The sequence below is a fragment of the Bactrocera tryoni genome, chromosome 1, assembly GCF_016617805.1.
Source record: "Bactrocera tryoni isolate S06 chromosome 1, CSIRO_BtryS06_freeze2, whole genome shotgun sequence".
Lineage (NCBI taxonomy): Eukaryota > Metazoa > Arthropoda > Insecta > Diptera > Tephritidae > Bactrocera > Bactrocera tryoni.
This window is the reverse complement of record NC_052499.1, coordinates 61,215,491-61,271,212: the sequence shown is the minus strand read 5'-3', so window position 1 is coordinate 61,271,212 and position 55,722 is coordinate 61,215,491. Positions and strand designations below refer to the sequence as shown.

At 36.6% G+C, this 55,722-nt stretch overlaps 5 protein-coding genes across 8 annotated transcripts; all 5 read right to left on the bottom strand.

The window, feature by feature from the left end:
* Positions 1 to 1,827: 1,827 nt before the first annotated feature.
* On the bottom strand, positions 1,828 to 5,063 carry LOC120766474 (transcription initiation factor TFIID subunit 1). The gene has a single exon (XM_040092016.1). It carries the CDS (start codon positions 5,028 to 5,030, stop codon positions 3,087 to 3,089), a length of 1,944 nt encoding a protein of 647 aa, XP_039947950.1. The 5' UTR covers positions 5,031 to 5,063; the 3' UTR covers positions 1,828 to 3,086.
* A 6,585-nt stretch (positions 5,064 to 11,648) lies between these two features.
* On the bottom strand, positions 11,649 to 15,539 carry LOC120772920 (ras-related protein RabX-like). The gene is made up of 2 exons (XM_040101823.1): positions 15,261 to 15,539; positions 11,649 to 14,775 (listed from the first exon to the last, which is right to left on the bottom strand). Exons 1-2 carry the CDS (start codon positions 15,522 to 15,524, stop codon positions 14,323 to 14,325), a joined length of 717 nt encoding a protein of 238 aa, XP_039957757.1. The 5' UTR covers positions 15,525 to 15,539; the 3' UTR covers positions 11,649 to 14,322.
* Positions 15,540 to 15,545: 6 nt separating this feature from the next.
* LOC120772900 (zinc finger protein 436-like) lies at positions 15,546 to 28,881 on the bottom strand. Of its 4 annotated transcripts, none has more exons than XM_040101784.1 (8): positions 28,788 to 28,881; positions 28,359 to 28,731; positions 24,610 to 25,281; positions 22,709 to 22,867; positions 17,949 to 18,513; positions 16,165 to 16,277; positions 15,714 to 16,082; positions 15,546 to 15,635 (listed from the first exon to the last, which is right to left on the bottom strand). In XM_040101784.1, exons 3-8 carry the CDS (start codon positions 24,949 to 24,951, stop codon positions 15,630 to 15,632), a joined length of 1,554 nt encoding a protein of 517 aa, XP_039957718.1. In that variant the 5' UTR covers positions 24,952 to 25,281; positions 28,359 to 28,731; positions 28,788 to 28,881; the 3' UTR covers positions 15,546 to 15,629. The 4 variants fall into 4 exon arrangements, with proteins under 4 accessions (XP_039957718.1, XP_039957727.1, XP_039957736.1 ...); XM_040101793.1 differs by having other exon boundaries at positions 28,359 to 28,718; XM_040101802.1 differs by lacking the exons at positions 22,709 to 22,867; positions 24,610 to 25,281; positions 28,359 to 28,731; positions 28,788 to 28,881 and adding an exon at positions 21,388 to 21,749.
* Positions 28,882 to 29,580: 699 nt separating this feature from the next.
* Positions 29,581 to 30,832, bottom strand: LOC120782855. Its single transcript, XM_040115386.1, has 3 exons — positions 30,467 to 30,832; positions 30,317 to 30,405; positions 29,581 to 30,257 (listed from the first exon to the last, which is right to left on the bottom strand). The coding sequence occupies exons 1-3, from the start codon at positions 30,736 to 30,738 to the stop codon at positions 29,581 to 29,583; spliced, it is 1,038 nt and encodes a 345-aa protein (XP_039971320.1). The 5' UTR covers positions 30,739 to 30,832.
* Positions 30,833 to 32,983: 2,151 nt separating this feature from the next.
* On the bottom strand, positions 32,984 to 41,529 carry LOC120769077. The gene is made up of 12 exons (XM_040095940.1): positions 41,325 to 41,529; positions 41,107 to 41,188; positions 36,863 to 37,145; positions 35,812 to 36,783; positions 35,275 to 35,592; positions 34,985 to 35,207; positions 34,804 to 34,925; positions 34,535 to 34,715; positions 34,118 to 34,474; positions 33,892 to 34,037; positions 33,688 to 33,829; positions 32,984 to 33,623 (listed from the first exon to the last, which is right to left on the bottom strand). Exons 1-12 carry the CDS (start codon positions 41,368 to 41,370, stop codon positions 33,619 to 33,621), a joined length of 2,877 nt encoding a protein of 958 aa, XP_039951874.1. The 5' UTR covers positions 41,371 to 41,529; the 3' UTR covers positions 32,984 to 33,618.
* Positions 41,530 to 55,722: the final 14,193 nt, after the last annotated feature.

Here is a 55,722-nt window from a genome sequence, read left to right as displayed (position 1 = left end):
TAGTATTGCCGCTCTACTGTCGGAGTGAATGTTCACCTTCCAGAAAAAGACAGCACTTGGAAGCAAAATATCAACTCCTACCTTAATAGCAGCCACTTCCTACTGAAAATCATTACAACCTAAATTTAAGATTTACCGGGAGCTCCTTGCACAAAACTCTCCCTTCAACTTACTCTCTTACCTTCAACCGATCCATGAAAAATCTCACTACAGCTCTTTTCCAGCGACTACTCCCCATCCACCTGTCCTTCGTCGGTATGTGAACGGAGAAAAAGCCACCACGAAAAGTCTCTGCGACACCGTGGTCCAAGTTTTTAAGGATTCAGCTGCTTAACATAAAACTCTACTCACAAAAACTAAGAATTTATTTTGAAATTATAGAGACACACTAATGATTGAACAATTTTTTTTTTTCATTCTTGAAAATTTAAGCACCACGGCTGACTGTTTTAGCCGCGATACACTATAAAATAGCCATATATGTATGTATTTATGAATTTCAAATTTTCTTACTCAACCGACATACAAGAGAATACTTGAGAGTTCTTCATAAACAGAAAATAATAAACTCGAGTTTATGTACTTTCTAAACAACTAAAACCAATTTTTTTAGTTGGGTTAACATTTTTTTATTATATTTTATTTTTCAAAACATTGTTAATTGAAAGTTTTTTTTTATTATACAAACTATGTAAATAAATTTCCTTCACTACAACAAAAGTAATTCTAATATTTACGATACTAGTTAGTACGTGTATATCCATTATATTATATATTAATATGACATAATTTATTACAAATAAATTCATATATATATTCAAACTACAAACCGAACTATTTATTTTTAGAAAAACTGTTTTAAATACCCATAAGTTTGCAACATCATTAATTTCAATAATTTTTCACTGATACATAAATATCTATATATATTTATCATGGCATTGAAAGACGGCTGAAATGTAGTTAAGGGAAAATTAGTTATTGTATTGTATTAGCTTTTTAGAACGGGAGTGAAGCCTTTGGAAAATTGTAAAAAGTGAAAAAATAATAATGGTAGTATGAAACTGATAAGAGAAGGTAGAGAATATAGCAAAAATTGAAAAAAAAAAATCATTTACAGGCGATCAGAGGCTGGGAAGTGTATGAAAGCGGAGTTTTAAGGGTTATCTCGATTTCCGAAAAAACTAATAGTCATATGAATAAAAGTTAAAATTTCAAGAAGAAAAAAATGTTTTGTAAAATAAAAATAAAAAAACCAAAAACTTGGTAATTTCAACATAAAATTTGGAGGTTATGTGAGATAAATGCTTACACAAGGTTTACACAAGGTGTAGATCTTTTTATTATCTAGAATTTTGGCTTTCAACTCTACTATGCCATAGGACTTTTAGGGTTCGTGGAATTCGGGAAAATCCGTTTATTACTTATCAAACTCAAGCACCCAACAACCTTCAACTTCGTGACCACAGATCGCCCGAAAATTCTTTACCTTCTCCAATGAGTTTCCAAAAGTGATTGATTTTTTTATTGGAATTAAGAGGTTACATGGGTTTACGGCTTTCAAAAAATCGATTTTTTATTGTCTTATTAAATTCTGTAACAACTCTGAGTAGTATTTTCGGAGATATGGCTTTGAGAACTTGTGCGCTCGAGGCTAGCCAAACTAAGTGCGCCGTCTTTAAAGACGTTTTTCTCGAAAATGTGTTTTTGTTGGCAAGATTTCTCGAGAACTACTCAACCGATCTTCATTAAATTTTATACAGGTCTTTGAGATACAATCCTTAAAGATTTGGACGGAGGATTTTTTTTCGATTACCACTATTTGAACAAATAAAAAAATTTCGCGAAATGTTCACTGAAATTTTAATTTTTTTGTAAAAATGTAAAATCCAAATTTCAGTTTCTTTTCTTCGTCCTAAGTTCTAAGTTAAAGTTTTATTTTTTCACTTTAGTTTATCCTGTAAGGAGTTATCCTGCCAACGCAGGCACATCTTTTTTCCTATTGGTCTCCGGAATTGGTGTCGCAATAGCCGGGTTTCCAAACATTTCAGAATTTCCTTGTTTATAGTGTATGTTTTTGTAACAATAAAAATTCTAATAAAATATTTTTCTTTTTTTTTATATAAGAAAAAAATGTTGAAATAAGGCTGTTTTTTACCCGAGGAAACCCATCTAACCTCTTAAAGAACTCAACGGTAATAATGCTCAGTTCGTAATAAAAATTTGATATCAACTGAAAAAATAGCTTAAACTTTAAATTATTGTTAGTCATCATATTGATACTTTCGACATAAGCTGTTCCTTTCGAATAATACAGATAGCTGATTAAGCCAAGATATTTGCTGATGTCATTCTAGCTGACTATTGAACAGCTGTTTATTACAAATTTTGTTGTAAATAATTGAAATTAAAATTCCAAGTTAGTACTTATATCCAGCAATAGACTACTGATAGATTTTCAACTGAGATTTTTTATGTAAAAACATTTTCAATTATCGCTTTAAAATATAGATTTGTATTTATGGCTTTATAGGCAACATAAAATACTATTTGTATGTATATTTATATGCTGTAGTAAGTACGAAAATTGTTTACATAGACGTGATCTTGAATTTGAGTCTAGGCTTGCCATTGTATTTGTATTCATTGGTATTTATGAATTTCCAACTTTAAGAACACAAAATGCCATAAAATACTAGTTAAGCGCAAAAATAAAAAACACAAAAGCCTTATATAATGAGATACCTACACATATTAACAAATATACCATACACCGAAACATTTATGGGAAATATCTAGCATTGAAATTTGCATATGTGTATGCACATATATACCGCGCTGTATTTACTATAACGTTCATAAAGTCACTTTGTTAATTTTCCATTTATAAAATTCGATCACTTAAAGACACAACCAAAGCAACAACATTTTACAATGATAAAGCTCATTTTATGAATGATCTTTGTGTTAGCGAGCGCGCGCCGCAAAACAAGTACGCGTACAAGCCGTTCACCATGCTCGCGTTGTACACTGCAGCTGCGCGTCCAGTTACGCCGCCGCTTAGCCGCTCAGCGCCAAGTCTGCTGTTAATCGGGCAGACCCACACTAATGCGCTGACGCGTCGCCGTGCTGCGCGCATTGCGCGTGGGTGCCTTTACGGACGTCGAACCGCCGTCATCGCTCGCAATGATCTCGCCATTGTTAAAACAGAGGCTGCTGCGCAAATGTTTTTTAACGCCCGCTCCCGCCGCCGCTTCTGGTGTTGCGCTTCGCGTGTCGGTGTTTTGCTTTGTTGTCACGGCTGTGGGCATATTTGGTGTGATTTTTCGTGCAGCTGATGCTATAGTTTGATTGTTAAGACGACTGCTTGTATTATTGTAATTATTGTTTTTGTTGTTATTTATTTTATTGACCACACGCTTGTGCTCTTCACCCTCAATGCACTGGTGGCTATTGCTTTTGTTATTGTAAGTGCCAGCAATATTTAATGACTTGATTGTTGCAGCGCTGCCGCTCATGTCATTTTCCACAAATTCCGGCTCCAACGTCTCCACATTAGCATCATCTACGATATCGATTTCACTATTGTAGCGTCGTAAGGCTGGTTGTTGGCGTTGCAGGTTGTTGCTTCCGGTGCGCATATTTGCTGCTGTTTTTATTGATGGTGGTGCGCGGTTGCGCGACTGCGCGTTTGACGCGAGCGTTCGTCGTGACTGAGTTGGCATTTCATCGTCGTGCGAGTAGGTGTCATCGCTGTAGGTGACATGTTTTTTTGGTGATGTGTGAACGCGCATATTTCTCATGCGATCCTCCATGTAGTCCACATTTTCTTCAGCATCGTGCTCGTTGTAAGCTTGGCGTTCATATACTTCGTTATTTCTGCGTCTATAAGGGGCATTGCCTCTATTGATATTGCTGCTTCTATAACCATCATCTGCATAATCCTCGTAATGCCTGCGCTCTCTTATGGGTTGTTTTAGTATGCGTTTTGGTGGCGTCGTGAAACGTCCAACGCTGTTGGAGCGACGCACTGCTGTCACGCGCCCATAGCGTCCAGTGGGTGCATAATCGGGAGCGCCATATTCATCTTCATACAATTCTTGTAAACGATGTTCACGTCTGTAGCCATGCTCTGGACTAACAGTTCGTCTACTTTCCAAAAAATCCAGTTCACGTATGCGTTCGTCTCTAAAACGATCTACGCTTGCACGCGGATTTCTCCTACTTCCTGCTGAATTGTAACGCACACCTTCGTATTCTTCATCAAATACTTCGGTGGCGTAACGATCCTGCGCTCTGTTCTCCGTTTCGGCGCGCATATTGTTTTTCAATTCAATTTCAGTATTATCCTGCACATTCTTGCTACTCACTTTCTCTAATTCCACCTTCTCACGTCGCTCGGTGGGATATAGCTTTTCCTTCGCGCTTAAATCGCGCATATTGTTTTTCACTTGCAATTTGGGACTGTTCTTCGTATTTCGCTCCATCTCCTTCTTATCGTTCATGTCCATTTTGGCGCGTCTCAAATTATTTCGATTGTTCAACTCATCACCCACATAATCGTAGAACTCGATTTTCGATGTGAACGCTTGCTTCTTCTTGGCAGTGGTATAGCCAGCGTTCACCACATTCTCGGGCAGCGGCAGTCTCAGTGCTGTCGGTTTAGCTGTCACCTCGCTGGCTGCACTCCTATGACCCCTAAAGAGCAAAGGTTTTCTAGCTTTCGTTTCATCACAAAGATTATCCAAAAACTCGATTGATGATTTTGAAAACTCTTTCTGAAATAGCTGTCGTGTATTTATGTCTGCATCACCGCCGCCACCACCGCTCACCGATGATTGCATGCGCAGTCGTGGCCTTTCGGCTTGTGCAATTTGTAAGCTATTACGCCGTTTGACACGCGTCTCCACCGCTGAGTCGACTTTCGTGTCATCCGGCCAGAAAATACTTGATTGCAGGCGATTGCGCTGTGTCGCACCCCGTTCAATCATGCCGGGCGGCAGACCCGTGTAGAATTTTCCATTTAGCATCTTAACTTGCAAATCACCGTAAACGACCGTCTACGCGAGAATTAAAAACTCAACTGATTCAACAGATTCGATGGCGTGCACTCAGAATCGATTGAAGGTGATAGGTATGTAGGTTGATTGGCTGCAGCAGCTGACACTTGTTAATGCTGACGCTATACAAGTATTATGCTGGAGATTGTTAGTTTTCTTTGGCAGTTAATAGTTGTTGTTGCGTTTGTAGGCGTTGTTGTTATTGCTTTATTGTTAAATATTCAATTTGCTGTTCTGTGCTAATTAATCCCAACAAGCAAATGCATAAGTACGCTCTAATATTTACCTGCGAGTGTGTTAAAAGTGTTACTAGATTTAGTTGAAAGCGAAATACTAAAAAGATTTGTCAATGATAGTTTTGGCACATTTTGATTTAGCAACCTTCAACATCAGTCGTCTCTGTCGTGGGACCTTAAACTAAAATTATCTTTTAGTTATTTAACAATGCAAATTCTGAGATGAGTATTGTCCGCGTTCAAGGTGAGGCTACGTATGTATATGGTTGGTAAAACTTTTTTCAAAGTAACGGGACTCTTTTTAATTATAAATAAATAAATATAGATGTTTAATAACTTTTTAGTTGCTTTATGATGAGAAAACCGTAAATTCTATTTTGAGGGAAAACGTGATGTTGTTTTTCTTACCGATAAATCCCGGAAAATATAAAATGTGTCTTGGACTAAAAAAATAAAAAATCATAATAGTTTAAGAGTGGAATACGAAATACGAAAGAGTGGAGGCCATCCGCCGCAGTTGTCCTCAACTGTTGCAGGCATTTCCAGACTATTATTTGTTGCTTCTGCACTCTGAAAACTATTAAACTGGCTGAGAGCTAGAACAATAAAAAAACGTTCTTAAATGATAAGATCGTAAGCCTCGATTAGGGTTCGCCAAAAATATGAATAATTCACCATGGATGATTCGAAAAGAGTTACTTTGTCCGATGAAACCGAAATTATACGACTTGGATCAGGTGAACGTTCATGAACATTGATTGACAAACAGGTTGATATGCAGGATCACAACATATGCCAAACAATAAAATTTTGAGGTGGATCACTGCTGGCTTCGGGGAAATAAGCTGGATGTACTTTGGCGAATCGATGGTATAATGCGTATCACAGATTATATTGATATTCTGGTTGACTCAAATCTTCCAAGTCTGGATAAATTCAGCCTCGAATATGTACAAGGTGATATTTGCATTCAGGAATTACCAAATCGTGGTTTGTGGATAATGGGAACAAACTGCTCGACTACCTAACTGCACATCTTTCAAATCAGTTGTCTGCTTCAGCATCGCGTCTTTTCTGTGAGAGTAATATTGTAGTTACCGGAATACTCTATATTCTATATATGTGACCTGGTCTACGAAAAGGGAAAAGGGAGCTAACGTGCGAAAACTAGTTTTCTGGGAAACAGCTGTTAAAATCTCATCTTCCATCCGAATCAACTAAAAAGTGAAAATTGATTTTTTGACACCTAAGCCCCCTTTCCGTAGACCAGGTCACATATTATTAATATTCAACAAATGGACCACTTACTTATCAAAAGTGAAGAAAATGTGAGGAATAAACTGATTGGAATTATACTAATGGGAATTTGTAAAAATCAGTTAGCATATTATCAAAAAAACAATTAATAAAGTAAACTGAAATCACATAACACCTATATCTTCGTAAATATCCTGCAATTAGTATGGATGTCATGAATAATATTCTCAAACATTCGAAGTAAGAGTGGCACTAATCATAAGTTAGATAACATTTCGGTGCATAAAGCTCGCATAAAAGTTAACTATTTTTTTCTTCCAATTGCTAGCCTCCAATTTCTATGACTCTCTGAGTTCTTGAAGTTGGCCCAATTTTTGTTGAAATAGTAAAGAAGGCGAGGAAGATTATCAGCCATACAGACGAACAATTTTATTACTCTTAATAGTTATTTACAATAATACTCCAACATTTTAAAATTTGATCAACTTGGAGAAATCTCGAACCATCTTTTGTTCACTTCACACCATACTGATCTTACAATGAACTTTTTGAAGAAAATACCATCCTCAGCCATACCAAAGAGACAGAAGAAACGAGGTATACACTTCACTTGTTGAATAATGCTCCGACATACACCACAAATGAGAGGCACTGCTTGACTTTGGTCAAAGTTTTCAAAACTGGCGCCTATTTGTCAACCATTCTTGTTGTAACAACAGAAAATGTGAATGTCGGCGACCTGAGAGTGCTTCGCTGGATATAGTTATATATATTATTTAAGTCCACAGAGTAATTATTGCATTTGCATCAATAAATAGAGGTTTGTACATATATTCTCCAAGTTAATTATAAAAAAAAATTTTAAATTTAAAAAAATTTGGTATTAAAAAAATAATTTGTTTGCTGGGTTCATAAGACATAACTTTTCAAATAAACACATACAGCTGCACAGACACAAACACACGTAAATGCACAGCGGTTACGTCGGATAATTTATGCCCCCACTTTGCTGCTTTTGGCTCGTAAAGTATTTCTTACTCTTGTTGTTCTTACTTGTGTACTCGTATATGTCGTCGCAGCTATTTTTGCAGCAGCCAGTTTCTGTTTATGGTCAATTCAACTGTTCAAAAACAGTTTGGTGGAAGTGGTTGGTGTTTGCCGTATTTATTTGTACTAATGGTTTGATGGAATGCTTGCAAACAGGCCTTTTGGTCACTAAGATTTCATTCAGAATCTTCTTAATTAAAGTGGTATAGGCTCGTTTTTGAGAAAAAAACTTGAAAAAAAAGAGTCGTATGTTTCTTATTTTTGTAGTGCTGGCAATTGCGCAACTGCAACTTTTATGGTAAATGACAGTACAGCAAGTTTTAAAAGAATTACATAGCTGTATTTATTGTATTGGACCATAGTTAATTAACAGTTATTGGAATGCAGCTAAATTCCGATATGAAAGTTTTATCAATATTCTATTCTTTACAAAAGAAACATCAGAAATATGGAGGTTCGTTGAGAATATTGCAAAAGTGTTTTGGGGAGTCGACTTTATCATGAACACAAGTTTTTCAGTGGCAGAATGGTTACAGTGATCGTCGTGAAGTCATCGCAAACTGGCCTCTGGCCAATCGTTTATACACCTCTGTTAATGCGATAACATCGAAAAAGTTAAAGAAACAGTGCTTGAAAATTGTCGTGTTGTTATCAAAGAGATGTCAGATGATCTCAATATCTCTTATGGATCGACACAACACATGTTGGTTAAAGATTTGGTTATGAGGGTGTCAGTTCTGGACTCGTACCAAAAGACCTAATTCTTTTGCAAAAATGAGATGCTTGACAACTTAGCTGAAGTCCTGTGAACGTGAAACGAATCATTTCTGATGCCGAGACGTACATTTATGAATATGGCGTCGAAACTGTTCAACTATATATCAATGGTGCTCCGATTTTTATACCAACAAAATTCATTCATTCAAAACAGAAATATGAACGGTTAGTAATCACTTGGGGGAATAGGCTGATACAGATTTCGGCTGTAGGGAGCAGTTCGTAGTAGATGATTCCCATCAAATCCCTTTCTGACAGTCAATTTTGGGCTTACCACCATTTTCATCGGCTCACCACGATTCGACCACGACCTTTTTTGCTTGTCGCTGACGTAAGTAACCTACTCTTCATCACCAGTAACCATTTGCTAGAGATAGGGAGCGATTTTGTTGCGATTCAGCAACGACTCGCAGATGGAAAATCCGTCCATGATGTTTTTTTGTGTGTGATATAAATACATCGAGTTTCTTTTTATATTCAGCCTTAATTTATTTGGCCTGGGCAATAGAAACAGAACTTACATGATGGTCGGGTTCGAAGATTTCCATTAGTTTATTGATATTTTCAATTGGCTTTCCAGTGGGTGGTGCATCTTTAACACCAAAGAAGCGAAACGAAATCAATGAAACTAAAATTGTGAATAATTGACTCCTAGAGTATCAGAACCGTAAACACTATTCACATTGTTAGCCGTTTGCATTGCCTTTTTGCCCTTTAAACTGTAAAACATGGCTTATTTTCTCTTATATGGAGTCTTTCTTTGACATGCTTTCAAACAATATTGAGTCAAACAATCACAAAACTGTGTGAGAAGTTTGTTTAGTTTGAAATCTTATCTTTCAAACTCTATATTGTGTAATACAATCTCACTTATACAACGCGGGATACAGAATAATAAACCCAAATATTAGAAAAATGGAGATCTTTTTAATAGATCGAATAAGATTCTAAATATAAAGGTGTGTATCGTATGTTGGGTTAGTCTGTAAAACCTTTATTACGATACGAAAACTCTCTAGTTTTTTGCTCTTGGTGATGGTCTCGGAAATGACATCAAATATATTACCTTTCTCTCCTGAGTACAAAACATAATATTTTCTAATAAATGAAGCGATAACTCTTACTCGGATTGTTTTTTACACTTCAATTTTATTTATTATCGTAAATAGTTGTTGTTTTGTTTGTTTCTTTTGTTTTCTTTTATCAACTACAATACTTGCAAATGCTCTCTACGAATTCGTTTTATTTTGGTTTTTTACAAAGTTTTCTTTCCACATTCTACACATTTAAGTTATCAATTAATGAGTCATCATTTGGCTCTTCAATACTACAAATATGCAATAAATATAAATAATACGTTTAAGTAATAATTACAAATGTTAATATCAATAACTCGGTATATATTATATATAGTATATATGTATATACTTGGACTTATATGTAATATTATGTATAGAAAATATATTATAACGAAACAATAATAATAAATGAATAAGTAAAATTATTTGCGAAAATCGATTCAAAAGAAAATAATCAAAAAATAGCGGGAATTGTTGTTTTTGGAAAAAAGATTTACATTAATGTTGTTGGATGCAAAATAGTTCTCATTCCATATTATTTATTATTTTGATTTTCATCTATTTTCTAAAACGACGCCCCTTTAAGGTTCTCATTGTTTCTGGAAATAGGAAAAAGTCACACGGAGTCATGTCTGGCGTACATGAAGGCAGGGACTTCGTTACAGTTTGTTTTGTTTGTTTGTTTTTGGCCAAGAATTCACGAACAAGCAACGAACTTTTATCAAACGAAAATCGCCAAGCCGATAAAAATAGGTTAATATTTGGTTGTTACTAAAAAAATGGTACTTCAGGAACATGTATGTATTGGTAGTCGAAAAAGTATTTTCGTATTTTGTCAATAGATGTCGTTGTAGTCGTATATCTCGAATGCTACAAATCACATTGCATCATACCATATAGTGTTGGAAAGGTGAGATTTTAAGCTTCATTCAACCAAAAAAATTCAAATTCGGGCAAGTTGAAAAAAAGATACTGCTGTTCAAAAATGAATGAAAATAATGAAGAAATTCGCTATATTTTGGAATTTTTGTATAAAAAAGGGAAGAATGCCACGCAAGCTCCCATTGAAATTTGTGAAGTTTACGGAGTCGATGCTGTATCAGCTCGTGTAGCTCAACAAACGTTTGTTCGCTTCGGTTCTGGAAATTTCGAAATTTCGATTTTCACTGATGAAAGTTTTACATTGACAGAATAATGTCTCTAGCGGAAAAATGGCAGAAAGTGGTCGATCAAAAAATACACATTTCTTTACTTATTTATTAGTATAAATATAACAAAAAAATAAGTTGAAGATTGATTAGAAATCCCAATATAATAAAAAAAAATTAACAATTTGACTCTCCAAATCCACGAAGTTTTAATATTTCGGTTTCTGAATACAACTCATACAGATATGATTCTATAGCTTTATATATATTATAAATATAGAGTCTATAGTAATATAGCTCTATATTTTTGGTCAATTCCCTTTAGGTATTAACGCATATCTCAATTAATTTTAAATGATAAAGAAATCGACTAGGATACTAAATAAATAATTATTTTACATATAATTCTCAACTTGAGAAAAATATCATCAAGCTTCTTTTGTATTGAGTCTTATATAATGAAAGAAACTAAAACCTTGATGAAATGAGATGAATTCCAAGAGCGGTTATATAAGTTTACTGGATATTGCACATTAGCGAATTTAAAAACTCAAGAAATACATTTTTAAAGAAATATTTATTATTTATGCTTAGGATAAAATCTTAAAAAATCGATGTTTTAACTGAGAGCTGACATGTATCACATAGGGTTGCTATATAACTATAAAATAATATGTATGCAACAATACTAAAGAAATTAAAACTAAATGTTTTAAAAATATATTAAATTAAATAAAAATAAAATATAGAAAAAAATAAAAAAAAATAAGAAAAAAACTTATCAGATCTAAATTCATATATAACTTTACAAATATTTTTTAATATTTCTTGCTGTCTTACTTGCAACACAATTTTCAGTTATATTACAACAATTCGATACAAATTTAGAGCGAGTTTAGCTAACTGCAAAATTTTTGAATGCTCTATTCATTAGTTATATTTATTTTACTTTCTTTATCCCAGATATGTACTTAAATTTTCCTTAATACTAATCATACACAGACACAGTGTTTCCTTTTTATCATTTTTTTTTCCAAATTTATGACGGCTATTTAAAGGTAAAGTATAAGTTCATAATTTTTTTGGAGTTTTTTTTTTGTTACCCGTTACTATAAAATCATTTACAAATTACACTTTTAAGTTTAATTTAAAAAGCGCTTATGCAAAGTTTTGTGGGTGCATACATACACTTATGTATGTACATGACGCATATATGTAGATCTGCGTGACAATTTTTCGCTTTTCTAATTTTATCGGTGTGTTTTATTACTATATATAGATTTTTGTTTTGCATGGAGACGATCACTTGTTTTTTCTAATTTACTTTATTATTTACAAACTTTTTCAAAGTATTTTGGGTTTTCTTAAAATTTATAGTTATACATATATTTTTTTACGCTTAACGGTAAATACTTAAAAATTTATATTAAGAGGGTTAGCTATTGCAACTTTGTGGTGTTAATTTTTAAAATGTTTGCTTTTTATTTTTGTTGGTATTTTTGAGATTTTATCGTTTTTCAACTTTTTTTTGATTTTGTAGTAAGCCAACGCTGTGATAAGCAAGTTTCTAAGTTTTTAACTTAAAACTGCAGTTTCAAACTTAAGCTTACAGCTCTTAGATTTAAGATTTATAATTTTACCGTTACCGTAGCAAACCAAACAGAGTTAATTTCGAACCGTAATTATAGTGTGTATACAAATTTTGAACTTTTTTCATTATCTTAGCTCGAAGACATTTTATTGACATGGCAATTTCTGCTCAAATTCATATGCATATCATTTTTATACCCAACGCGCGTAAACATAGTGAGCTAAAAACTGTGTGTGAGAAATTTAAATACAGAAGAGAACATGTAACAATTATATACATAAAAACAAGCGAAAGCGACAATAATCAGACAAAAGAGGTTAACCAGGAAAACTGCTAGTAATTGAAAATTTGATAAACTTTTGGGAACCGTACCCTTACCATTGTTTACTTCGAGGCATAAGGAAAGTCTACGTTTCATACAGAATGCTTTCAACTTTGAGAAACAGCCTGTATTGGGATGCCGAACATATCTTGAAAGAACATGCTATACAGTCTATCTAAACTTTCAGCCACTAAACCCTCTGAATAGAGCTATAACGTTTTGAGATTGAATTTTTTTAGAGACTTATGTATTTTGTAGCAAATCTCTTTTTTAAACGAAATTGACGCAATCTACATTGGGTATTTATCTGATAATTCTGCAACTTCTAGTACCTAATCGTAGGAGAATAGCTGGAAACTGCAAAGTCGATGAGCTCGCAAAAGAAGCCACACATGTCCCAATTACATCGGATAGGGACGGATTGATTGAACATCACATGAGTTTAGCCTAACACGAAGCGAAAGAGATCCACCGAACCACTTGCCCACAGTAAGGTTAATTTTGAACCAATCGTTTGAGTTCTTGCTGTTCATTGCTCAGTAGGTGTACATGCAGTACGGCTGAAAATTTTGTCGGAGGCTGTCACAGTGAAATGGAGGAAACCGAGGTGGAAACATGAAGGCTATTTCATCTCCACTGTCCAGCTTTCGCAAAACTGAGGTTGAAACATCTCGATAGACTCTGAGTGCTTTGTCGATTTTTAAGAGTTTTATTTGATCAATATTTAGAAGCTAGTAGCATCAAATGGACCGGCGTTCTCCGCCGTCCAAGGAAGATCCGTTTTTCTTTTTTGGCTCGACCTTTCAATCTAACCTACTCTGCAACTACTAAAATTTTCATCTCTATGATTAATTGTAAACTGTTCAATTCTCACTTCTTGGTACTACAAACGTTTTGTCTACGTTGTAGATTAATGTTCTTTTCCGTAGTGCAGGAAAGAATAACCATAAAGAAGAGGGTTTAAGATTTTAACCAATCCGTACGGAAGTCATAATATGCTTGAATGATCCATGTTAAGTAATGATAACCAATTCTCATTATTAAAATAGGTCCGAATAACATATGCTTGAATGGTTAATGGTAATTATTGATAACTCACACCTTTTAAAGGACTTCAGTGATGCATTTTCTGACCAGTTTTGCCGCATTTTCGGGTTCGTCACCGTCTCTGACACGGACTTATGCATACCGGTTATGTTTTGAGAGCCCAAAATCATCTAACCTGAAGAAGATAATTGTACATCGATATGTCTAAGGTCCAAATCAGTTGGAGTCTAATAAAGAGGGGAGGCAAAAGATCGCAATAAATTGAAGAGTCTCATTGTGGCCCTAACAATTTTTTCGTAAACCATGCAGAAAGTGGAAGGTCTTGTGAATCTCAATATTTTAAAGTTCCTGAAAAATAATGTTCTTTCTTTGTATCAAAAGCCTTCAAAATATACTCTAAATGCCTCATTTCGAAAAACTTTCTTTTACGACTGCAGTTTACAAGTGCGTTGGGTATAACATGAACTAGTTTATATCAAACACTCTTTTGTATTACATAGTTTCCGCTCTTATTTGATATCTTGAACTTAAACTAAAAAGTGTAAATTTGGAAAACCATTTGATTTGTTGATTTCGATATCTCGTCTAATGCAACCGCTATACCTTCCTGCATGCCGACGGCGCGCCTACCTGTTTAACCACTGCCTACTGGCTTCCGACAATTACCGCCGACAAATACGCTCGAACCATTCCTGGTAAACCCATTTCATTGCAAGCCTCTAAGCGCCGGACTCCGCTTGCCGCGCGAAAAATTCAATTCAATTTGGATTTTGCACTTCCACTTGCATCGGCACGTGCATCTGCATTTGCATCGGCACCGAAACCGGCGACATTAGAATTATATTCGTCTTACCCTCCTTGTCGGTGGTGAATTGGCCATGAATTTGCAGCAATTCCGATTTCTCGGCGGCGCCCGCATCATTGCGCGTTATTACACAATATTGATTGCCATTGTAGGTGACGACCGGTACACCGGCATTGCCGCTGGTCGGCTGTTGTGCCGCATTCGTTGTGATGGTGGCGTTCGCATTGATGTTGGGTGTGGAAATGGTGTTGATGTTCGCGTTAATGTTGCCATTATTAGCGGAGGCGTTCATATTGGCGGCGACGTTGGCTGTAACGGTTTGATTATCAGCTGTGAAATTGATGCCGTTAAGTTGCGCTTGGACGTATGTGGCTGCCGTGGGGGAGTGTGCAAATAAATGGGAAATCTAGTGGAAATGAAGCGAATCATTGTTAGTGAAAGTGATGACTAAACTGGAGTTGTTGTTGTTGTTGTGGTTGTGGTTGTTGCGGACAAGGTTGGGGTTGTTGGGTAATGGTTTAGTGGTTTGGTTAACATTTGGTTAATTAACAGTTGAAAAAGTAAAAAAGAAACAAAGAAAAGGAAGAAGAAGAAGAAAAATACGTACACGCAAAGTTGTATTACGTAATACATACAGACATATGTACATATGTACACACACGCATACATACATACATGCAAACTTAGCTAAAATAGTTTCAGAAAGTGGAGTTTTGGTGGCGATGTTACGGGCAGGAAGGGGGGCACAGTCAACTTGTGACTTGTTTTACTGATTGAGATCGAAATGTTTCCGCTGTTGCAGGATCACTGGGGTGAGGTGATAAATATTGTGCTACATACAAGCATACACACACATAGAAGAAGAAAATAAATTCAGTTATTTTTAGTTACTTCGGTTGAATTGCGGTTATTGTTGCTATTGTTGTTGTTGTTGCTATTGCTAACGTTGCCACTGTTGCCCATATTGTTATTGTTGTTGCTATTGTTGTTCGACATTGCGGCCGTGGTGGAAAATAATGCGGACTGTTGCGTGTGCTTCTTAAACTTTTTGCCAGCATGCGACGGCTGCTGCTGTTGTTGTTGTTGTTGCGAGTTTATAATCATTTGATTTTGTATGATTATTTTCTCTCTACGTGCATTCATCTCGACTTGCATCGCATTTTGATTGGACTCAGTTTGAAAGCTGCTCTGCTTAGCTGCGTTGGCTGTTGTTGCTGTTACTGTTGGTTTTGTTTCCTCTATTATTTCCTGTTCCTGTTGTCAATACTATAACAAATAATCGCATACATGTGTGTGAAATTAAAGCAAAAAATAACTGTTAATTAATGCCGTCAACCAACCCACCTCTAGATGACTCTTGGCATGCAATGTCCATTCGTCTCGACTCGAGAACATGCGTCCGCATAGCTCACAAGTCCACGACAATTGTTGCTGATGATGATGCGGTATGATGATGCCCGGTATGGCTGTGGTCTGTGTACTATGCTGTCCGCCAGTTGTTTGCACTATAATATTTTGTGTGGCCACTTGCACGGCCTGTTGTTGCAATTGCAATTCCAGATTTTGTTTATTGTCCTCGGGCTCGGGCTCTTTCTTTTTCACCATATTATTGAGTCGTTTACCCAATGGCGCTATATTCGTTGGCGTCACATGCTTGAATTTGTTCATATGAATCACAAGTTTATCGCGTCTGGCGAATGCTTTATTGCACACCTACAAGAGAAAGGGATTTATTTTTTATTTTAGGTTAGTAAATGCTCGGTATGTTTGTAGATGTAATTGTTTTATTATATACTTCACAAATATATGGTTTCTCGCCCGTATGTATGCGCATGTGGATTGTGAGCTTATCCTTTCTGGCGAGTCCTTTGCCGCATACCGTGCATTCGAATGCTTTATTGTTGGGGTCTGCGAAGAGAGTTAGAAGTAAAAATTTAATTCAGAGTAAGAAAATTCGTATTTTGTGTCTTTTTGTTATAGTTAGGATATTTGATCTACAATTTGATTGAATCTAGCACATAAAAAGCTCATTATCAAATAATCTCCATATATTTCATATCTAGTCAGTTCAGTTTAAAAGGCCGAACCTGTTGCAATCGCCAACACGGATCTCATTTGCACAGCCTAGAACGCCGTGTGGTTTTAGAACTTAACACTTCTATTTAATTCGTTGGAACGCTACAACAAATTTCTTGAAGCGAGCAATATCAGTTTCAGCTACCTCTCCAGCTGTCGAGATGTTTCAGCCGCAGTCTTGAGTCTTGCGAAATGTGGACAATGAAGATGAAAGTGGTGGGAATTTTCGTCTTCAACTTTAGCAAATTGCGTCCGATAAGCTTTACCGGACAATGCTTAGTAAATCTCCTAACATTGCGGCAAGATTACTACCTTAAGCCAGAAAGACCTTTCAGTCGCGCAAAAGATGGTCATCGACCAACATCTGCCAAGCTCATTCCTATAGGTTGAGTGCTAGAGCGCTGAAGAGCATGGGGATCCAGCTGTTTCCCATTCCGATAGTAGTGGAACGAAGATGCTACCTCTTGCCAACTTATCAGCTTCGCACTTTGCAGCGATATAAACAGACAACCTACTATTGTAGATCCGTAGTCGGAGTACTGACTTGCCTAAAGGAACTTGCAGTAATCCGGTAGCTTAAAACTAAACTTAACGGAGAGCTCTCTACAGTTTCAACATTTCCGCCAAGCTCCGTGATGCAGTGGTCCAAATGTTCTGGTGAAGTTGAAGAAGGAGAGAAAGTCCATGGCATCTGAACCCTTTCTTGTAACCACTCTCTCAGAGTCTTGTCTAGTGTAGAGTCTAGTGTAGTTAGACGCCACTAACTTCAGACATTCACCGACCTTGCGCAGTTTCGTCCAGGATACAATAAGAGAGTAAACTCCTACTTAACTAGAATCGACCCTGACATATCAAATATATGTCCAGCGTGCAACGTCTCCCCGAATGACACTAACCACCTCATGACCAGCTAACCCTACACATCTAACATCCCTCTCCCTATGGTCCGACCTCTTCGAACAGTACGTTTCCTTGGCCTAACATTGGATGACCTCGATGACAACTTATCTGAACCTTACTATCCTAACGGGGGCTACATAACCGTTACAATAGCAATAACAGTCTTTAAGTCTTTAACAGAGAGACCATCAGAGATCTCTCAAATTTCCGAATTGGACCACATCGCCACTGACCACGATACTGGAAGCAAAGTATGCTAATTTCCCTTAAGAAAATTACTATGGAGGGATATATTACATAGCAATACCTCGAAAAATGTACAGCTTTAGAAAAATTAAGGTGCAGGTATTTTCGGAACATCAGGTCATCTCAGATCCTAAATAGTGTAGACTGAGATAAAGCTAGAACAGCAAAAGTTATTGTTATTGTTTTTACAGATTATCCTTGACCTTATAAAGCAAAATTTTATGTAGTTCTGCACAATTTCTAAAGTTTGTAACTCGTTAGTTTTCGCTTCAAAATATTTTTTTTGAAACTTAACCAAAGAAGAGTTTAATAAAGTAATGCCAAACCAGAAACAAAACACTTTTCGACCATACTCACTTTTAGATGGATTCGTTTTGCGTACGCCCGACGAGGCTTGCTGCACTTGTTGCAGTGCCTTCAGTCGACTGGCCGGATGCATGGAACCACCCTCGACATATGGTTCGGTGAATGGTATTAGATTTGGCTTAGGTATATTGTAGGTAACATTGTCCGGTGACCAACTGCCTAAACTTTGTAGCACGCGTACGCCGCCCTCGAAACCCATACCCACATCGTCGGGTACGGTGAAAGTGCTCTCAGCGCCACCCGAACTGGAGGAACTTATTTGTGGTACCTTAATCGTGCTGGCGTAATGAGCTTGCTGCTGTTGTTGTTGCTGCTGCTGCTGTTGCTGCTGCAGTTGCTGCTGCGACGAATTGTTGTTATTGTTATTATTATTATTGGTGGTGGGCGAATTCTGTTGTTGCTGTTGTGCGGAATTCGTGGACGTTTGTTGTTGTTGCTGCTGTTGTTGTTTAAATTGTATTGCCGCCTGCGCCATTTGTTGTTGTACTGCCATATGCGCCTCAAGGTATGCATTCTTTTGCGCTACCGTCATTTTATCCATATTAACGGTACCGTCCTAAATGCGCAACCGAATGGAATAAATAAGAAAGTGTTTTTAAAAATCACATATTTCAACTATTTCTGTTAATCTAACTGTAAATCATAGCGTTGTTGGTAATAAAACCGGCTTTAGCGCCTAAAAGCACTTTTTGCCGCGCAATCCGTTTTTACGCTTTCGTTCTTATTTCCACTGTTCTGTGCTAATCTCACTTCGTTTCAAACGCACTTTTCACAAGTTCACGCTCATTTCACTCTCTTTCCTTTACTCTCTCTCTCTCTCTCCCTCTCTTTCCTTAGCATCCACTTGCACTTACTACACTCACTTTCCGTTTCGTTGTTCTGCGATTTACGAGTAGAGGGCATAGTCAATTTACCCTTGGAATGTTTGGGGAAGTGAAACATATTTTGGGGCGCATTTTGTGACGTTCAATTGTTTTTGTCACGCACGGGGGTTGGGGACGCAAAACATTACGTACCTTACTCTAAGGGCTTGTGTATTTTGTGTAATGAAATGAGCTTTTCCTGGAGCATTGCAACTTTTTTATTTCCTCAAATATTTTCTCATTGAAATTCGAGGAAATGTATATAAAAATAAATTTCATTTGTTTGTATTTGAATACAATCCGGCTTTATGTATTGGTGAGTGAACTTTATGGTTGTTATTACATTATATATACAAATATGTATATATTTGTATGTATGGGTGTGTAAGTACAAGCCGGTTGAGCTGTTCATTGCCGCCTATCACATAAGTATATATACAAATAACGGGTGTTTTTTAGGTGTGTGGTTTTCAATGTGGCAATACTTTTTTCAGAGTTGGTCTATTTGACAGTCTTTGCCTGATTTATACTCAGTTTGGCTTGCCATTTCAGAATGAACAGATTTACTACCAAAATAATTGCTCGGTTCGCACGACGAATCACGCGCTTCGTGTGCAATATTCGGTCGACTTAATCGCCCCGCAAAAAGTAAATCGAGCGAACATAGATCGTACCACGTTTACTCTAGCAGATAATGCTGCTGAGGAGAAGAGTATCGATGAAGACCCGAATGAGTCCATCCGTACTCATACGTAACAATATGAGCTGTGCCCATCCACTTTATGGAAGGCTTTGCGGACGGATGTTAGTTTGTGGGTTCACAGAATCCAAACTCGTTCAAGAATCAAAGCCGAACGACCGTCAAGCACGTTCGATGAATGGGCAGAAAACCAGATAGATAGCGATCCCGATTTTCACAAGAATTTTTTAGCAATAAACATTGATCCATATTTCTTCAAAAAGAAGGTGCCCATTAGGTTTGAGTCAATGAGGAACGTTATGGAGTCATGATTAATGGTTTTTTTGTTGACGGATGGATTTATTAAAAGAAAGTATTGCTGAGCGTCTTGCGAGATAATTCTCGTGCCGTGGGCCTGTAGCGTGTTCTCCAACACCTTGCGATTTACCACCCCTAATTGCGCTTATCTGCGCATAAGCCCGAAAAGATTGACGGCTTGGTAGTAAAAATTCGTATTGCTGTCAACCTCAAATTGTGGCAAGTGATCGAAAATTACGACTCTAATCAAATCAAACTCATTTTTAAATATAATAGGAAGCAGTTATCTAGTGCAAGCTAAATTCTTGGCCACAACATTAAATAATATGAGTTTTGTTATTTCTTCTTTTAAACCACGTGTCTGAAAGAACACCCTTTATATATGTATGTATGTATGAAAGTATGTAGGTATGAGGTGAAAGTGCTTTAGGAGAGTTTTGTGCAAAAGCAAAAGCGAACATTGCTCCCCGAACAATGGAATAACCTTATGAGGTCCAGCTAAGGACAAAGGATGATGAAGTTAGTGCATGTGTTTTAGGTATATGAGAATTTCGTAGTGATATGTGGATGAAACTAATTAATATATAAACTTATTTAGCTTACAAAAAAAGTTAAAAAGGAAATCAACCAAAAAAAGAAAAATTTAAAATGTTTCGTTTACATAAAAATTTAATTATTTGCAATATTATAAAAATTCGCATAAAAGCAGCTCGCATGCATGAAATAATGTTTTTAATATATTTTTAATTTTTTTTGTCGTTATGTAATCAAAGTTTCTTGCATTTTTTTATTACTTTATGACTTTTTATAACTTGCTGCACTTAATTATACACTTCATGCTCATAAATGTTTACATATTTTTTCAAATTATGCGCCAATTAAATTTGATTTTTTCATAACGTTTTGCGTGGCGATCTTTCCGTTCGTCACAGCGCCGCCATTTGTCGGTATACTATTGGGGCGCCAACCGGCTGGCACTTCCGTGGCGGCGCTTTGGCGTTACTACAGCCAGCCGTCGTGCTTCCTGATTTCAGCGCTCTACCCAAAACGCACACGCACAAACACACACACACGTATTTTTTCACCAAATTTGTAACTTTTTTTGTAAAGCAAAAGGAAAATAAAATATTTGCACTGTTTTTCTTTTGAGTTTTTTTTTTTTTTGGAAATTTCATAGCAATTCATTTTTTTAATTGGACATTTTTAATTTTTCACCAACAAACATGTATATACCGCTTAAACTCGCTTGCGAAGAGCCCACATAATAAGGTTTGTCGCGAAAATTTTCATTCAGTCACCAAAAGCGAATCAATCGATATTCGCATTTATTGTCCTTAGCCACCATATAAACTTGCACAATGAGGAAACTTTTGATTTTCGCTAAAGTAAAACGATAACACTGGAATTTAATTTTTTTTTGGTTCTGGCACCCAAATCGGTGAAACAATTGCTATTTTTTTCGTGTTTTTCGGTGTTGCCTAAAATATATTAGTTTTTGCGGCTGTGAGTTATAAAAACAGTATACACTTTGTGGGTAAGTAAATGCTTATGAAAAAATTTTCATCATCACCTTTTGTTTGTGTATGTATTGCGAAACTGATTTGCCACTCATGGTGTAGTAGCCTTCCGTTTTACTTTTTCGTACATTTGAATTAACATTTGAGTGATTTCGGATTCAGACGTAGAGCGCTTCTCGGTCGCTAACTGTTGTTGTGTATGGGAATCGTATCGAAATGTATCGAAGTGCCTGCCGCCCGCCGCCGAAGTTATTGCCGCTTGACTTTAACACCCGCACGACGACGGCTAACCCTCCACCCACTGCGCGATCCGTACCGCCCGACGAATCACTGCCTCATTTGACAGTCGAGCACACTAAGCAAATTATGCCACATAATTGTTGTTGCACACATTTAAATCTGTTATACATATATACTTGTATATATTTGTGTGAAGTACTACAATATATTATATTTGTGTATAATAAATATTTCAACCCGAATTCGTAAAACTTAGACTCGCGCATGGAATTGAAATGATAATTATTTTATTGAGCCCTGAGTTATAATAAGCAGTTATGTTATGTTGGCTTTTGTCGTCCTCAGCGCCGCGACGTTATGGCAAAGAATGGCAGGAAGAAATAGCCCGTGTCTACTAGGCATTCAAGCGGAATTGGCGAGAGAACAATAAGTTTTTCTTGCGCAACTCATCAGCACCACCGGCTGCCGTTCGCCGGTACTCGTATCCTTGTAACGCTTCGACTCCCTACCCCAAAAAAAATCGTGTTGCCTGTATGCATATTAAAGTGTACACAATGTCAAAGTTTGTCGTTCGCAGAGCAATTTCTGTGAGTATCTACTCAGTTTCGATGCCTTTCTCAACTTTTTCCAAAGTATTTCTGCTCACGTTGTACGAGTATTTGTCGACAGACGCCGGCCGGTCGCTTGGGTGGTGGGTGGCAATTGGTATGTGTTTTTATGTTCAGCCAGTTGGCATTCCAAGAGTCTCTTGCAATGCGTGAAAATGGAACAACGCGAAATGTACTTTACGACGGCTTTTAATTAAAGTTTGGCGAAAGCTTGGAGTAAATGAAGAAAGCAAACAGGCAAATTTTGCACGCCAGTGTTTCTTAACTTTTGAGTTTCGATCCACACAAATTGAAAGTTGTCAAGCCCTTCGATTGGACTTTAAACTTTGGAAAAAATCAAATAATTATATCTAAAGAAAATGAGCAGTTTAAAATAGAGTTTCCTTAACTTTCAAGCTATCTTTCCTCAAATTTTGATTTAGAGAAATGCTTTAACTTTTTTGACTTAACTATATACATATAATAAACTTATAACATCGCCATAAATATGATTTCGGTTTATTATTCTATTCTCTGTATAAATCACCTGAAAATTAATTGTCGCCGTCACCGCTCTCATCGAGTCCGCATAATTCTGCAGAATATTCTCAATCTGCAATGTCGATTGTCGCCAATCAAATAGCTGCTCCACTTTGTGTACGCATTGCTCACAGATATTCTTTGGAAGGTAGTCGTCCTTGGATATCTAAAAAGCACAGATACGCAAGAAAAATCAAGTTTGCGAGTTTCACAAAAAAATTACAAAAAATAAATAATTGAACAAATACACTTTTGAGGAGCGGTGTATATTATAACCAAGGCTTGAATTTTTCATCATGAAATTACGAAAACCCACGTTCTGTAAAGAATGTCTTTGGCGCGCTACGCTCAACTTATGGTCAACATAATCGGCCTACTGAGAGTACTATTCGCAACACCATCACCCGTCTTGAGACCCAGCATTCATTATTGTGTAATATTCGATTGAATAGACCACGTCCAGTACGCGTGAAAAAAATATATCAGCCGCAGCTCAGAGTGTATACGAAGCCCTTAGAGAGTCCATTCGACGCCGTTCACAGGAACTCGGACTGACGTCTGAATAGACTTGGTCCATTTTTCGTCGAGATTTTAAATGGAAAACGATGAGCGATGAGCACCATTTCTTGGTAAGGTTGTGGGCCGGCGGATGCATCGGTCCATATTTTTTTCAAAAATGATGCCGGTCAGAAGGTAACCGTCAATGGCGACCGTTATCACGCCATGATAACCGAGTATTTTATGCCTGAAATTGAAGGTCGTGATCTCAGTGACAATTGATTTCATCAAGACGTCACCACTTCCCACACATCGCATCAATTATTGAATTTATTAAGAGAACACTTCCGTGAGCAGATAATTTCAAATTTTTGGCCGGTCGATTGGCGAGCAAGATCGTGTGATACCACACCGTTAAACTTTTTCCTGTGGGAATGTGTAAAGTCTAAAGTTTATGCGGACAATCCTGCATCGATTCAGGCCTTGGAGCAAAACATCACGCGTCTCATTCGGCAGTTACCCGTCGAAGTGCTCGAACGAGTCATCGAAAATTTAACTCAACGGATGGACCTTCTGAGACGTAGCCGCGGCCAACATTTGAAAGAGATAATTATCAAAAAAGAATGTTCTTTCGAATGATAATAAACATTCCTCATTAAGGTTGAAGTTTCGAATTTAGAAGTTAGAAAGTATTCTATAATGGCCACCTTATATAATATTGATTGAACAGAGCTGAAGTCAAGGGTGTTAGAGACTCAGTTTTCTTTGGCCTACGATCCATTATTTTTTACGAACTATGAATTTTTATAATGTTGGATATTTAATATACTTAAGTATATTTGAAGTTTTGAGGAGTAACTGGGCTCTCTAAAAACAAATCGGCAATGGAAAGTGGGGGTCAAAAGTAAACACAGTTATTTTTACTAGGTTTAAAAAAAAAACTTCGGAATCGCAACTAATATTTAGAGTTCGTTTTGGTCAAAATTTTAACAAAATTCTTTTGTTTCCCGTTTTATAGGCTCTTTCCCATTTTAATACAACTATTTCGTGGTTATCAAGAGATGTCTCTTTTTAGTACGGAAATTATGTACATACATATATTCCCTGTGTACTCGCATCAATATAAAAGTTTCCCTGGCTTATCCAAACACAAAACTCATAAAAATAATAAAAATATATAAACAAAAGTATGTAGTTGCCGCCAAAACATATACCTGCAACACACACCCATCAGCGTATAACAGTAAACTTGTTTGCGACTGCATATTTGTTGACGGTTTCTAGTGGCCGCGCTACAACCCACAAGGAGGGGATTACATTGAGAGCACTACATAACCAGTAAATCATATGTATGTACATATATAAGCATGTGCTCTTATAAAAAATATGAAAAGTGCTTGCTTTACTCACATTTGTTGACATTAGCGTGCGCAGTTTGTAGACCAAATTCCTCTGCTCCGCCTCCTTTTCGAAGAGATGAATTTTGGCGGGACCATTTCGTATCGAACAGAAGCGGCAAAGTTCAGCGAATGTGGTGAAGTTCAAGTCGCCGTTATACACTTGTTGCTGTTGTTGTTGCTGCTGCTGCTGTTGTTGTTGTTGTTGTTGTTGGTGATGCTGTTGTTGCTGTTGCTGTGTATTGTGTTGCTGATGCTGGTGCTGATGTTGGTGCTGGTGCTGCGCGTGGTGTTGTTGTGTTGACTGTGATTGTTGTTGTTGTTGCGATTGTTGTGTATTATTGGCGCTCAACATAACTAAATCGTTTTACTATTCTGTTTGCTTTTTTTCTATTTAACTATCGCACTATAGGCACCCAAGTGCCTTAAACATTACTTTCATAACTTTTAGATTCGGATATTCAAGGAGGAATGTTTAAATAGTTGTTTGGGTGCATTTCAGAATATGTATGTATGTAAGTATATGTAAACCTTGAATTGATCGGTGTCAATATCTTTTATATCTTCAAAAGTTATCTTTGTTGATCTCTCTTTTGGTTTTACGAAATAACTTAAAGATTTTCCGAAGACTTGCCCTTCAATATTCCTTGACGACTATCGGTATGTTGTGAGATTACTAAATATTCTGCATAGATAAACATAAATGAAAACCAGTGTTCTCTATTAATTGGTTTTTGATCTCAGTGTAACAAATGCATTACATATTATAGGTTAATATATATTTTCGAATAAGTCAATTAGATACGTCGATGGAAGATACTGTCAGTATCGTCAATAACAGACCAATTGATAGATTAAGTGGATTATAATAGTCTGGGTCACATGAGAGTTACACTGAGAAAATCGCGTACGGAATTGGCAAGCAAATTTTTAAAAGAATCTTCTTAGACGCGCAAGTGTAACCATCCATATCATCATTCCCGTCCTATAAAATAGAACAGGAAGATGCACGATGACGTACCGAGATGAAAAGTGTGCTCCGCAAAATCTGTAGAGCCGTATGCGTGAGAGATGAATATCAAAGAAGATGGAACCATGAACTGTTGAGCTCTACTCGAGTTAACGGCGTAAAAACCCTTAAAAAAGCGCTAGTTGAGCCTTGACGTACGTATGGAAGATGATGAATCAGGGAAAAGCTTTTTCGATTCGAGTTCAATGGGTAAAGAACGGAAGAAAAATCACTCACACTTCCAAAAGAAGAACCAAATGCATGGGGACCTGTTTGCACTTGGAATGTATATCTGGCGTGACGTCATAAAGGATAGAGGCAATTAGCGGAATTTTGTGTTCTTAACCTGCAGTTGTAGTGCCAAACAAGAAGAAGTAAAAGTTCACCCGTTTTCACATAAAATCATGGAAATCAAAAATATTAGTTTTCACGAATTTTAGTTAACAAAGCTTTAGTGGCTAACGATGATACCTATTCGTATCGGAAAGCGTGGCTATGCCCATCGTTTCCTTCTATAGATCAATTAAAGTCAATGCGGGAAATGTCATGACTAAAACAGTGCACAAAATAGGAATGTTATCTTGAATATCTGTCTGTTCTGTGTCAAAAATTGAACGCATTCAGAGAGAGAAACGACAGAAGTACATACATATATATGCCAAGATAGGTTAGATTAAGTTAAATTATGTCGGCCCTGCAATTCGCTCGACAAAGGTGATGAAGGATTTCACTTGGACAGCTATAAACGCTGTTCCTTTAGATATGAATCAAATGACCTTCATATTGTACAGGGTTTGTCCGGGAAGTAATAGGACTGATTTTCTTCCGTCGCGAATGTACTTCGGAGCGTGCGCGTACTGACTGGATTCGGTAGAGGGTGTTCCTAGCTAACGAACAAGCGGCTCTCAGTTGTCTCCTAGCACTTCTGTGTCTTTTTTGACATCGTACACCATGAATTTGTTCCTCCTGGACAAACCGTCAAAGCCAAGTTTTACGTGGAAGTCCTCAAGAGTCTCAAACGAAAAGTCATTTGGGTCCGACAAGACATCGCAGCCGATTGGAAGTTGCACCACGACAACGCTCCGGCTCACAGCGCTTTCTTGTGAACAGCTACCGAACCAAAGCCGGTATTCCCTACAGCCCAGATGTGGCTCTCCGGACTTTTCAAGCTCTTTGAGACGACAGAGTGAATCCAACCTCGGCTCTCAAGGCTATTCCCGAAAAATGCTTTCCGTGATGCCTTCAATGCTTGGAAATCGCGCTAGCAACGCTGCATTGACGCATAAGGAGCCTATTTTGAAAGTTTTTAAAGAATTGTAACGTTTGGTTCAATAAAATTTTTTAAATGGACTCAGTCTTATAACTTTACGGACAAACCCTGTAAATCAACGAAACAGTTTGACAGTAACACAAACTACTTACTACTTAACGTCTGATGAAATGTAGACAGAGGAGGTGGAACTCCTCTAACTGCGGTAAGATAAACCTTGCTTAGAGCAAGTCATTCAAAGGACCTCTTTCGCTCTGCTATGGACCACAAAGATTTTGCAACCGTTACAAGTGCTAATTGTTAACCAGCGCTAACCGAGGTCGCGCGAGTGCCATGAATCTTTTCACTAAAACGTATGAAGACAAAAGTTGCTCTTTCTAGCAAGGTCATTGGCTTTGTTATTTCTGCGAAGATGAAATCTCTCAATAGGACCGGTTCGCTGGTGAAGTCCCCAGCTTCCTCAGACCCAATATTTCATTACTCGAATTTTTTGTGAGTCCTACTGTCTCAGCTCAATGTCGCGGACGCTCAATCGGCGGCCTACCAATACGGACTTTTGTCATGTGGTAGCCGTTACGGGGCATCTGAGAGTGTCTCATCATAAACCGAGGAGTGACCTCATTGAATCTCTTTAAACCAAGTCGCTGCCGAAGGAAAAGCCTCACAACTCTGACAGTAGTCTGTCTACGGTAATTTTTCATATTATTCTTGTGAATTTTTTCTCTTATGGTAATGACGAAAAAATATGGTTAAATATCAACGGAACCACCCTCATAAACTCGAGAGAAGTTGTCATGGACAACTTAAAAATATTCGCAGCCTATCTTGATATACATATGTATACTATACGTATATTTATATAAGATCGTTATTTATCGTTACGTTTACAAACTAAATACTTATTGCCAAACAATTAATTCTCTCAGTGTACTGCATTTGTCATTTTACTGCAAGTCAGTAGATATACACACACATAAGGACTTACATACATATGTACAGTATACTGACTAACGCGATAATCGCCTGATGCAATCGTCACATACTGCGATATACAGCACCGAGTGCAATGAGCTAAAAATTTGTTTGGTTGGCAAAAACATTGCCAGTTTGAAGAATTGAAGAAAATGTATACAAAGTAGTGTCTGTTTTTGAACACAGCGTGAAATTGGCGCTTCGAGCTTAGACTTGCCCTTAGCAACACAGTTACATATATACATATATGAGTGCAGCAAATGAAGGTGGAGCATTGGGCGCGCAATAACTGCACTTTTGACCACCCACTAACCTTGGCGAAAAATCGATATTGCACTTTTCCAATGACACAAAATTCGCTGCACTTCGCGGAAATGCCTATACAGCAGAAGCTTGAAGATGCAGAGTCGCGGCGCACACAGTTACTTGACAGTTACATATTTTTAAAAGCGCCACTTAACGCTCAAAAGGAATTGCTTGGAACCTGCGTGCCAAAAAACTGCCCGTTTACCTTTTTCCTTAAGTGTTTGTTTACTTATTCCAACGGCACTGCAGTATGCCATATAATGCAAAGGAATTTCCCATTTGATGATCACATTACTGCAGTTGCTGCTGCTGCTGCTGCTGCTGCTGCTGCGGCACCAAAGTATACCAATAAGCTGGCCATTGCACAGAAGTCATATTCATTCGCTTGTGATCACAGATTATGTATTTTACTTTTCACTACTTGCACAGTGGCTTTTTTTAATTCTTTTGTTTAATTATTTCTTTTATTTTTGCTCGGTTGCAATTTCACTTCTCAAACCACTTGAAAATCGCTGCACACAGTGAACTTCTTCGATTGATTTGCCCTTTTTTCAGCACTCAACTCCTGCAAATGTACACTGAAAATAATTTCTAAAGATTTCTGTATTGTTGTTGTTGCATTAATGCACTTTACACTCAATGGAGTTAATATGCGGCAGCTAAACGCTTTGGACCAATGAAATTTCCGGCCTACTGCCTTCCTGCTGACAGCTGGCCGCCACCTCCAACTGCTGTCGCAAATGCACTAATGTCAAAATAACGTGTCCAAAAAGTTACAGTTTTAGCAATACGAGAGAAAGGTTATGGCACAACCCACCCTGCCGAAACTGTATTGGCATTTCCGCGTATGCGCAGTTACCGATTTGCGGCTACAAAAGGAAACTGGCCGAAAGGAAAGAGTTAACCGACTGACACTTTGTTATGATACAAATTTCTGGTTCTGGTTGTGTTATTAACAGTTAAGATTTTCTAAATAATTACTTTAGCGTTTAATACGCCATTTATTGGCTTAGAAGTGTATGCCAAGGTATCGAAGATAAAGCGCAAATGTTCTTACAATTGCTAACTTGTGGCGGCTGGAACTGTCAAAATAGCCAACAGGTTGGCCATTAAATGAAGTGTTATCCTCGAACTCACACCCAACCAGCTATGAAATAGTACATATGAAGGAGAGTTGGTGGGTAGTCCTATACAAATAGCAGTAAAAACACACCCACACTTTTGCCAGTGCCCACAGACTATAAAGCGTGTGCTGTTGACGTCAATATTGACTTATTGGCCTATTAAGATAATGCTGTACACACATGAGCTGTTAGATCAGCCATTAAACTGTGGAAAACTTTTAATTTTGCTAAAATAAATTTTCCATAAACATAAAAATATTATTGCGAATGCAAAAACTCGAGAGATGTATCTCCTCCAACTGCTCATTCGCCTATGGGGAATTGTTCCTCTTCAATTTCCATTTCGTTAATAACCTCCATAGTATCTCTACCGCCATATGGTAGAACCTTCCTCAATTCCTCCTGATCGGCAATGATCTCTGCCTTCCACTGCTTTATTTGGTCCTCACACACTTGCAAGCACATCTCATCTTCACATTCCTCTTCTTCTTCAATCACTCTATTTCGAAGCAGTGCTACTTTTGGTGCGAAAATCTTTTCCGCTTTCTTACATGCATCTTCCGAGCTATCCTCGGCGCCAGTGCGCTCGAATGGCCGACAAGTCATACACGATGAACTGCTCATTATTGCCGAACCACCGGAAGATGAACATGAAGAGGGCGCAGAAACATCCGTTGAAGCCGGTTCACCACCAGCACCATCAGTATGAAAGACACATGGTTTTGATCCTGGCGGTGCCAAAAAATTTACCTGTTGACCTTTGTCTTCGAGGAAAAGATTACGCTTAGCTGAACATACATTGCTTATAATTGGCAGTTCGGAGTTTTGTAAGGTCAACCACTCGGCCAACTGTACTTTCCAACTCTTAGACTCTTCATTCGGTTTCTGTACGATTTCATAAAGCTGACTAATAAATGGTGCTATCAAAGGATCTGTGCTGAACTTGTGTCGCTTGAAAATCGGTATCGGCTCGGGAATATCTATGGGGTGGAACGTAAATGTTACGAAAATGAATTTATGTTAAATTCGGCAACTTTACAATTTGGAAATATGAAACTTATTTCAAATGCCGCACACTCGGCACTTTTCGAGACGTGTACATTGCGTTCCATTTCCACAGAAGTAGTGCTACAGAGGTTAGAATTTAAGAACCTTTTCAAAACCATATACTTGTATATGTAAGTCTTACAAGTAACATATCATCGTGCAGATCAAATCGTCTACGGCGCATTCTTTGGTCAATATGAAAGCCTCACTGTTGCCCTTCGAAAGCAAAATAACTTGCAACATGAAGTCTTTATCGTCCGCCAGTGGTTTGTAAAATTCTGCGGCATTCTCTGGCGAAAAGAGTATCTTCCGTTGACCTTTGATCATAAATTCGTGCTGCAATAAATGCAACAAGACGGGCTTGCGCTTGTGCATGTAATCCGCCTTTATGATGAGCAGCGTATCTTCGAACATGATAAATATTAGTATGGGCTTTAAGAATACCACTTATCACAAATATGCGTGCACAATGCGGATAAAATAAAAATTTTCTAGGAAATAAAATAAATTTCAAAATCGAAAGTCAAAGACTGGATAGTGAAGTTTACGAAATAAGTATATGTACGTATGTATATACATATGTATATATGTAGATGTGGGGTTGCTGTAAAAACTTTTGTCAGGCATTATTTTCTGGTATTTGAAGAATGCGAGCTTCGGTCGCACCGAAGCTATAATGCCCTTCACTCGCATAAAATAATTGTCACAAGAACTTGCTTTTGATGGGCTGGTTGTAAGTTGATCTGAACATTTTCTATGGAGATTGTATCGTCGACTTGGACAACAATCCATTACAGGTTTCTTGTCAAATAAAAAGGTTTTCCATCAAAACACATGATTTTGATCTTAAACACTAAGCGGCTTGTTCGCGTATATGCAGACTGACATAGCCCAGCTCATCATGCTGATAATTTATATATATTTCTATATGGTAACCGACGTTTCCTTTTAGGTATTACAAGCTTCGTGGCAGACATAAGGGATCGTCTCAGTGGGATTTGCTGCATTTTCGAATAGTACACACTATAATAAACTTTCTCTCAAATTTTGAAATCGAAATTCAAATTATTATCATCGCTACAGCATTTTTTGTAGAAAGGGAACAGAGTGGAGAACATAGCGACTCTAATTTTAAACACGTTTTTCTCAGAATGGGGTTTTTCAAAACGGTTTCCACTCTCAAAGGAAGAGTTTTGAAGATATCTAGTTCCAATTTGGAAAGAACATTTTTAACGTCATTCGCTATCGCGCTATGGAAGCTTTTTTTTTTTGAAAACTTCCTATTTTTTCTACGGAAAACTGTCGAAAAAACGTCGATACTTTTTGTTCAAACCGATTTTGTCAAACTTCAAAAAAAAAACAAAAAAAAGCTTCCATAGTGCGATAGCGACTTTCCTACAGATTAATAATCTTTTTGAAATTTTTTTTAGACCAAAATGCGGCGGCAATCGCGGACATCGTACAGGGCCTTTTTTACGTGTCATTGCAACAATATATTAACCTATTATACACACAATAAATGAACATAAAAAATCATTTTATATGCGTCATGAATGGTTTTATTTATAACAAAAAACCGGTTCGATTAGTTCATTTCAACACCAAAAACAAAAAAAAAATCGCGAATCAGTGATTTTTCGGAGGGTCACACTGAGACGATCCCTTAATATACCCAGTTCACGGTATAATGATCGAAGCAAACATTGACTTGCGCAGGCCCCAGCTTAATTCAGTCATTGCATTCAATATCATCGAACCACTACGGAGTTTGCTCGTCTTCCTTATGAATCCGTTTCATGCCAATTGGGGGGTCAAAAAAATCGGATGATCCCATAACATTCTCGGTAATTTGCGGTTTAGTTCTGGTTTCAAAGCGATATTGGTGCTGGAAAAGTCTCAACGCAATCAACGGTGATAGCAAAAGAAACAGGGTCGAATTCAATTCATGATATTTTTTATTTAGCAGTATGATAGAACAACTTTGATTATCAAGTTATCAGTGATCTCGGCCATCGAGCTGTGATTCGACGCCGCACTCTTAAGATCTTATAATGGAATATTGTGTAAGCTTTCGTCAGATATAGTCGAAAATCATCACCGAACTTTGGAATATGGAGTTAACAGTATTGGTAACAACACCTTCGACTTATAACTGTAATAGCGTTCCACGAATAATAAATTTTTGACGCCCTGAAGACTATATTAAGTTTTCTAGGAAGTTTTTAACACCAAAAAGGGTGTGTCCGAGTCGGGCAAATACAAAACAAATATTTATTTATTTTTTTTTGTTTTTTTGCTAATCGGGGACTTTGTCCTTGCTACTCGACCGTGAAACTCAAGTGTATGAATAAACCCTCCTTTAACGGAGCCTTTCTCATCACCGAATTAGTATGAAATTTCTCTTAAATCCGAGCGACTAGATTTGCTACAAACAGTTAGACAAACGGGCAACATAATTTAATATAGAATAAGTTTGCCCTTCACGGACTAAAATAATAATCGCACTTATGGATAAAAGGCATACAAACTTTCTAAAACAAGTAGTTGTTCAAGTGAAACTCACGTCTTATGTCCAGAATGGCGCCAAGCCAAGACCCAAGCAATGCTCAGCTACATACCTTCCTATACAATGCATTTTATATAAAATTTTCGAAAGTAATTTGGTGTTATTGAATTTTAAAATACAATTTATTTCTGTTACTAATAACATTAAACATTCCTCATTGGAATCTAGCATAGAAAAATCTTTCAAACCGAATGTGAGATACAGACTTTACCGTGACTTCAGTACTTTTCATTTCGTTATTGATATTTTCGTTTTCATTTTCGTTTTCATGCTCAACTTAGTGCCGCTTATTATATATATAGTATGTATAAGTATATGTATTTATATTCTGCTGCTTACTACAATAAAAACATATTATAATTATTTAAAAAATGGCGCTACAACATTATCAAACTTCGTATTTCTTAGCCAAATATAACCAAGAGACATCATAGCGCATACAATCACATTACCTTAGCGCATGAAAAATTTACAAATATACTTATATTCATTAAGTGAATATGCAAAAGTGAAAATTTAATTATTTTTTATAAAAGTAAACTCCACTGTTTTCTACATAAATGTTGTAGTTTTTGGTTATATATATGAAATAAAAAAATAATAATTCACACATTTTATAGAATTTAAAGTAAGGTGAATAATAGATTAGTTAAAAGAAGTTAATCGCATCACAATTAATCATCATCACCGCCATTCTATTTACTTCGCAACTCCTGTAGAAACACTTCTTAAGCTAGAAGACAAAGATAAATAAAAATATGACAAAAGAATACATTTTTTCGACTGCTTACACTTACCGGATACTCTGGCAAAAGCCAAGCTGGATTTCTCACCGCTGAAACACTTGCCGATCTTGGCGCAAATGCTGCTTTCGTCAGTTTCGCCATCGCGTGCAAGATTCAGAATGCTCTGACCATAAGTTCTAATCATGCGGTTGCACTGAAATAAATGATACATATGCTTAGCAAAAGTGTGAGCGAATTTAAGTCACAGAAACTTACAATATCGTAGTATTTGGCAGAGAGCACTTGGCAACCCTCCAAGAGCATATAGTATTCTGTAACCGATTCATGATCCAAATGCTGTTTGAAATATGGCAATAGAGCCGAGGTAGCGCCATGACAAACGCCGCACTCAATGACTTCATCTACAAGTACCGGGAGAAAGAGAGAGAGGTAGAAAATATGTGCAACCAGTAATCGTGTAAATATAAAAACTGACACCTACCGCTGACCACATCCAAGCCGGACATACACAACTGCATTTGTTGGCACATCATTTTGGGTGGCACGCTGCCGATCAAAGCTAAAATAGTGTTTATATATTGATCGATGAATTTGGTGCAGCTTTTTGTCACCGTTTTCGGCATTATTTTGCAAATATTCTCAACAGTGTGTTTAATTTCATCCTGAGTCGTTGCATTCTTCAATTCAGACTCCAATTTGGTCATAACAAATTCACATAGCACACAAGTTGGTGGATCCTTCACTATGTCATCCAAGCCGGTGAGGCGATCATTCTGCCTGGCGAGTTTTTGATCGGGTAATACAACAACGTCGTATTTGAGTGCCTCATCGATGTCCACTGGAAGAGTTACAATATTTGTATTTAAATACATTTGTTGAATATATATATATTACTTACAATCTTCTTGTTCGCTCCAAAGACACAGGCCGATTTCGCGGCAAATAACTTTCGGCGCCATTTCTTTAACAATTAAATCAGCAATTTTATCTCCGTATTTGGCTACGTACTTATGGCATTTTTCGCGTATATTCTTGCGTAATTTGTCACAAGATTTATCCAGAGCCTGTTTGATTTCATCCTGAAAAGTAAGGATTTGTGAATATAAATTTTGTTAAGATGCTTTCAATAATTCATTATTCTGCCATTCCGATAAACAGCTTTCCTACCTTGGTTTGGTGTTTTCCAATTCGCTTCTCTGCAATTTTAATGAACTCCTCGCACAACAAACAGTTTGGTGGTGCACCGAATGCGATTTCCACCGATTCGTTGCTATCGATCTCATTAACTCCTAATGGAAAACAATATATGTATATTAAAGCAACATTTTGCTATATAACAATAACTAACCATCTTCACGGCTCTTCGCTTCCAAAATAATACCCAAATCATCCAATTCATCGCCAGATGACGGGCATAATTTCACGGCAACACAGATTTCTTGTGGCGTAAAATCGGTGATCAACATATCGACCAGTTCGTTCGAATAAGTTTCGACAAAATCAACGCATTCGGTTTGAAGTTTTGAGGGCAAATGGACACACAAATGATCTAGCACATTCTTGATATTTGCCTGGAACAATAATAAATAATAATCAAAACACTTTTACGAAACCAAAAAAACTACGTTATTAATTTACCTTTGATTTGTCGTTTTTGATTTTTGCTTGAGCTTGTTGCACAGCAAACAAACACAGTGGACAAGTGGGTTTGTCGCTCTCCACATTTGGTTGGGTTGACGGCTTGGTTGTTTCCGGAGCAAATATCTCTACGTCATCGAAATTGTCATGATTGGCTGGGCACATAGACAATTTAGGACAAACTTCACGGGGATTCAGACCTTGGACGAGGAGCGCTATAACGGCATCGCCGTACATATCAATGAAGTTGTGACATTCACCGCGAAGTGTATGACCCAAGCGGTCACAGACATTATTAACGAGATCTTTAACTTTGTCCTAAAAGTAAATTAAATGAAATTTGAATTTTTATTCACGCAATTTGGCATGAATTATTTTTTAAACTCTGCCGCCAAAACAACAACAACATTGTTTAATACAGCAGGACAGTGTCTGAAGAAATTGTTCAGATCGGGCCACTATAGCATATAGCTGTCATGCAAACTGATCTATCAAAACCAAGTTCTTATATAGAATCTTGTTTTATACTCATCTTACCTCCGTGGTTGGTGTTGAGAGTTCCACCTGGATATAGTGCAGCATATATTCACAGAGAGTGCACAGTTCGCCATTCTCCACTAGTAAACTCGGATTAGCAGCGCCCATTAGTGTATCAATTGGCAAAGCCATCTCGTGTATTTGCTCTTGTGTAAATTTCGGTTCGTTAGCGCCCAATTTGCGTAGAGTAACCTTAATTTCGGCTGGTGGGAACGAGGGCAACAATGGTCTAATTTCACCCTTGAAAGCCTCATCGTTACCCTTTGGACATACACCAATCAAGAAACAAGCACCACTAGCATCTAAATTGTTTACCAACGCATTGTAGATCACATCATAGTACTGTTCCACCAAACTGTTGCACTCCTCTTTGAAACCCTTAGTTTGATTGCAGAGGCCATGTAAGACTTGTTTGAATTCCGTTTCGGTTGTGTTGGCAATTAGTACGTCACGCAAATGTTGCACCAATTGTTCACACAATTTACATGGAATATCATCACCCAAATTACTGGCAAGTGCCACTGTATCTACGGGCTCTGCAGGATCCTCAGCGTGTTTGTGGTAATTGGCGACGCATGAGCCGGACATGTGGCATATGCCGAAAGCGTTGAGATTCTCCTTCATATGATTGTAGATGTCGTTAAAATAGGTCAATACAATATTGGAGCAGGCATCAGAGAATGACGACATTTCACCGCACAGATGCAAAATATTTTCGAGCACTTCGTCGCGGTTGGCCTTATTGAATTTCTCAGCGATTAAGGAGCTCAAGTGATTGCAATTACCACAGGTTAATAGGTGTTGTTGTTGTTGTTGTTGTTGTGGTGTTGTCGTAACAATTTCTTGAGATTCTTTGGATTCATCAGATTCCTCCTCTTCCTTCAATGTGCCATCCAAAGCGGATTGGTAATAGAATTTCAGTAGCTCATCGATATGTGCATTGTTGCAGAGGCCAGCGACAGAACAAACTTGCTGTAAGCGTTGAAAATAAAATTAATATTATATATACGTATATACATAAATATAGATTTATATTTATGAGTGCTCTTACATCTGGATTCATTTCTGAGGACAGCGCCTCCACGAGCTCAGGTACAAAATCGTCAGCCAACTTGTCGCATTCCTTCTTAACAATTTTGATTGGTATGAGATTGCAGGAGCCCTCGAACACCTCTTTCAACTCCTCCATGGTTTCATTGCTGCGCAGCTGATCACGTGCCTGTGTCACCATATCTTTGCATATTTTACAGATGGAATCATCATCGACCTCAACGTTTTGTTTTTCCCACACAGTTTGTATACAGTGACGCACGGCATGACAACCTTTAGCATTACTGTAAATTACAAAATTAACAAAACTCGATTAAATATTGGAGTATACCTCGTATATATACAGAGAGATTAAATTCGCTGCGGAAATGTGGACATATTTTGCGCTTACAATCATTTGTTATTGTTTTATTTTGTGTAAGAAGAATTTATCACGCATGTAGATATCAACGAATCGTCTTCATTGGATTCAGATAAAGTCGCGTTTCGCGAACAAAGTACATATGGGAGCTTGTGTTTACTCTGATATGAGTTCATATGCATGGAATTGCATAATTATTTTATTGAAAAAAAAACTTTAATCAGAATAGGATATGTAATAGCATCATATCAGTACTCGTCAAAGACGACACCGCGATGAATTTTCCACGACAATCGGGCTACATACAATCCATGAAATGATGATGAAAAAATGAGCCGAAAGAGAAAAAAAATTCGCTGAAGGCACAGAAGGCCATTCCAGCCGAAACTGTATTAAAAATGGGATTAAGCAATTGACATTGGTTCAGAAGCCTATTTCGACCAAAAAAAAATAAATATTAGTGAAAATGTAACGTTTTTAGTCCTGCTCAAATTTGATCAGATGCTACTTTTAGATGTACTTTCCAGTTCTTGAGTACTAGTACCCTGAATATAGAATAATATGACAACTAAGTACACGCCAAGTCTTTGCAATATGGCATAGTGTGAAAATAAAAATCCTTCTTTAAAGGGAAAATGCTAACTTTTTAATTTTTTTTCACGATAACTTAACATTTTTTTACAATGTTATGCGATTTTGCTAAGATTGTACCACTGCAAATACTGCACACAATTGAAAACCAATTGGTAGGGTCTGGGAGCTAGATCAGCTACGGCTTTTATACATATAGAAAATTTTTTTTAAGTTTTAAATGCAAAACACCCATTGCTGATAAAGCTAACGAAGTCACAGTTTATTAACACTTGACAGCAAGTAGCACAGTTTGCTTCGGCACCATGCTTTTATATTTCAATCTTTAATAAACTATTGGATGAGAAAACATATAAAAAAGTTGCTTATAATTGATAAGACGTGAATAATGAGCAATATTGTAATATCTGCAAATAATAGTACAAATGTACTTAGAATATGCATACTCGCACAAACAAAATACAACCGTGAGGTCGCAGCATTGATACACATACATACATAAATACATTTGTGCAAAATACTATGAATATAATTAAATAATTTTGAATACAACTTAATTGAAGACTATTTACTAATTAACTGTTGTGGGAAATGAGTATCTAACCACTTTTAGGGATACCACTTTAACCCACCCTCCATGTATAAAATTAATTAAAATATGTAAGCATAAATCGAGGGTTAGGAAACCTACAGTTCATCAGCATGCAAACACATGCATTCACTTATGTGGGCACTGTGTCCATATGTAAAGCATGTGGTGTCAGACAATAAAAACGAAATTTGTGCTGCACCAAAAGTACATTATCAGCAAAAAAAAAGTACAGAAGTCAAAAAATGTTCAATTACTTGTAGTATATGACTGATTATTGTGACAAATAATTTCAATCAACCATGGGAATAATCAACAAAGAACTTTCATATACCTACAATATAAATCAGTATGTATGTATAAAAAGATCGAGTGAAGTCAACCACAAAATTAGCGATTTTATTTCGGTTGTACAAATTACAATTCCATAATATAAATCTAAATATACTCATTCACATGTTTATCAGTGCAGAAACCTCGTAAAAATTTAGGTATATAATTCCCAGGCAATAAGAAAAAATCGTTAAAGAGCTTAGCGATATTCGGTTTTTTGTTGTATAATTTCTTTTATGTTTAACAAACAACATAAGTAGCAAGCAAAATGGGATAAGTAATTTGTGTTTAACAATATAAAAAATGCGTAAGAATTAGTTTATAGTGATAATGTTCACATTAAAAAAAAAAAAACAAAAAAAATACATACATAAAGTCAATTTTCATAGTTATAAATTACGACCATTTCGATATATATTTAATTATTTCTTCCAAGTAACAGGCAGCCGCGCTAAATCAGCACAAAAATTGTTGTAATTTGCATTAGAAACGCTGGGGCACATAAATTAACAAATGATAAAGTGCAAATATGAAAAAGTTTCTATTGTAAGCAGTAGAAAATATTGTGACATTCGCTCGAGTTCGACGAAATATACATATGTATACTTAAAAAATGATAAAGTGCAAATATGAGCAGCTGAAAAGGCTGGAATTTCCTTTGTAAGCAGTAGAAAATATTGTTATTGCATACATGCAATACATTGGATAACACATTCACTCGTCTTATTTATCAAAAAAAACTAAAAAGAACTTTGTATTTAAAACGAAGAAGCCCCCCAATTAGATATTGAAGCTAACACAAGATCTTATGTTGCTTCCAGTTTATCAATTTTTTTAATTGTACGCGAGATCTGTACAAATATACACTTCTTCCATGGTTCAGGGTATATTTATATGGATTCTTCATTCACTATATAGTACACATGTACACATGGACACTTAAAATTCAATATCTTATAATGCTTTTAAAACAAATTTCCTTTCTTTTTAGTATAATATTTTGGGAATGTGTATTATTCCGAACACTATACGACATACCATATATATAGAGATATGCATTTTCTGTTAATGTTACTTGATAGCAACAAATACAATGAAATTCAATATAAAACCATCTGGGACGTAACACTGCAGTAGAAGGAGCTTTCGTGCAAATATTTGGAATATGAAGGTGTAAAAAAACAACGAAATCCACATGAGAAAACAATAACAAACAAACAAAAACAAAAAAAAATACACAAATCCAGACAAACACTTTGATTTGGTTTATAGTTTCAAGCGTATACCTGAGACTTATGACTTAGTCATACCATTCATTGGCGATGAGTAATGGAAAATATGACTCTTTTGTGTACATACACATATACTCCAAGTAAAGGGGTGAAAAGTATGCAATATGAACCTAATTGCAAACAGAACTAATTAAATTACAATCTTAAAGCGCCGCTCAGTAAATGTTTTCTTAAAATATCAGAGAGTAATGTATATGATACGAGTATGTACATACATATATATATGTACAAGCAAGTTTTATAAATATTTATTAAAGAGATGCCAAAAAGTTTAAAAAACCAAAATAACTTAGGGTTATCAGCTACTAACTGTTTGCTCTATTTTCTGTTAGTATCAGATTGTAGAATAAATTGCATCGTAAAATCAACACCCGTTCACCAGTCACAACAAAGGCACAACTAAGTAAGTGTGGGTATCTACGTGAAACAGAACTCTTATCAAATAATTTTTTCGTTTTTGTTTTTCATCCGTTAAAATAATAGAAAACACAAAAAATATACTTGCTATACATATATCTGTATATTTACTAACTATTTGGTTGGGTAACGCAACAAAGGCAAAATAATAAAAACCGAGAAATATACAAAATGGCTTGAGAAATTGGGAGAGAAAAATATTAACACACTCAACAATTTTCTACTTAATAGCAAAATGAACAATACTTATGCAAAGCAGCGCTAATCAGCGCAAACGCCGGCCGTGCTGCTAGGAAAACCTATACGCTGACGGCAGGTAGATATGAGAACTCTTTTGTTTTCAGTTGAAAACATATTTACGAGTCGTGCAAATACATTTGCAAATGTTGTTGCATTCCTACAAATTTTCTTTAGATCGCTGTTCTCTGTCGTTTTAGCCTGTTGTACGTCACTTTTGGATAGCATCCAGCGGCGCAATTTCTTTGACTACATTTTATTTATTTATCAATTTTTGTTTTACCTTATCTTATTTCTTTACACTTCGTTTTGTGATGTTTTGATTTCGGCCATTGTGATAATCTTTTGCGTTTCGCAAAATTGTTAACACAATAGCTTGCTTGAGGTAAAACAGCTGACACAACAGAGCTAATAAGTATACTTACGTTAAATTGCTGCACCAGTAACTGGGACCCCAAGTGCATTGTTTCGCTCCTAGCATTGGTGTTGCATTCACGAGAAAAGCACCTGCAATTGCAAGAATATTATAGAAACGTCTTAAATACAATATACGTATAAGTTGTTGAAGTACGTGCGGTGGCAATGCAGGTATATTGCGTACAATGGGAAGTTTTATGTAAAATTTTATATTTTTTCTACTTACCAGCCAGAAGCGCGATTGCAGCGCAAAGTAAAAAGCTGCTCCGCATCTTTTCTTTTTAACGTATAACGGAACTCACAATCGAATTTCTTACGTTATCAATATCACCAATGAGAAAAATTGCTTAATTTTAAACACAATAAAATTTATAAATGTATATTTTTGTTAGTCCGTCACCGAATATAAATTGAACTTTATTCGACAAATGATAGAAGATGAATAATCGAAAAATAGAGGACAAAGCAAATTGAAATTTTTATTGTGGATTGACAGCAAAGCATGAGCAGAGCGACATCTACTGTGGATCATATGTATGTCTATGCAGTGTTGTGAAATTGAACAAATGCATTAAATTTAAATTCATAATTAATTTTTTTTATGTTAAATGAGTTTTTTAACTGTTTGAAATTTGTATACAGAAAAATAATGTTTAATGATTTTAGTTTTATATTTATAAAAACATAAGAATGTTACAATATTTAGAAGATAATTATGGTTCTTTTAAAACTCAAACCGCTTTATCTTATTTATGGAACCTTATGAATGAACACATATAATGATTGAAGACTACTCACAATTTTGATTTTTCACCGGACGGTGGCTTCAGAAAGAAAGCGTGTTTTTAAACAGACTTAAAAAATTACTGACATTATTAACAAAAATCATTTTCCATCAATTATAAGCTGACAAATATAACTAAGCAAGTCGTGCGTAAGTTTCAAATTGATCGGTAAGACCGTTTCGAAAAAATTTTCCTCACCAACTCGAGAAAACTTTTACATCAAAAAATAAAAAAAAATTTAAAAATGCCTTCAAACACGCTCTTCTTTTCGAAACTATATGCTCGATCAACTTCATTTTCAGCGAATATTCGCAAATATATCCATATGTATAAATTCGATACACATAAATAAGCAAACCAAAGTTTTTTTGCGAATCCACATGTGGATTTACATAAATTTCTTTTTAAACTCCCATACCACAACAATCTCATTGATGTTCTTTGCTATGCATATTGGAAATAAGTTAAGATGTTTACCTGCTGTAAAGAGATATCACGGTCCCATTTAAGTGCTTTTTATCCAATTAACTTATATATGGTGGTTTTGTTTAGGGTCTGGTCTCCTTAATGTGACTACAGAGTGATAGAGTTCGCAAAAGGTCTTTCGAAATTGAATACAAATGAATTTTACAATTTTTTCGCAGATTATACTACGAGATGAGATAAATAAGAAAAAGTTGGCTTAGGTAATTCCTACCGAACTTCACTTTCAATAAAATACATTGTTTTCTTCATTATTTATATGTTTTAAATTAATTTTTAACAATGATTTGTTGTTAATTTTTTGTTTTATTTTGGGAACATTCTGTGCTGCGCCAAGGTTAACCACATTCATTACAAACACCTTAGCAAAGTTCCAAACTCTGCTCTCCCACTGCATTGCCCACTAAACAAATTTAGCTGCAAAAAGTCTGTGATATTTTAATGAAAGTGACATGTAGATGGCGCTGACATAAGTTCTTTTTTATATAATTTGTCATATCGTCAAAATGAAAACGAAAAATTTAAGAACGTAAATTAAAGACAGAGAACGTATATCTGATCAAAGATCGTACTAGATCGTAGAGAACGTTCTCTGCATATCATTTGAAGAACTCGTATAATAAATTTGTTATACTGTGTATACCAATTTGGTAAGAAGTGTTCTAATTGTGGACAGTAAAAAAAACTACGGAAATCGTTGGTAAGTGCCGCCACCGCACTAACCAGCAACAACAACTTTAAAGAACTGTGCACAAATACCCTAACCTTCTTCACCGTTCATAGCTGCGAACGAATCAAGCAATTAAAAGCATGTATACATATGTATGTATGTATATATTGTGTACAATAGTCAGCGCTTTTCCACCCCCTTTCCATGTAAAGGTAATTCATTCAATTATTTGTGTAATTTACCATTTTTGTTGCTTTTGAAAATTTATTAATGTGTTTTCACTGTTTTCCGTTGCAATAATTGCCGAGTGTTGCGCGTTTATGTTTTATCTAAAGATACATCGAATTAGCACACAATTGCAAGCGAGAAGCCAACAATTTGATAAATTGCATATGCTGGTTATATACAACGCACACGCAAATCTGCTCACATACATACGTACATATCATACATATACAGAATCCCATTTTTTACTCAAGAACGTTGTGTTGTTGGGTTCATTTAAGTTTTACAGAATTTTACACTGAATGATTCGGCAGTTGCTCGAATGTAATTTCTTTGCTGAATAGTCAGCATCATATTTCAAGTTTTTGTTGCCGCAATGGCACTGGCTCACACACATTGACAAACGTCTGTCATGCGAAATTGCGATTTGAACGCCCATTTGACATAATCACAAGCTGAAAATTAAACAAATTAATTAATTGCTTAACTCATGTACATATATAATGTGTTTATATATGTGTGTGTATATTTAAGTAATGATTACTTTTGCAAAAGCTAATTAAGCCTCAAAGTCATTTAATTTTCCATTTATCATCTCCTTTATTGCAGTCCATTTAAATAATTTTTGCTAATTACATAACTAAAGTACTTAAATACATACTTAAGTACGTAACCACCACCTCCGTACTGATTTACTTCAGAGTTTGTCTTCTAGGTACCGATAAACCTGTGGGCTGAGTGGCATATTTAGACTTTGCCAATGTTCTTAGGTCAAATATGGAAGTGCGGCTACAATTTATGATTCCTTTTTTCGGAAATAGATTAGAGGTTAGACTTTTTTTGAGGAGGGGTATATTAAGTTCGTCACGAAGTGTGTAACACAGCGAAGAAAATGTCGGAGATTCTCCGGAATAGCCTTGAGCGTTAAGGTGCATGCTGCTTGGATTCCCTCTGTCGTATCAAAAAGCTTGCTTTTCGTTGGCCTTTTCAGGCGAGGTAACAAAAAAGTTCGAGGGGTGGCACATCTGCGCTGTAGGGAAGCATTGGGATGCCGGCCTTGGTTAGGTATCTGTTCACAAGAAAGCCGGGGCGTTGTCGTGGTGCAACATCCAAACGGCTGCGATATCTTGTCAGACCCGATTGACCCTTCGTCGTGCTGTCCGCACCATATATCGTGGCTTGTTTGTGGCCTGTGCCCCTTATGGAGCCGCAGTATGGTGGGAAGCACCCACGACTGTCTTGGGGTGCCAAAAGCTCCTCTCAATTCAGCGTTGTATGATGCTCGCTTGTTTGCCTGTATGTCACACTGTCTCAACGGATGCTAAGCAGGTTTTGTTAGGTGCACCCCCTTTTGACATGATTGTCATACAGCGTGCTGTTGCATTCAGATTAAGAAGGGGCTTGAGTGTGTCATTGCTGCGGAATGACTGGATTTCCGACAATGATATGGAAAGGGAGGGATATCTAGGGAGTAAGAGGCTTCTAGATGATAGGTTTATTAGCAGAATGCCCGATCCACTTGGACATAAGGGATTTGGGTGGTATGGGGATTAGATGGACTGATGGAAGATTAGATGTTTGCGCGTGAGTTGTTTAAGCGGCGAAGGCGGTTAGCTGGGAATTAGGGTTAGATTTTGTATGAGTGGTGTGTGTATGTAATATGGGTATGGGTCTAGAGCCTAATGGAAAGCTCAACCAAGCCTAATGGAAGCTCAACTGGTAGTAGCTTCGGCTACGAGTTCTGACCGGAGACTTAATTCTGTTACCACGGGGAGCAGGAGCCCTTGGAAAGGCCCCACAGGGTGCCGGACCCAAGGCACGCCAGAGGTTTTAGATGGGCCTCGAACCCGACCCAGGTGGTTAGTGTGTTCATTCCACACTGCCAATTGGTACTAAAAATGCCTAGCATTCTCAGGGCGCTGATCAACACGTTGATTTGCTCCGCTGTGCGTTTGAGTGACGTGGGGTAAGGCTGTCGTCAGCAGATACCCACCTTAAACATACCGGACGTTGACCCTTCCTTTGAGTCTCTTGAGGACTTCCACGTGTAAAACTTGGCATTGACTGTTTGTCCAAGTGGAACAAATTCATGGCGGCCTTTGATGTCAAAAAAGACAATGAACATCGTTTTCACTTTTCCTTTTTTGGGCGAGGATCCGGCGTGTGCCACTCAGAAGATTGCCTCTTTGTCTCGAGATCATAGTCAAAGATACATGTCACCTGTGATTTCTGGTTGTCAGTGCGCCTTGCACCTCTCACAGAAACACGTCTTCGAAAATGTTTGTCTATCCAGGTGCTCGGAGACAACCAGCCACTCGTTCGTTAGTTTAGAATGCCCTGTACCGAATCCAACCGGTGCGAACACGCTCCGAAATACAATTATGGCGAGAGAAAATCACTCCTTTTCCGGACCAACCGTGTATGCATGCCATAGAAACTGATTGATCAAATTCGAGTTTTCGTAAGGAAAACTTTTTTAGTCCCCAAACATCTTCACAAAATTTGGGATAAATTATTATCCAAAACAAAAGATCGCCTGCTATAAAAACTAATCGATCAAAATTAAGAAATATGTTATGAGAAATGCACCCATGACCTTCTCGATTCAGCTCTTTAGCTCGAACTATTTTCTAAAGCAGTAGATTGAAGAAGTAGCACGATAGGAAGTCACCTTGCCTAAAACCTCTTTTGATATTGAGCGTCTGCTCCATCGCCATCGATTGGGGAATCGGCTTCGCCACCTCCTGGTGGTATGCTTGCCATTCAGCAGGCTAGAGAAGTGTGCCCTCCATAGTTTCAGTATACTCTGGGCATCAGTTACTAGATCACCTTTGGGTGTTCTACAAGAGTATGGTCCGGTCTTGAAACCTTCTGTAAGCCGCCGCATTTTTTCGTAGAATTTTCGAGCATTACCCCTGTCGGCCAGCTTATCAAGCTCTTCGTACTCACGCATTTCGGCCCCTTTCTTTGTACTTTGCTACCTTTTGCTTATTCAGAAGGAGAAGTAGCCTTTTGACATACATTTTTTGTTAAAGGTGGCGACAACACTTATAGATAACCTTATCTTGGAGATTTTCCCAAAAAATATGTTTGCGGCATGAAAATTTTCCGAATTGAGCTTATCGACCTGATATCGATTAACAATTTTAGCTCATTTCACTAATTCATTTGATCACTGATTCACTGATTAATTCAAACATAAGAATAATATTTTTATTTTCGGTTTTTTGAAATATTGTTAGTATATTATTATTTTATTAGATGGCTGGGTTTCTAACTAAGAAAACTAAACTCATATTGTACTACGAAACTTCCGAGATTTTTGTTTGCTCCTAATCGAGTATATCGATTCTCACTAAGAAATCCACAGTATATCATTTTTGATTTAGACTCCACCGCCAAAAATGGTTACAATACCCAGAACCATTGTACAAATAGTATGATTCTTTATATGCAAAAAGAAACGCGTTTAAGACAATACGTCACTATCAGATAGTTATGTATGTACATTTTTGCAGACGTTAATATATGGCAGTAGCATTCTTTACATATACACATATATGTTTATAAAGTATATATTATTACATACGATGCACTTCGACAAAACATCTAGCTCGTTAACCTTTACATACTTAGTAGTCGCATCTTCGCAACAGAAAATGAAGAATCGTTCGAAGCGACTTATTATGGCACCGCCTGGGAAATTAATGTTTAGTTCTAAAAAACAGATTTTTTCCCCGCAGGTATTAATTTGCGACAAATGGTAATGATAAATTTACTATTTGCGATTCTTAACTAAAGGGTGTCACACGTTTCCCTATTAAATTCAAGTATTTGCGCTTCGCTTTACTATTAGTGATTTTAAGGAAATGGGCAATAATTATTTCTCATGCTCTTTTAGAAATTGAGTAATTAAAGGCAATCACCAAGTTATGTTGTTGAATCCCTTCCAAGAGAGCATAATGATATCTCAGTAAGGGAGTATAATATTTCTCTGTGTTTTATCTATATTTGCTTTATTACAATTCTTTGCTGGTTTTGCCACTCTCCAAGTTTTGATGAATCGACCACAATTAAGCTGTTAAATATATTCCTTTTTCCAAACTGTTAGAGGCATTCCTCCCTTACATGGATGCCTTACTGAACGAGAATTCGGTTTCTCTGCAAGCTTAAACAACGCGAAGGCAAAGAAACTCATTTATTCACTAGAAATTTTCGTGAACCCTGTATAATTTTTGTGAAGAAACAACTCTTTAGACATAGCGCTTAGTCAAAGAACATTGACTGCTAAAAATTCGAGGTCACGTGTAATCAAAAACCAATACCACGCAATAAAAAAGAACAAATAAACCACAAATCAACCGAACCAGCGCCATCTTAGCGAATATATACAAACATGCCATCGGTCGTCGTGCAGCAAATTATTTGAGGCGCGCCGCGTATTCTCACAGCAGTAGATAGATGCCGAACTGAGTACCAAAATATTTACATCGAAATGCAATAGCGACGACATGAAATACAGTAAATTTAGCAAAAATGGAACTAACAATTTGTTTCTATCGAAATCGGGATTTACAAAAATTTTCGGCTACATACATAGTGAAGGGATATAGGCCTCATTTTTATACTATCGGAACATATTACATAGAACATAATAGTTGATTGACCAACGGTTGTTTATAACACCTAAAACTAATCTAGATAGATATATGTATACTAGTAGGCTTACGTATATGACGAGACAAATTGATGCCCCGAAGTCTATCGGTCCTTCGGTCGGCGTAAGTGTTAAACTGAGTAAAAATTGGGATATCTTCACAAAATTTGGTACATTTACTCCAATTACTTTTGTAATGAAGCTGAGCAAAATTGGATCACTGTCACGTCCACAAAATTGCCTTAAGTGGTATTCTTGACTAGACGCCTAAATTTCGGGCATATTTTGATGTCGTAATAACAATAGCAATAATTTATTGATATTGTAAAAAAATATCGACTACTTAAAAAATATCGTTTTTTCAATAATTATATAACTTTTCCGGAGCTTTCAAAAATAGACCAACGTAAATACCAACATATTTTGCTTGCCTTGTCGCTTTTCATTATAAAAGGAAGTATTGAGAAAAGCAAGTTCATAGCAAATTTCAACCCAGTAAACCGATTGATTTGAAATTGGGTTGCCACGACACTGAAACTTCGACTTTTTATTTTCGATAATAACGATAATAACGAGGTTTTCAATAGGAACGCTACAAAAGTAGACCGTAGTAGGGACAGTAGACGATGTCATATTTTTCCCCGCTCTTTTAACACTTCTCTTCAGTAAGTTTTGCCATTTCATCGTGGAAAGATATATGATCAACCAACAACGAGTCGAAATTATTCAAATTTCCTAACTAAATTCGGAGTCAGTGGCCTCAACTTTAAGAGCGCCACTTCCAATCGATCTGTCAGATCAACAACTGAGTGTTTAGTGGAAAAATTTGAATCCACAGTGAGACAAAGAAGTGCCTGTAGTATCAACAACATTTCTGCATCTCTGTGAAGTCGTTGTGGTGTATTTTGCGAAAAAATATTGAAAGATAACCAAAATATGCGTTATTGGTCAGGCAGCCATCCATAAGTCACCATTGCATCCCGAAAAAATTACGGATTGGTAGGTTTATGGGGCGACGGCGTCATTGGGCCGTACATCTTCTGTAATGATCGAGACCGGCACGTTACTATGAATGGGAACCGCTATATCGCTATAACCGAATATTTTTGGCCCGAATCGGATGATATGGACTTGAACAATATGTGGTTCCAACAGGACGGCGCCACAAGCCAGATGGCGAATGTCACAATCGATTTATTGAAAAACAAGTTTGGTGAACGTGTTTTCTCACGAAATGGCCCAGTCAATTGGCCGCCTCGGTCGTTCGGTTTGACGCCGTTAGACTATTTCTTCGTACAAATAACGCACGTGGGTTGGATTCAGCGTGTGGACATCGCAAGCGTGCGTACTCATGCAAAAGAAATCGAAATAATGGCATCGAATATACTTTCACAGGAATAAAGAATTTCATTGCTATCCCAAACTTTTGTAGCGCTCTCATTGAAAAACCCGTTAGGTTACCCCCTTAACAGAACAATTGATTCACAATTTTCTTTAAAACGAATTCACAAGGAGTATATTCACGGGTTGACGTTCGCCTATGCTCAATAATGGCCCTTCCATAGTTAATCTGCTTGTTTTTGGTATGCGTCTTCGTGTTATATGACATTTCGTATCATCATTTTATATTATAATCATTGCTGACCGAATTTAAGAGCATATTCTCAGTCATAGTCTTGGGATCTTTAAGTCCCGAACAGGCCATACATATAAGTTTATGACGAAGTTTTCACCCATAAAAGGAACGTCGGAGACCCTATAAAATGTATAATGATCAGCGTACCCAGCTGCGTCGATTTAATCCTGTTCGTGTATATGTTTATCGGTCTGTCTGTCCCTCTATATACATATATGCGAACTCAGTCACTCAGTGTTTGAGATATGGATCTGAGATTTTGCTCACGCCTTTTTTGTTTAGCTACTCATTTGTCGGAATCGCCGATATCTGACTATAATATGAAGTATGTATATGTCGTACAAACTGATCAATCAAAACTTGTTTTTTGACGGAATATCTCCACGAAATTTGGCACTGATTATTACCTAAGACCCAATCTCCGAACTAAGTGTTCAGATCAGATCAATAATGCCTGTAGTTGCCATTAAAATCGACCAATCAAAATCAAAAAAATGGTCTTCATAAAAAAAGTCTTAGAAAACGAAAAATCTCAAAAAGTAAAACAAATAATTTTTCAATAATTAAAGAATTTTCGGTCGGTCCAAAAGAGAGCAAAAAGTATTTACTGTAGTTAGTAATAGCAAGTAAGTAGCGTGTAGTAGTAGACTTAAATTTGCAGCTGGAAAGGAAACTTGACTTCAAGGTCTAATCAAAAATTCTGTACATTCATACACGGGTATCTAACAGAGTGTGTATGTATGTGTCTGTAAGAGCGCCACCACAATCGCCACCGCAAATACGTAAATAGTAACCAGCAGTCACTCCATCAATGCCACCAGCTTGTGGCAAATTGCAGTGTTCTTCAACTTGACGCGCTAACGAAATAGGCAACAATTATGCTTGTATGCTTGTATGTGTGCATATGAATAGTTAAGAACTTGCAGCATTTAGCCACAAAAGGTGATTGTACAATTATGCAACTACACAAATGCACGTATATATTTGTAAAATTTATTAAATGTCTAACGCGCCAAGTTTGGTGCGAGTTTCGCAGTCAAAAATTTGTATTTTGAGAATTTTCGTCTGCGGCCGTGGCCGAAGTAGAAGTCGGTCCATTACAATTGCATTTTATTGGCGGATTTAACGGCAAAATGCAGCGTTTGGTCATTGCAGGTGTTAATTGAACGGTGTCAAAATCGTGGGGAGCTCTTTTAAGGCCGCACAAAATGGAAGATTTATTATTTAATTGAGTACTCATAACATTGTGATGGTATTTTTTTTTTTGATTTTTTTTTTGAATTTTAATATTTTGTAGGCTTATTAGTAAGTTCACATGTGGATCACATCTTAATGGATAACACCTTGTGAATCACAGAAAATCTTTCCAGTCAGTAAGCCAGTCTTCTATCTCTTCGGTATCAGTGTCATTGTAGAAACTCTTTTGAATTACGTTTAAATACTATCAAACACCTCTATGACGTTCTTTTCACGCTTGCGCTTATTGTTTAGAGTGAGGAAGCGTGAAACCCTATACACTATGCCAAAGTAAAATTCTCTTTCTGCGCATTTAGTGAATGAAGATTTCGCATTGAAAATGGACGTCGTTTATCGGTTTGTAAAACTACTATATTACAATCAAAATTAGGATGCGAATTAGATTTAAATGATTTTGATTTTAATCAAATAGGTAAGGGACTGTAAAAGGTACAAGAATATCCTTGGGGCCATAAATGTGGTATAATTATATATTCTGAATAACGCTACGTCCAATTTATGGTCATCATAATCGTCCTGCCAGATCAACAATAGACACAGTACAAAATGTTCCCGTGTCACTGAGACAAAGAAGTCCCTACAGTGTCGAGAATATTGCTCATCTATTGAAGAAGACCCAAATCAGTCTATTACACGTCGTTGTTGGGCATCTGTGTGACGTCGTTGTAGAGAATTTTGCGTAAAAGTTCTGGGCCTACATCCTTACCATATCAAATTGCTGCAATTTGACCACAATTGTCATATGTTTGTGAATTGGGCTGAGCAACAACTTGAAAATTATCTGGATTTTCGTCAATAAGAAAAATATGCGTTATTAGTCAGACAGCAATTCACACGTACTCAGCCTTGCATTCCGAAAAAATTACGGTTTGGTGCGATTTATGGCTGCGACGTTATTGGGCCGTACTTCTTCCGTAATGATCAAGACTGGCATGTTACTGTGAATAGGAATCACTACCGCTCAATGATAACCGAATATACGTGGCACGAATTGGATAATATGGTCTCGAACAATATGTGGTTCCAACAAGATGGCGCCACAAGAATCACAGCGAATGTCACAATCGATTTATTGAAAACCAACGTGTTATCTGACGAAATGGCCCAGTCAATGGATCGCCTCGTTCGGGCTACGTCAAGTCTATGGTCTATGCCAACAAGCCAGCGACTATTGATGAACTTCGTATGAATATCGAATGTGAAATTACAGCAGTATCGACCGATTTATGCTTCAAAACTGTCGAAAAATGTGTTCAGCGTCTGGATTTCTGAAATCGTACCTGTGTTAGCCATTCAAAAGAAATTGAATTCCATACATAATGGGAAAGAATGTATTTTCAGAGCAATAAAGAATTTCATTGATATTCCGAACCGTTTTTGTTGTATCAAAAAAAAAAAACTTCTATAGCGCTCTTGTTGAAAATCCGTTAATAAGTAGTTTAGGAGACTTATACATTAATGCTATTAGAGGGCGTATTGATGGCTCCGCTTTTTTTGGATTAATTTACACAATTTTAAGCAACTGACTTTAAGAAAATTAAAATTTTATATTATATTTAATACTTTATCTTTACCCACTTCAAATAGGCCTAAGATCGAACTGTAAATACAATTGCATTAAACTTACATTTATTTTTTGAAAATGTTTCTTATTTTTGCCTAAAAAAAATTAGCTTCGGTGCGCAAAGTGCAGCTTTTCATTAACCAATATCTCAGAAAGGCCGCCACTTCCGTTGCAAGGTTTTAATTACCTTCATTACTCATGTACTTCAACACTACTGTACGGGCATTTATGAACATGTTAACATTACGTACATACGCGCAACATTTTTTATTTATACTTACATTTGGTATGTACGCATGTATGCCTGTATAAAACAAAAGGCCTATTTAAATGTTCATTACTGACCACCAGCCAACCAACATTTATCCATACTAAATTATGTGGTAATTTCAAAGGCATGAACATACATTAGCACATATTAATATACATATGTACATATGAGTATATATTTAAATTTGCATAAGGCCCACTTAAGACCCGCTTATTCGCCACATTATGTTCAAGCGCTGCGTTTACTTGGCTATGAATGTATTACTGGGCGATTGCAAATTGTAAATTAATCAAAAGCGGTTGGAGAAAATATACTATACATACATATGTACATATATGTAAGAAAGCCAATCTTTCTGTTCATTAAACACTTTAATGTTGTGATGGGTTTCTATAAGTTCCTATCATAATATTTATAGACTTTGTTCCTTAATTAGAGTATCTTACATGAATGGGATACTTCTGATTTGTCTATCTTTTATATTCCATGTTTTGTAAAACAAAATTTTGGTTGAAAACTAATACTTAAACTTCTTGGCGAAAATAGTGGTACGATTCAGAGATTACATTAGGTCTAGTAAAAATAACTCTATTATTTTTCCAATAGATGGTTTTTAGTGCCTCGCCTTGTATAAAGAGAAAATTAACAAGGCTTATTACAGATTTTCTTCAATAAAAAAATCAAACGCAAGCCTGGCTGAAAATGTGAATAGCGTTTATGGTCCTAATATGTACTTAGTAGTCAATTGTGCGAGCTTTTGGTATCGTTGATTCCGTTTCGGTAATTTTGATATCAGAGATGCACTACAATCTGGAAGGCCAACTGTTGAGTATATCGATATATGTATGTCTGATCATCATGTAAACACTGTCCACAAGTTAAATATGTCGCAAAGAAACACTTGGTCCCATTTAAATAACGATGTGTAGGTGCCACACGAGTTGATTTCATGGACTGAATTTCCATCAGCGAATTGTTGGTGAATCACAATAACATATAACCAATCATGAAGCAGCAATCCGGCATCCATCGGTTGATGAAAAGTGGATCCCTTACGACAGTTTTGGTCGAACTGCTTTTAGGCGACAAAAACATGGACCAACCAGGATTGACGATCAGGAACGGTTTGCTATGTATTTGATGGAATTGGCAAGGCATCATCTACTATGAGCTACTCCTTTCTGGCCAAACGTTTAATTAGAACCTATACTGTCAGCAGTTGAATGGTCTGAGGTAAGCAATCGCCCTTAAGAGACCAGCTTTAGCTAATAGGAAAGGAATAGTGTTCCAGCAGGAGGCTCGTCAAATGTCGTGAAGCTTGGTTTGGAGGCTCTTAGGCACCAACCATACTGCTTCTACCTTTTTTTGTCTATAACGAAAATTTTGCTGGTGAAAAATTCGCCTCAAGAGGAACTTGTGACTGTGACTGTCCAGGTTTATTTTGACAATAAGAATGAGGGTTTCTATGAGAATGGCATAAAGAAATTACCTTCAAATGGTGCCTATTTCACATAAATTGTATAGTACTTTAAGTAAATAAAATTTACTCAAAATGTTAAAATAAGTTAAGACGAAATCAGAGCTACCGCAATAACGTTTTTATGAACGAAAATATTTTAGACAAAGTTGTCACCCTCTTAAGAAAAACATAAAAATGAAGAAAACATCGGATACTTTGTTCGGAAAACTTTCTGCTGGCTATTGCAAACTTCATGGCGTCTTCTCATAACTTTGATGCGAAGTGTAAATATATAGAAATAGACTCGTAGTTTTGAATTTAGGAAACCAAAATAGTTCACTCTCACAGGTGTTAACTTACCACTGAAAACAAATAATCAAGTTGAGCCATTTCGCTTTGAAAATCTTCTCTGATTTACCACACTTCTCTTTCTTTGTTTATAATTTGATTAACACCTTTTTCACAAACTCAAATTTACAGACTCTTAACTACATATTTTGGCCACACTCGATTAAACTGTAATCAGTCATGTAATTTTAATAGTGTGTTATACCTCAATTCTTCCCTTCGGATAGCTTCGCCATTGTCTTTAGTGTTAAATCACGAGTGAATGGTAAAGCGGCTGAAGTTTCTTAAAGACGCGTAGCAGCTACAGTCCGGTGATATATTATGGAACAGGTATAGAGATTAGCGTCGATTCACACATTTTGCTAGAAAATTAAAAATTGCTGCGCGTTAATTGCATAACATGTACTCGTTCTAGCTCGTTTCGTTTGTTCTAACTATGACAAATAATAAAAATAAAAAAATGGTAACAAAAACCACAGCGAGTGATGTGCTTGTACTTTTTTTTGACAATTTACCGGAATTCATTTCAATGAAAGACACTAGTTTCTATGACACATATACATAAATATATAATATATGTTATATCTAGAAATGTGTTATGCAGATATTATTGCATAACAGACAGGTTGGTTCATTAAATATTTTGCTATTATGCATTCTTTAATTTTTTATTGTATTGCTTTAATAAAAATTGTACAAAAAAAGCAATTAGAAAATCCTGTTAAAAAATGTTTACTCAACTAAATTGATTTCCTATTGTTTCGGAGCGTTGAAACATAACACTTTATATACATATGTAGTATGTAGTACATATATATTTTTCTTTTTTTCCTGTATTCATCGAGTCATATTGAAGTTTATATAATTAGCAAAAAGAGACGAGTAAGGCTAAATATTATACATTATAAATTTGACAGCTTGCTAAGGCATGACTTTTGAGTTTTTCGTTCTTTTCTTGATAACCAAGCTACTACTGACCAGTTGGTAACCGAATGTACTTTTTTGCCTCATTTGAACCAGTTATCAAAGTACTTTTATCACTCTGATTGAGGTATCTCCAAAATATCAACCGCCTCTCAACGTGTCGAAAAACGTTGACCTCTTATTATGAAGTGATTTAAAATCTGAACAATTCCAAGTTATTCCAATAATATTTTACATATTTATATGTAAGTATGTAAATGTATCTATAACTAAAGTATGTTAAAGTAACTTAAGTCAGCTACTATGCTATACATTTTTATTCCTTCAATAGAACTTTTTTTGGAA

Coding starts and splice junctions, on each gene's coding strand:
- LOC120772900 (XM_040101784.1), bottom strand. CDS start 24,951: ATGTTGAGCGCCAATAATACACAACAATCGCAACAACAACAACAATCA. Junction 22,868..24,609: donor GCACGCTAATGTCAACAAAT/GTGAGTAAAGCA, acceptor TGTGCTTTTTAG/ATATCCAAGGACGACTACCT. Junction 18,514..22,708: donor CGGCGACAATTAATTTTCAG/GTGATTTATACA, acceptor TTGCGCATTTAG/GACGGTACCGTTAATATGGA.
- LOC120769077 (XM_040095940.1), bottom strand. CDS start 41,370: ATGCGGAGCAGCTTTTTACTTTGCGCTGCAATCGCGCTTCTGGCTG. Junction 34,716..34,803: donor TTGGAAAACACCAAACCAAG/GTAGGAAAGCTG, acceptor CTTACTTTTCAG/GATGAAATCAAACAGGCTCT. Junction 33,830..33,891: donor CTGCCAAATACTACGATATT/GTAAGTTTCTGT, acceptor CATTTATTTCAG/TGCAACCGCATGATTAGAAC.
- LOC120766474 (XM_040092016.1), bottom strand. CDS start 5,030: ATGCTAAATGGAAAATTCTACACGGGTCTGCCGCCCGGCATGATTGAA.
- LOC120772920 (XM_040101823.1), bottom strand. CDS start 15,524: ATGCAAGTCGAGATGAATGCACGTAGAGAGAAAATAATCATACAAAAT. Junction 14,776..15,260: donor ATAACCGCAATTCAACCGAA/GTAACTAAAAAT, acceptor CATTTCCACTAG/ATTTCCCATTTATTTGCACA.
- LOC120782855 (XM_040115386.1), bottom strand. CDS start 30,738: ATGTTCGAAGATACGCTGCTCATCATAAAGGCGGATTACATGCACAAG. Junction 30,406..30,466: donor TGCACGATGATATGTTACTT/GTAAGACTTACA, acceptor TAACCTCTGTAG/CACTACTTCTGTGGAAATGG. Junction 30,258..30,316: donor AAGTTTCATATTTCCAAATT/GTAAAGTTGCCG, acceptor TCCACCCCATAG/ATATTCCCGAGCCGATACCG.